This window comes from Drosophila gunungcola, unplaced genomic scaffold, assembly GCF_025200985.1.
Source record: "Drosophila gunungcola strain Sukarami unplaced genomic scaffold, Dgunungcola_SK_2 000010F, whole genome shotgun sequence".
In the NCBI taxonomy this organism is placed as follows: Eukaryota; Metazoa; Arthropoda; class Insecta; order Diptera; family Drosophilidae; genus Drosophila; species Drosophila gunungcola.
Window position 1 is genome coordinate 1738269 of NW_026453198.1, and position 72089 is coordinate 1810357.

General features: G+C 45.9%; 2 protein-coding genes and 2 pseudogenes across 2 annotated transcripts; 3 read left to right on the forward strand and 1 right to left on the reverse strand.

The window, feature by feature from the left end:
- Nucleotides 1-12237: 12237 nt before the first annotated feature.
- LOC128263651 (uncharacterized) lies at nucleotides 12238-13107 on the forward strand. The gene has a single exon (XM_052998727.1). The coding sequence runs from the start codon at nucleotides 12238-12240 to the stop codon at nucleotides 13105-13107; it is 870 nt and encodes a 289-aa protein (XP_052854687.1).
- A 30-nt stretch (nucleotides 13108-13137) lies between these two features.
- LOC128263652 (uncharacterized) lies at nucleotides 13138-16488 on the forward strand (annotated as a pseudogene).
- An 18564-nt stretch (nucleotides 16489-35052) lies between these two features.
- On the forward strand, nucleotides 35053-37058 carry LOC128263653 (uncharacterized; annotated as a pseudogene).
- An 8815-nt stretch (nucleotides 37059-45873) lies between these two features.
- Nucleotides 45874-57265, reverse strand: LOC128263654 (uncharacterized). The gene is given in 10 exon segments (XM_052998728.1): nucleotides 45874-47372; nucleotides 47432-47900; nucleotides 48131-48554; nucleotides 48638-48936; nucleotides 49010-49332; nucleotides 53207-55251; nucleotides 55253-55552; nucleotides 55554-55625; nucleotides 55627-56715; nucleotides 56717-57265. Coding segments are annotated over 10 exon segments (6948 nt in total). The 5' UTR covers nucleotides 57145-57265.
- Nucleotides 57266-72089: the final 14824 nt, after the last annotated feature.

Here is a 72089-nt window from a genome sequence, read left to right on the forward strand (position 1 = left end):
TCAGCTGTCTGGCTTGTTATATAGCGAATTTTATCTTTGCTGGTCTCCATAGATAGCGAGCTCTCAAAGCGTTTGTACTATCGATCACAAAACTTTCTAAGAAGCTTTTATAGAACAAACGCTCAACTTTCTAACGCAACGTACTAAAATTAAAACGGACTTATACAACGCGAGATACTGTAACTACCTGATTTCTTATGTATTCTCGCTCGCTACGTTAACGGGCTCAGAGAGGTTATGGGTTCGTTCCACCAAATTTATATTGGGTGATTGCCTTTGACCAAAGAAAACGCAAGAGTTCTGTTGGGATCGTAACGGTTTTTATTCGTCTCCTTCTACAAGCCTCGCGGCTCTTCCGCTACTGCTGCTCCACGTCGTCGTCCTCTGCGGCGTCGCTCCTCGTCGTCGAATGCTTGCTGGTATCTGACTCGTGACGGCTACTTCGAGACTCTGGATGTTATGCGAACCTCACTGTCGGGACCGGCAAGGTGTTTCGCCTAGCAGGTAGAACTAGGTTCTGTCTCTTTGCCAAATCACCTTCATCACAGGCTCCCTAAGATCTGTCTGGATTGTGTCGGCAAGGTGTATCGCTTAGCAGGTAGAACTATGTTCGACCTCTTCGCCCAGCCACCTTTATCGCAGACTCCACGCAAGGACTCCCTGAGCTCGATTTAACCACGACCTAGCACCCGTTGGATCTCAGCGTTGAAGCCTCAGCCTTGTAGACTCTCAGTCGTTCGGCGTCTCGGCTTTGCGATCTTGATCCTGGTACTCGGCACTTGGTTAACTTGCTACTGGTCTCGCGCACATGCACTCGCTTTGATTCTCGCACTATTACTTCTTGGTGCGCTGCGCTTGCGCCGCCTTTTTATAGCCGGTGATGGTCCCGTTATTTCCCTTCTCCAGCTCGCGTGATCGGGTCCAAGGTCCACTGACGCACCGTTAGTTACGGTGCGTCCTCTTTGTGCGGGTCCGAAGTCCGCCAATTTACCGTTCGACCCTGTTGCCCTTGCCGTGTGAGGGTCCAATGTCCGCTTTGCCCGGGTCCAAGGTCCGTTGTTTTCCGTTTGACCTTGTTGCCCTTGACTCCTCCGGCATTCTCGGGAGTTTTAAGACTCCTCACATTTCCTCCTTTCTTCGGAAATGTTATGAAAGTGGTGATCTCCCCGCCCCTGTTGTTCGTTCATTCAAATTCCCCGCCAAACTCGTTCTCCTCGTGACCCCATACAGTTCCCCAAAAGACTACAACTTTCCCTGAGCTGTCCTCGTAAGACTCCCCCCAGACAGCGCTCTGACAGACCTTTAACTTTCCCATGGCTGTGCTGCATCTCGTTCCTTAGACAGTTCCCCGCATAGAATTTGAATTTCCCGCCCAGACATTTCCCCGTGTTGGAAATCACCATTCCGATTCCCGTCGTCTGGCCACTCTACTGAACACGTCTCGATCGCACTTATCGATAGTGGGTCCAGCATTGCCATCGTTGTTGCCGTTATCGTTATCGTTTCCGTTGTCTTAAGTTGCCTCCGTGTGACCGTTTCTTGAGAAATCCAGTATTTTTGTACCCATCGATCGCAACTATCGACGGACCGCCTATCGCCTGGCGCCCCCGTCCCTAATTTCCTCACGGCCTCGTTGTTTTGGAAAAACTGGTGAGTAAAATTGATGCTTGTAATTTTCCTTTAACTAACGTTTTTTTTTTCTTTACAGCGACACCATGACCATGATGCTCCTAATGCCCCTGTCATATCTCGGGGTGCTGACTCTGGAGACCCTTGCGGCAGCAAGTGACCCCCCCCTCGCCCTCCACCTGCTGCAGCCTCGTGTTTTCTGCCGGCCCGCGTGCCTGGCCCGTGATCCGCCTCCGCTCCGCGATCTGCTGCTGCGGTTGACCACTTTTTTTTCTGTGTTGTGTTGTGATCCCCTAATAATAAAAATGCTGTTCTTAAGGGATGGGACCCACTTTTATTGGGCCCTAAAAACCCGCACCCGGCCCTGCTACCTTTATCCGGAAGCGCTCTGCGCCCTCCAGCATGAGCTTAGCCCACCTGTCCTTCCTGCGCCTCCCTCGCTGCCGCCGCGCCGGTCACTCCGCCACCGGAACCTCCGACCACGGTTCCACGCCCTCCGACTGCTGCCTCCGCAGCGTCAGCCTCGCCGGTGGGCCTCGCGGTTCCGGGCACGAGCTCTGTCGCGCGAGCTTCGGGGGTGGCGCCGTGACTCGCGACGTCTCCGGCGGTGATGGCCACTCTCACGGCCCCTTCTCCAGAACCTCCGTGGGCTCCTTCAGCTCCTCGCGACCGGCCGGGTGCATCGGGCCTCCTCCGCTGCCTCGTCGGGCGCGGGCCACGTCCACGTGACCCTAGGCAGATCCGCCCGAGCCCTGCCGTCGCCCTGCTCAACCGGCGGAAGATCATCCGATCCCTCGCAGCTCGCCGCGCCGCGTCGTCCTCGTGCGAGGACACCTCGGGGCTGACGGTCTCCGTCCCCTCCTCCTCCGCGCTTGCGTCCTCCGGTCCACTCTCATCAGAGGAGATGTCGACGACCTCTCCGACCTCCGTCTCGTTCGGGCCTGCGTCCTCCTCGAATTCGATACCGTGTATCGTCCTCCCCCTTTCTTCGGTTAGGGTACAGTGCCGATACGCCGGATTTGTTGACTGGGCTTGTACCTGAGGCAGCTCTCACAGTTCCGCACGTACTTTCTAATGTCGCGGTGCATGCCTGGCCAATGATACCTCGCTGCCACCCTCACGATCGTCTTCTGGCTGCCGTCCGGCCGTCGGCATATCGTGGTTCTCGGCCATGACTCGCTGCCTTGATCCGATTGGAACGCATAGCTTCCATGCGACCACATCCTTGTTGCCTGCTCTGTGAGGAATGTGCCGGTACAGCCGGTAGGCCTCCACTAAATAGTCCGGATATTTTTGGGGGTTCTGTGCTATCTTGCCCCTCATGTCCCTTATCCAGCTACATTCGGCTTGTTTCGCCGGTTGACCAGGTGGCTTCGTTTTCATCATTCGGCATTCTTTTTCAGTGGCCGAGTAATTCTTTTCCGACCCGTTTAGGGTCCGGCTGGAATAGGAGATCACCCGCTCGCCCTGGTCGGAATTTTGAGTGAGAATAGCACCCAGCCCATAATCGCTGGCATCGGTCTGCAGCACAAACGGTTTTGTGAAATCCGGGCATGCCAAAATTGGGTCGGCGACCAACCTCGCCTTGACAGCTTCAAAGGCCTGCTGGTGGTCGTCGGTCCATTCCCATTTGACACCCTTTCGGAGAAGGGCGTTCAGCGGATGCACTAGCGTGGCAAAATCTGGCACAAAACGTACCACGACGCCACTCCCAAATACTGCCGCAGCTCTTTGGCAGTTGCCGGTGGTTTTAACAATGCTATTGCTGATACCTTTTCCGGATCCGTCCTGATGCCTTGGTCTGTAATGCGATGCCCTAAGTATTGAATTTCCTTCCCAAAAGAATTTACACTTATCAGCGTTTACTTTCAAGTTCGCCTCTCGCAGTCTTCTGAATACTTCCTTTAGGTTCTAGCGTCCGTCCGATGACGATTATATCAACCTGATACGCGAAGGCGTGCGGCATCATTGCTGGTCCTATTACCTGTTCCAACGCCCGCTGGAATGTTGCTCATGCCGAGTGTAAACCGAAAGGCATAACTTTCCATTGAAACAGGCCTTTCCCTGGCACTGTGAATGCGGTGTACTGCCTGCTGGCTGCCTCCAACGGTATCTGTCAGTACCCGTCCTTTAAGTCGAGGCTGCTAATATATTTAGCTTCTCGGAGTTGGTCCAGAATGAATCCTTCACGGATTTTGCGATCTGCCTGAAATCCACACACAGCCTCCAATTCCCGGCCTTCTTCCTCACCATGGCTATTGTGGTGACTTTTCAAGTAGCTCGTCTACTTTGGCGTTGATCTCGCCCTGCATTTTTGGATTCTTCGGATAGTACCGCTGTTTGACCGGCTAATCGTCCTTCATGGTCATCCTGTGTACTGCCACGTTTGACGTGCCTTGCTGATTTTCCAGGCTCTCCAACTCGGTCTTTAAAAACTGGTCCACAACCTTTTCCGAAAATCCCTTCGCGGCTTCCACGACTGCTACCGACAGTCTTTCCTCCAGCCAGCCTCGGTGTCTGTCCCTCAACGTTATCATCACGCTGTGACCTGCGCATTTCACCTCGGTTCCGATTTTGGTGAGGTTCCATCCTAGCACCAGTGCGTCGATCAATCCTGGGAGGATCAGCAGCTCCATTGTTACATTTTTTGTGCCAAGTCCGATTTGAATTTCCAGCTGCGATTTTACGTCTCCGCATCTACCGTCCGCCCTCCGTACTTGCCTCTTTGTGGGTCCAACCTTTCCTGCCGCCTGCAGCCTGTCCGCCAGCTCTTTGCTGATGAAACTCGCTGTGGCGCCGGTGTCCACCGTGGCCTTAACATTCGCGTCACCTATGAGCACTGTGGCGGACAGTTGCATTTCTTCCGTCTTCAGGTCCGTCTTTGAGAGGCAGCACCTTACGATCCCTGGCCGCCCCAGCGCCACCGTTCGGACACCTATCTTACCGCATCGCCAGCAGAACGTGAGTCGCCGGTCCGGCACTCCTTCGTCCAATGGTCTGCGCCCCCGTATCTGAGGCAAGCGTTGGCTGGATTCTGGATACATCCACCGGACCGCTGGTCCGTGTTCCTGCGGCGTATGCCTCCGTGGCGCATCCGTGTCCTCCTGGCACCGCCTACACACCGCATCCTGCTCTGCCCTTGCCCTTGGCACTGGGCGGTTCTGTGTTCTCTGGAAGTGGTTTTCCATTTCAAACTGCTCGCGTTGCTCCTCCAGCTCCTCGAACTCGTCTGCCAGCGCCATCAGGGTGTCCAGGTGGCGATACTCGTACGGACAGATAAACATTCGGAGGGCCGGCGTGCTGTTCTCCTTTATCCTGATCAGGACTTCTTTGGCAGACATAGGGGCCGCATCATCGTCTGCATGTCCACCATGTAATCCTTAAATTTTTCCCCGTATGTCTGCCTCGAGGGAGGCAGGAATCTGACCTCCAGACCTGCCACTTACTCTGCCACGACCGGGTCTTCTGCTATGCGGTCAACCGTCTCTGCCAGGGTCTTCATCATCGCCTCTACTGAGCCCTCGAGTTCTATTCCCAGAACATTGCTCACCTCGGCGAAGTCCTCCTTCCTGAGATTATAAATCCAGGACTTTCCCATCTTTGATCTTTTGTTTTCTTGGTCAGGGCCCCACGTTGGGCGCCAGATGTAACGACCTGATTTCTTATGTATGCTCGCTCGCTACGTTAACGGGCGGCTAGCTCAGAGAGGTTATGGGTTCGTTCCACCAAAATTATATTGGGTGATTGCCTTTGACCAAAGAAAACGCAAGAGTTCTGTTGGGATCGTAACGGTTTTTATTCGTCTCCTTCTACAAGCCTCGCGGCTCTTCCGATACTGCTGCTCCACGCCGTCATCCTCTGCGGCGTCGCTCCTCGTCGTCGACTGCTTGCTCGTGACGGCTCCTTCGAGACTCTGGATGTTATGCGAACCTCACTGTCGGGACCGGCAAGGTGCTTCGCCTAGCAGGTAGAACTAGGTTCTGCCTTTTCGCCTAGCCACCTTTATCGCAGGCTCCCTAAGTTGGTCCGGCAAGGTGTATCGCCTCAGCCTTGTAGACTCTCAGTCGTTCGGCGTCTCCACTTTGCGATCGGCACTTGATTAACTTGCTACTGGTCTCGCGTACACGCACTCGCTTTGATTCTCGCACTATTACTTCTTGGTGCGCTGCGCTTGCGACGCCTTTTTATAGCCTGTGATGGTCCCGTTATTTCCCTTCTCCAGCTCGCGTGATCGGGTCCAAGGTCCACTGCCGCACCGTAAGTTCACGGTGCGTCCTCTTTGTGCGGGTCCGAAGTCCGCCTATTTACCGTTCGACCCTGTTGCCCTTGCCGTGTGAGGGTCCAATGTCCAGCGTGGTACCGTTAATCCACGGTGTCTCCGCTTTGCCCGGGTCCAAGGTCCGTTGTTTACCGTTTGACCCTGTTGCCCCTGACTCCTCCGGTATTCTCGCCTCCTTCGCTGTTGCTAGGCAGCTCTCCTGCATCGGAATTTGTGGGGAGTTTTTAGACTCCTCACAATACAGATTACTAAAGTCATCTATTGTTCAAATAGTGGATTACTTTTTACTTGATCTTATATTACACAATATATTCCAAAAAAATTTCGAGAAAATTGACCGCCACGAGGATGGAGCGTCACAACCGTTTGCGATGTCAGTTCAATGGCTTAAGACTTAAAGCATTAGCAGCCGTCTTTTTTTTGTAAACACAGTTCAAGTAAACGAACGGACGCAGAACGGTCTTATATATCCTATAGCTGCAATGGGAACAATCGGGTCAAAATTCGTTAATTTCGCTATTGTTTTTTTTAAGATAATTTGCTGGGTTTAGTTCTACATTATGTTAAGTTCGAATGCACACGTTCGTTTGGTAAAACTTTATTAAATGATTAGTCAAGACATCGGGTCATGCTATAGCTTATTGGAAAACGCTAACACGAGGTTTGTTGTTTGGTTAAGTCGTTCGTGAGTAATAGCGTCGCAAACACGGAGCAAAATAAAGATAAAATCCGGTTAATCTAACAGTACAACTACGACAAAAGCAAAAATGCATCTCAGTTTATGAATTCGATACAGTTTTCATTTCCCCACTACGATGCGCCACTCTCCGGAAGGCCTGTTGGCGAAAATGGCGACAAAATCGCAGAATTGGTTGAGAAAGAAGCTTGGATTCACAAAGAAGCTCGTTGGATGGGTGACAAACGAATTGACGCAAAAAAAACGCATCTCTCTTATCCATGATTATTATTTCTACCACATTGTGAACTGTAATTTATATGAAACTTAAAATTGTAAATCGGTAACCTGGAAGGCACGCGATCTGGCGATACCACACTTACCTCTTTACTTTCTCCAATTGCAGCCATTTTCTATTTGTTTGTTTAATAATTTGTTCTGTTATCAGATCATTGACAACCTTGAGAAACCCTACATCAACGTAGCCTGCATCAACAACACGAGTAATATTGGACTGCAAGGAAAATAACCTCAAATCACTAGTCAAGAATGCCACCAAATTCCACTCAAAATACAGTTTTACAGTCTTTGCGTCAGCACATGCTCTGAGTTCCACTTATAATTATACTTTTTTTTGGGGCGAACTGGTTGGTGATGCTCCGAGAAGGAGATTAACAGCTAAAGGGGAAGGGAGATTTTTTTTAATTGCCTCCGAATTCGCGGACTTAGTGTGGCTGCGTTTTTGCATTCGCGGGCGGTGTGCTACCGTATTTCACAGGGTTTTGATATTATCAGACTCTTAGCTGAGGACATACCATTTATAATATAATAATAATAATATTATAATATAATATAATAATATAATAATATAATAATATAATAATATAATAATATAATAATATAATAATATAATAATATAATAATATAATAATATGATAATATAATAATATATATTAATTGAGTGAAATTACCTATTTAAAATTAAATATTTGTCAAGAGGTAAGAAAAATTATGTGTAAGTTTAAATGACTTTATTTTCGTTCAAAACATGTATTACTTATTGTAAGCCGCTAGCGACTATTGTTAAAATATAAACTGTGTTTAAGTGCTGTTTTAAATACTCTTCCTTATTGGTGTATTACTCCAGTGCTAGTTGGGTGGCGGCAATTTATCAAAATATTAATATCGTAAATGGCTTTTACTTCTACCCGAAACGCTGCGGCAAAATCATTTAAACGCAATTTCTATTAATGGGCGATGTTCTATTTCATCATAAACTGATTATCTTTTATATATATATCGATTAAGGAACTTTCATGGGGATTATCGAACAAATTACAACAGTTTAAAAATCTGCAACCTTTAAAGAATATAGTCTTGCTTTTAAAAGTCTGATATTTTTATAGGATCCTCAGACATAAGGCAACGAATATTATCTGGCATCTGAAAAATTTTTTAAAAAATATTTAACAATTTTACCATGCCACAATTGATGATATGATTTTGGGTCGCAATTTTGATTGTTTTTAATAGGAAGGGTTCAACCGTGTGGTTAGCGGCGAAGAATACTGCCAGAGCTCGTCATTGCTTGTCGACTAATATGGCACAGGGGCACCCTATTTGGGCTTGTCGGAGCCAAAAGGGATAGCCTACCGAGCTCCCGGGCCGGTAGAGGTAAATCGGACCGTGGCGAGAGTCCTCCTGGCTGAGGGCCCGGGTTAACAACTCGAGGGTCGTAAAGGTGGAACAGCATGAGGGGCCAGTGAGTCAGGCCATCGTCGTGCTGAACAAGGAATCAGTTTCCCCAATAGAGGCTGCTCACGGGGGACTGAATTTCGGTTTCAGCGCGATCAGAGTGAAGGTCTACAAGGGAGACTCGAGCGCCAAGGAGGACCCGGTCGGCAACCCAGCCGAGCAGGCTGTTCCACCGACGCATCGTTAAGCAGAGACGAGCTAGTCCGACAACTGGTCGAAGAAAGCGAGGCGCTCAACATCAGCCTGGTAATCGGCTGCGACGCTAATGCTCACCACACTCAGTGGGGAGCCCCATCAAGCAATAACAGAAGTGAGTCTCTTTTTTATTTCATTCTTGGCTCTAATCTATTCCTATGCAATAGGGGTAACACCCCCACCTTCATCACAAAAAATAGCCAAACAGTCATTGACTTCACCTTGGTGTCAGGCAGTCTGCTTGGAAAAGTCAGAAATTGGGAAGTCTCAAGCGAGCACTCCTTTTCAGACCACAAAATCCTTAGAAACTACATTATCATTAGACCCTCCCACTCCAGCTGTATTCGTCAACTTTAGAAGAATAAACTGGCGCGCTTATAGAGAAGCCTTGATAGGTATTCTTCCAATAGAACCCCCAAATGACAATAGTGATCTACTCAGTCTAGATAACTTAGTAGGGACCTTCACAGAAGCCTGCAATATGGCCTTCGAATCAACCTACCCTAAATGCAAACCGAGAGGATCAAAAAAGCCTCCTTGGTGGACCCAGAAATTTTTAGAACTCAGATCCAGCTGCAGAACACTTTTTAACAGGGCGAAAGCGGGGAATAAAGATCTAAAATGGCAAAAATATAAGTTGGAACTAGCCTCCTACAAGAAGGCCATAAGAAAAGGAAAACGATCAGCTTGGCAGGCCTTCTGCTCGAACATAGAGGAAACAACCGATGCAGCTCGGCTTGGGAAGATCCTTTCCAAAACAACCCCTTCCTTGGGATACCTTAAAAAACTAGATGGCTCATGGTCAGACACTAGTGAGGAGACCCTAAGCCTATTTCTAGACTGCCACTTTCCGGGTAGTCTCCCGGTAGAACGACTTCCATAAAATTAGTCTGGTTCAAGCATCGACCTAACATCACATTAGATGGGCCATAAACAGTTTCAAACCCTTCAAATCAGCAGGACCTGATCATCTCTCTCCTGCGCACATCCAAAATGCTGGTCAACTTGCCGTCAACTGGCTAATGAAAATTTCCACACCATACTTAAGGTAGGAACATTGGCATCCCACAGCGGGCAAAGCCTCGCATACGACGACGAAAGATTTTAGGCCTATAAGTCTGACATCCTTTCTACTTAAGAGATATTAACGACTGATTGGACTGCACATCAGGTCAGTCATGGACTCAAAACAATTATCAGCAGCACAACATGCATACTCAAAGGGCAAGTCCACCGAATCAGCTCTGCACGCAGTAGTCAGCCAAATCGAAAAGTCACTCAACCACAAGGAATACGCACTAGTTACATTCCTGGACACAGAGGGCGCTTTCAACAATGTTCTCCCTGCATCCATAACCGAATCCCTCACTGACCTGGGTGTTGAGTTTCAAGTCGTGGAGCTAATCCATAAATTGCTGATGAGCAGAATGGTAACCTCCACCCTTGGAACCTCAAAACAAACAAGGTTCGTGAACAGGGGAACCCCTCAGGGTAGTGTACTCTCCCCTCTACTAAGGAACATCGCAGTGAATAAGCTGCTGTGTAACACGGAAGGGGGTGGATGTAAGGTTGTGGCATATGCGGACGACGTAGCCATGCGATTCACTACGCTCACAGAAGAAAAAAAAACTGGAGTGGGTGTACCGAAACAGTCGAGTGGATATATGCTAAACGTGAAGAATGCCAAACCATATCGGAATACCTCCGACTTGCCGAGGAATTCGAGGTACTACAACCACATGAGCACACAGCACAGCAGACAACGCAACAATCACCGGAAGCTCACTTGGGACACCAACCACCAGGAAGTTACTGGAGACTATCAAGGAACCAGTGGAGACCCCAAGAAACACAACCAGTACTTAACGGAGGCGTCACAAGATCTTGGGACATGAACAATAGATGCTCGCGGTGCAAAGCAGTGGGACACGTAGCACGTGGATGAAATAACCAACCAAGACTGTTTTGCTGGGTATGCGGACAGGATGGAATACGAACAATTCATTGCTGCCGCAGGAATGAAACGACGGGAAACGGAAGACGCCCATGGGATCAGAGCAGGCACCCAGGGCACACACCACACCCGCAACTTCAATAAAGTTCAACGGTCGTCACCTACTAGCACAAGTCGACATAGGCAGCACAAGAATTCGCGGTGCAATTGACACAGGAGCCACACGGAATTTTGTCGGCCATGAATTAGCCAACAAAATAGCCAGACATGGAAAAAGAAAACCAGTAATTGAAGCCATAAGACTTGCAACGGAACAAACAGAATGGTCACAGAGGAACTAGAAGTACCAATACAACTCGGGACACAAACAAACACAACAACACTACTAGTCCTCGACGAGGTGATCGGAGACCAACTCTTGGGAATAGATTTCTTAGAACAATGCAATGCTACACTAGAATGCGAAGGCATCACAGCGAAAATTAAAAAAAAAAGAAGAGGAACCAAACCAGAAGCAAGACACACAAGAGACACGGCATCGGATCACAAGAAACAGGGCATTTAACAGACTAACAGATCAAAGAGACCCTCAAAAGGGAGTTAGAGATGATAAGCCAAATCAAAGGAGTATGTCACATTGCAAGCCACAAAATCTTCATGAAGCACGACCGCCCAATTAAACAGAGGTACTACCCTCGAAACCCAGCAATGCAATCAATAATAAACAAACAAGGCGACGAACTCATAGCACAGAACCTCATAGAACCCTCGCACTCCGCCTACAGTTCGCCAGTAGTAATCGTAGAGAAGAAAAACAAGGAATGGAGGCTTTGCATAGACTATAGGCATTCTGAGCGAGACGAATATGTAAAATTCAACTTTCACATAAAAAAGCTTAAAAGATCATTCCAAATACTGGCCTTTTATTATTCAAACGCGCGCTTAAAGCCAACAGCACCCGGTCACACTTATTCGACGAAGTTATCGATTGCCGATAATCATCGCCCAATAAACCCGATTGACCAAAGCGGGATTATCATAGTCTTGGTTGTGGTGTTGGATCCGTAAGCGTTCGATTTGAAGTCGGCTCTACGACCTGGAGAGGATCACAGACGCCCGGTGTGGTTTTGGAATACACACCCAGGCCCGGTCGTGATCGCTGAGCCCGGCACGATTTGCGTAATTCCGGCCCATCTCAGTGAGTTCCTACCAGAAGTCACGTTTTCGGCTTCCGACCCGGAAACGATACGGAATAAACGGCAGGTCGAAAATAACGATGCCCGGCAGCTCGAAACTAACGATGCCCTACATTCCCACATCCCACTAGAAAAATCCAAGTAGTTCGTTCCTCTAAAACGACCCAGAACACTACGAACCCGACGTACTCGAACGACGAGACACGACGACACCAAGCAGTGCACAACCGACCCTCCCGAAGCGCCGACGCCAAGCAGTGCACCCAACCATTTCCTACTAATATATAATTCACTACACAAAATTGCCATTAAGGGCAATATCGTATTGCCTTTTTTAGCTTTTTTTGCCTGCGCACACGATAGCGAAATAAATCACTACACACGATGAAAAAACCCTAAGATTTGGTAACGAGTTTTGAGTTCAAATTATCCTGGTTTCACAGCAGGGACAAAAACCGAAACTTCATTCTAAACTGTAAAGAATTGGCCTTATAATATTCAGTATTGATTTAATAGCAATTATGAACACTATTAACAAAAAATAAACACCACAATGGAGCCGGGCACTCCTAAGAAACCCGAAACACTGAAAAAGGTGGGTGCTGCAACAGCGATAGGATCTGCGAGCGTTGGCTCCGCCTGTGCTGGCACCAGTTCGGGGGCTATCCCGAAAGGGCCCCATCCCAAATTGGGGGTGAAAGTTGGAAGACAGTCGGCCGCCAGCACCTCTGCAAAGTGCGCGTCGGCACCAAAAACTGCAGAAGGTGCGGCTAAGTCTGTCGCTCCACCGACCGAGCAAATCAATTTTACGTATGCGGAGAAGCGGACTGCCGCGCAGACACTCCGATCACATAACAGGAGCAAGATCGCCAACCCCTCAGCCGAATGGTTAAAGAAGGTGGAGTGGGCGAGAATGGTGCTCCCAAATTATGGCCAAGAGAGGCAAAGATCTCTTGAATTGCCTGGACCTGCGGCAAATAGATCGAAGGTCCAACCAAACCTGTATTTTGCGGACATAACGCGGGACAGGATTTTAATTGGGCTGGTGGACGAGGGAAATTTTAGAGGCCGGATCCCCAAAAGTCAGTGGAAGGCAGTTGAGGAGAAGCTGGCCATCTTGTGCATGGCACTGCTCCGAGACTTCCTCCAGCCAACACCATGCTGCAAGGACGCGGGGTGGTTTCAAGACAGCGTCAAGGTGGCCTGCGATAGTCAGCGGTCGGCTGACCTATATAAGAAGGAGACAGCGCAGCTCGGCGAGGTGTACAGAGGGGCGAAAATCGTCCCGCTGGATTGGCGTGACGTCCCCAGTAGTCCCCGAGCGAGGATCTGGCTGTCGTCCTCCATAAAGACGCCAGAAGACATCCTCTTCATGTTGCAGAAGTGCAACCCAAACCTCCCCACGCATGACTGGAATAGATAATAGATGGATAGTACTAGATAAGCGTCTAACATGGAGACTGAACAGCCAAGTGAGAACGAGAACAATTGCCCTCTATTCCTGCAAAAAAGCCATCGGAACGAAATGGGGCATTTCCCCGAAAATCGTCAACTGGATACACACAGCGATAGTCAAGCCTATTCTATTCTACGGAATGTCAATATGGTGGTTCAAGGTTCAACGAATGGCATCCTTATGCATAAGCGGAGCCCTTCGCACCACCCCCAACGAGGCGCTAAATTCTTTTCTGAACCTTCCCAGCCTGGACCTAGCCGGCATGGAGCGGGCCAAGATAGCTGCGGTTCGAGTGAGGGACTTTGGGCAATTGAAACCCCAAACATATGGTCATGCTAGGATACTCCAGCAAGACACAACGATCACAACCAAAACGGATCTATGCGAACCAATTGAATACAGCCACACCCCCTTTGAAGCTTTGAAGACCGGGTGCAAGGTTTACCGGGCCTAAAACATGCAGTCAAATTGGGAGGAGGAATATACTGCGACCAACTTTACATCGGGAAATCCTTCCGGATCACTGCAGTGTCTTCCAAGCGGATGTATATGATATAAATAAAGCTTTGTTGCTCCTAAACGAAGCAAACTGTCAAAAGAAATGGGTAAATACTACAGCGATAATCAAGCAGCTATCAGGTCGGTTATCTCGACCAATACAAACTCTCAAACTATATCAAACTGCCGCAAATCTCTACATGAGATGGCTTTGCAGTTTAAAGTATACCTAATATGGGTCACGGGTCACCGAAACATTGCAGGCAATTGTATTGCAGATGAGTTGGCCAGGCATGGCACTACCGTTCCTCTCCTTCCGGACAAGGAGAACATTGGTATGCCGATGGCCACCTGCAAGCTAAACATAAAAAACAAATATAACTTGCTAACCTAGCATGGACACACGTAAGACATTGTCGCATCTTTTGCCCGACATGGCCAAGTATTAATGCGAAGAGAACTTCTGAACTTATAAAGCTAAACCGTACCGAGTGCGGAATGCTAATACGAGTGCTTACATGCCATTGGTTGGTCGGCACACAAAGCGATTTCTGCAGAAGTAGTCTATCCGAACTGGCGAATATAAGCCTAAAGCGCATAATAAAATTCATGAAAGCAACCGGATGGGAGCTATGCAAGTTCAGTTGCGGTAAGAGCAGCAGACAGTAATATACAAGTAGGAAAGGGGCACAGATCCACGCGGTATCACAATGGACCTTCTAGGTCTAAATGTGTCAATAATTTGGCAGCTGCTCTAACCTAACCTAACCTAACCTATTAGGAAGGGTTATTGAAAATGTGGCGTTTAATTGCTCTAGAGTCTTGACAGAGTTCTAAACATTTGTTTTTACTTTTGCTGAAAGTTTTAAAATTAATAGACTGTAAATTCGGAAATATATCCTTGTCCTTCAACACAATCGACGTATATGAAGCATTTTGTGAACATTATTCTTCAGGGTGTATACATAGTTGTAAATATTTTAACAAATTTATTTGATAATTCACGCGCCACTTTTAAATTTGAAAAACATTTTTCAGCTAATAACATTCTGTATGCGCAAGTAAATAACATAAAATTATAGTAACAATTATCAGAAACCTTATGTTATATTATATTATATTATATAAAATAAATTGCCTAAACTCGATTGCTTTCGACCTGGTAATCTCGTCCAGAGACCTTGGTTTTCTTCCGAATTAAGCTGGCAAAAAATTCTTTAAATTTAACTGCTCCCTTTGAAAGATCTTCTAATTGTTAATTATTGTAGTTAACTTAAAATCCAATGTTTTTTTCTCAATCATAGTTTTAACATTTTCTTGCAAACTCCTAAGACAACAAATGCATTGGATCCATAGAAAATCATGTCAAATTCTAGCCTTTCCAGTTCAAGTGAATGTTGTTTCTAAAATCAGTATCTGATTCGGAACATGTTGTAACATTATTAATTTTATTTCCTAATTGTGTACGTTTCATGCAACCGTGGAGCATCGCAAAAAGGTGCGTTCACTTTTATTTTCATCTCCTTGTTTCCTATACTGAAAGTGTTTTGAGCTATATCCAAAATGTCTGCTACAAAATCGTGTAGGTTTTGAGTGTATTGGCACAATAGGAACCACTTATAAAAACATCTGAGGTTGGAATACTTTTAAAGAATCCTAAAATTAGCCAAACACAAGTTTAAGAGCTCTTGAAAAGGGGAATACCGCTAAATTTACATCCAAAAGAAACTAACGACCGCTTTCTATGAGATTCTACAGATTTTTTAAGTTCTATGTGTTTATATTGGCCTGGAGCTAAGCTACGATGGGTATGTGATGGGTATTGAATTTATTGTTTTTAAAAGCCCCTTATATTTTCAATAATTCTTCCAGCTGACTTCTGTTTACATTGCACTGGCTATACCAATTTGCTAGTTTTGATTGGTGGATTATCAATAATATTCTGATATTATAAAGGATTTTCTTCTTTTAAACCAACATCTTCTATGAAAACTACATCTTCTGTGAACCTACATATTGAGTGTGACCTACATTTGCGCTTAAAGTTTCCCGTTCAACTGTGTTTAGATTCTTACTCTCACCATTTGATGCCAACAATAACTCTGCCCGCAATTTCTTAGCCCACCTTTATATACTTAAACGAGGTGTACCACTCATTATAACAACAAATGGATCGCTTAGAAAGTAAGTACACATAAAACATAATTTAAATGTTAACAACTTTATGCAGATATTAAACAAAATTAATTTTATTTTATATGTTGTCATTGAGACCAACACGAAAATACTGGCATGCGTTTCCGTACTAACGGAAAAGTGCATGCACTTAAGAGGCACTTTCCGGTGGCTTCGATAGAAGAGTTAAAAATACAGATATGTAAATATAGTGGAAAACTAGATAGCTTGAAACCTGTAAATGGTTTGAGCTATAAAAGTTATAAATAAAAAACTCACTTTGTTTAAAATTATGTTCATAAGATTTTAATAAATAATTCCTTTTTATTTGCAGATACCGGTCTTTAAAAACATGATAAGCGGCGAGGGAATAGCTCTTGATCTAAATAATAATAATTTCAAAGGACCTCCTCTTCCAGAAGAACTTTTTTGGGAAGTTTGGAATTGACCAAAGACAACGCAAGGGTTGTGTTGGGATCGTAAAGGTTTTTATTCGTCTCCTTAGATATAGCCTCGCGGATCCTCTGCTACTACTACTGCTGCTTCCGTCGCTGTCTTCTGCAGCGTCGCTCCTCGTCGTCGACTGCTTGCTGGTGTCTGACTCTAAACGGCTCCTCAGAGACTCTGGATCTTATGCGAACCTCACCGTCGGGGCCGGCAAGGTGTATGGCCTAGCAGGTAGAACTAGGTTCTGCCTCTTCGCCCAACCACCTTTATCACAGGCTCCCTAAGATCGGTCTGGATTGTGTCGACAAGGTATATCGCTTAGCAGGTAAAACTAGGTTCTGCCTCTTCGCCCAACCATCTTTATCACAGACTCCACGTAAGAACTCAACTTAACCACGACCTAGCACCCTTTGGATCTCAGCGTTGTGGACTCAGCCTTGTAGACTTACAGTCGTTCGGCGTCTCGACTTTGCGATCTTGATCCTGGCACTCGGCACTTGACTAACTTGCTACTGGGTTGCGCACACGCACTTGCTTTCATTCCCGCACAATTACTTCGGGGTGAGCTGCGCTTGCGCCGCTCATTTATAGCCTGTTATGGTACCGTTATTCCTTTCCTCCAGCTCGCGTGCAGGTCCGAGGTCCACCAATTCACCGTTCGACCTTGTTGCCCTTGCTTTGCCCGGGTCCAAGGTCCGTTGCTCACCGTTTGACTTTGTTGCCCTTGACTCCTCCGGCATTCTCGTCTCCCTTGCAGTTCTCATGCATCGGGATTTGTGGGGAGTTTTAAGACTCCTCCCTTTTCCCACTTTCTTTGGAAATGTGATTATAGTGGTGATTTTCCCGCCCCTGATGTTCGTTCATTCAAATTCCTCCTCGTGATCCCCAGACAATTCAGACCTGTGCTGCGTTAGCCTGTTCCCCAGACAGTTCCTCGAAAGATTTGAACATTCCCAAAACTGCATCTCGTTCACCAGTCAGTTCCCCGCGTGGACTTTGCATTTCCCGCCCAGACAGTTCCCCGTGTTTGAAATCACCATTCCGATTCCTCCGTCTGGCCACTCTACTGAACAGGTCTCGATCGCATTTATCGATAGTGGATCCATCATTGCCATCGTTTTTGCCGTTATCGTTATTGTTTTCGTTGCCGCCTCTGCGTTCCGCTCCGCCGCTTCTCCCGCGGACTCGCCTTGCGGATCGCGCGGGTCTCGACCGCCTCCCACATTCTGTCCTCCATTTCTGCCTCGTCGGGCGAAATACTTAAGAGATCAGGTCGTTACATCTGGCGCCTAACGTGGGGTCAGCTCAGAGAGGTTGTGGGATCGTTCCACCAAATTTATATTGAATGACTGCCTTTGTCCAAAGATAACGCAAGGGTTGTGTTGGGATCGTAAAGGTTTTTATTCGTCTCCTTAGATATAGCCTCGTCGCTGTCTTCTGCGGCGTCGCTCCTCGTCGCCGACTGCTTGCTGGTGTCTGACTCTAAACGGCTCCTCTGAGACTCTGGATGTTATGCGAACCTCATTGTCGGGGCCGGCAAGGTTTTTTGCCTAACAGGTAGTACTAGGTTCTGCCTCTTCGCCAAACCACCTTCATCACAGGCTCCCTAAGATCGGTCTGGATTGTGTCGGCAAGGTGTATCGTCTAGCAGGTAGAACTAGGTTCTGCCTCTTCGCCCAACCATCTTTATCGCATACTCCACACAAGGACTCCCTGAGCTCAATTTCACCACGACCTAGCACCCGTTGCATCTCAGTGTTGTAGACTCTCAGTCGTTCAACGTCTCGACTTTGCGATCTTGATCCTGGTACTCGGCACTTGATTAACTTGTTACTGGTCTCGCGTACACGCACTCGCTTTGATTCTCGCACTATTGCTTCGGGGTGAGCTGCGCTTGCGCCGCCCTTTTATAGCCTGTGATGGTCCCGATATTGCTCTCCTCTAGCTCGCGTGATCGGGTCCATGGTTCACTGCCGCACTGTTAGTTCATGGTGAGTCCTCTTTGTGAAGGTCCGAAGTCCGCCAATTCACCGTTCGACCTTGTTGCTCTTGCCGTGTGAGGGTCCAATGTCCAGCGCGGTACCGTTAGTTTGCGGTGTCTCCGCTTTCTCGGGTCCAAGGTCAATTGTTCACCGTTTGACCTTGTTTCCCTTGAACCCTCCGGCATTCTCGTCTCCTTCCCTTTTGCTATGCAGCTCTCCTGCATCGGGATTTGTGGGGAGTTTAAAGACTCCTCACAATCACTAATTCATTTATTTTAAGTTTATGTTAAAATTAACGTTTTATATTTCTTTTTGGTCTTCCTTATCATTACTTTATAATTTTTATTTTATTTTACTACATTACAAACACTTCATTACATACATTATTAAAGGTACAATTGACTTGAAGTCTTTATAGCTTTAACTTTTTTATTTCAGATGGTGCTTCAAAAACAAAACTAAACAAGAAAGAACGCTAAATTCGAGTTCCCCAACGATTAGATTCCCGTTACTCAGCCAACAAACTTTAACCTAAGTAATTCCCCTACAAATCAATCGAAGTTTAGGAGGCACCATCTGTCGAAGTGCATAGCCAACCCTAGACGCTAGGAGTGTGCAGCACCCCACCCCGCTAACAGTTCTGTAATTCTCTTTCTCTCTCTCTAATCTGCTAGCAGCGGCAGAACTGCGGCCGATCAGTGGCTAAGCATCGACAAAGGGGCGGCAGAGAACTTCATAAGCCCCATAACTCCAAATCTAATAGTTAGATTTTGAACATATTTGGGTCTACCGGTAAATATGACCGAAACACACACACAACAACAACCCCAACCTTCTAACATGTCTCAGAGTGACAGTACATACTTTCACGATTTGTAGGCATTAGTGTAGACTTGGACTGCTTAGAATCTGCATGCCAAGTCCCACATCTCAAGCTTTAACAGTGTGACGACCCACCGTCACAAATATTTAAAATTCAACTTTCACATTAAAAAGCTTAAAAAAACATTCCAAATACTGGCCTTTTATTATTCAAACGCGCGCCCAAAGCCAACAGCACCCGGTCACACTTATTCGACGAAGTTGTCGATTGCCGAAAATCATCGCCCAATAAACCCGATTACTCAAAGCGGGATTATCATCATCGTCCGATCTGATCACACTAAGCAGCGCCTATATAAGCGGAGACACAGCCCCAGATCAGCCACTTGCGTTCCAACGATTCTCGAGGAAACATCAACTAGGAGGAATACCCGGGTAAGTGTTCTGGTAGATAGTCTTGGTTTTGGTGGTGGATCCGTAAGAGTTCGAAGTTGGCTCTACGACCTGGTGAGGATCACCGACGCCCGGTGTGGTTTAGGAATACGCACCCAGGCTCGGTCGTGATCGCTGAGCCCGGCACGGTTTTCGTAACTCCGGCCCATCTCAGTGAGTTCCTACCAGAACTCACGTTTCCGGCTTCCGACCCGGAAACGATACGGAATAAAACGGCAGATCGAAACTAACGACGCCCGGCAGCTCGAAACTATCGATGCCCCACATTCCCACATCCCACTAGAAAACCCAAGTAGTTCGTTCCCCTACTCTGTAGCGTTCGATTTGTGTTATTCTCTGGGGAAAGGGAGGTAAACCGATCAAAAGAATGAAGCAAGTACACAGCTTCCTAGGGGTGGCCTCCTGGTACAGAAGATTCGTCCCGAACTTCACTGAACTAGCGCAACTGCTGTACAACTTGGTCAAGAAGGGGACAAAGTTCAAATGGACCGAGGAGACAGAAGAGGCGACCAAAAGCCTAAAGAAAGCCCTAGCCGAAGCACCGGTCCTGGCTTGCCCGGACTTTGGAAAAACCTTTGTACTTCAGACTGACGCCAGTAATTACGGACTAGGAGCAGTACTGACCCAAAAGTACGAAAACGGAGAACACGTTATTTCATATGCCAGCCGGAAACTTAAAAAAACAGAACAAAACTACTCGGCTACCGAAAAAGAGTGCCTGGCAATACACTGGGGCATCCAGAAAATGAGGATGTACCTGGAGGGGTAACACTTCGTAGTTATCACTGTCCACCAAGCACTTAAATGGCTTAACTTCAGGACGGATTGCCAGATGGGCATTGGCAATGCAGCCATACTCATTTGAGGTACGCTATCGCAAAGGCAAGCTTAACGTCGTGGCAGACGCATTATCCCGAATGCGCGAGGAAGAAATACACGGAGCCGAAGTAGAGGAGGACGAGTGGATAAAACAGAAACTCCTTGCAATAGAAAAAGAACTAGAAACATGGCCAGATTACGCATTAATAGAAGGAAAACTATACAGACATCTACCGTCATGGGCCGCAGTCGAGGATACGCAGCCGTGGAAGCTATGCGTGGCAAAGAAAAAAAGAGAAAGAAAACCATAGCGAAGCTACAGCAGGCCACCTAGGGGTTAGAAAATCGAAGCATCGGGTAATGGCATCGTACTACTGGCAAGGGATGCACAGAGACATACAACAGTACGTACGTCGGTAGGAAACATGCCAACTGTACAAAACCTCACAGCAGCAGGCAGCAGGGAAAATGCTAACATAAATAGCAGAAGCACCCTGGGAAACACTCTGCATAGACTTCGTTGGTCCACTACCGAGGTCTAGTCACGGCAATAACATGCTTCTAGTGATGTGCGACAAGTCCTCCAAGTGGGTGGAGCTAGCAGCCGTCAGAAAAGCAACAACAGAAATTGTATTAAAAGTCTTACGGGAACAGATCCTCACACGATATGGTAAACCGAAAAAACTCATCTCGGACAACGGGGTACAGTTTACGAGTAATAAGTTTAAAGCACAGTTACAGAAATGGGGAATCGTCCACCAGTTAACAGTGCCATACACCCTGCAAGAGACCCAGCCGAGAGGGCAAATAGGACAATAAAGACTATGATAGATCAATTTTCGGGAACCGAACACACACGGTGGGAGGACTGGCTACCCGAAATAGCAATGGCCATCAATAGCAGCAGGTCAGAATCAACAGGATACAGCCCGGCGTACCTACTATACGGACGGAAAATACGACTACCTGGGAGCCTGTATAACGAAACCACACCTGGATCCGGAATGGTAAAGGAAACGTTAGAGGCAAGGTTGCAACGCATGATAGAAACGAGCAAACTAGCACATCGGAACATGGGAAAAGCAACACAAGACCAAGCCAGATCGTTCATACGGCCCTTCCGTAGCGCCGATCCCGCACACAAAGCAGTGCGATACTCAACGAGCTGCTATATACTACGCCCTTTCGCAGCGTCGATATCAACGAGCAGTACCACACTCGGCCCTTCAGCAGCGCCGACGCCACTCATCAAGCAGTATCACGCTCGATATAAATATAGTTAGAAACGTAGTCTTAATCAATCGTACTATTAAAAAACCATACTCTGTAGCTTTTGATTTGTGTTATTCCTTGGGGAACGGGAGGTAAACCGATCAAAAGAGGAAATAAATTTCTGTTTCGAACCCTGGCCACGGCGAGCTATACCGCCTCCCGAAACAGGGTCGTTACAGTGGCGCCCGAGCAAATTGAACACAAAAAGACAGTATCCTCAAATAGAAACACCAAAGATCGTTACCCTCTTCCTCAACACAACACAAAATAATACAATGGCAGACAAATTAACTCGAGGCTGTATAAGCAATACCAATATAGCCCAACTGGAAGCCTATGTAATAGAATTCGAGGTCAAACCAGATTTTATAAAGAACGGCAACCACGGCGAGGAAACCACCAAACGGCTTTTAGAACTGGCTCAGAAACACGCAAGAAGCCCATCACCAGAACCTAACGGAACAGGAAACCAACCGAAAGGCATTAGTGGGAAACCGACACAGTGGAACACATCGAGGAAAACCATAAATACCTGCAAGTGCCGATCCCGACGGAGTATGTCGAAGGAAAACCAGGACCTAAGCCCACAAGGACAGAAGGAAATAAAGTGGTCACGATGGGAGTAATACGAAGTTGGGGAGAAGAATACGACGGAACTGGAAACCCAGAAGAGTTCATAAGTAGAACAGAGGAATTAGCAGAGGCATACGGCATAGATCTAGATCATGCAGCAGGAGCAATGGTAGTACTTCTGAGAGGCTGTGCCTTGAATTGGTGGCACACCCACCCAAACCCGATGCCGTCATGGAGCACCTTTCGGAAAGAATTCCTAGAGTATTACAGGCCAGCGGATCATGGGGAGAAAGCTATGGAAAGCATCACACATAGACACCAGGGCGAGAACGAGCCAGCGAAGGAATATGCGCTAGAACTCAGGAAAATCATGCGATTCACTACGCTCACAGAAGAAAAAAAAACTGGAGTGGGTGTACCGAAACAGTCGAGTGGATATATGCCAAACGTGGAGAATGCCAAACCCTAGCAGAATATCTCCGATTAGCCGAGGAATTCGAAGCACTACAACCACATGGGCACACAGCACAGCAGACAACGCAACAAAAACTGGAAACTCGCTTGGGACACCAACCACCAGGAAGTTACTGGACACCACCAAGAAACCAATGGAGACCCCAAGAAACACAACCAGTACTTAACAGAGGCGTCACAAGATCTTGGGAAATGAGCAATAGATGCTCGCGGTGCAAAGCAGTGGGACACCTATCACGCGGATGCAATAACCAAACAAGACTGTTTTGCTGGGTATGCGGACAGGATGGAATACTAACAATTCATTGCTGCCGCAGGAATGAAACGACGGGAAACGGAAGACGCCCATGGGGTCAGAGCGGGTACCCAGGGCACACACCACACCCGCAACATCAATAAAGTTCAACGGCCGACGTCTACTAGCACAAGTCATCATAAGCAGCACAAGAATTCGCGGTGCAATTGACACAGGAGCCACACGGAGTTTTATCGGCCAAGAACTAGCCAGTAGATTAGCCAGACATGAGAAAAGAAAACAAGTAATTGAAGCCATAAGACTTGCAGACGGAACAAACAGAACGGTCACAGAGGCACTAGAGGTACCAATACAACTCGGGACACAAACAAACACAACAACACTATTAGTCCTCGACGAAGTCATCGGAGACCTACTGTTGGGAATAGACTTCTTGGAACAATGCAACGCTACACTAGAATGCGCAGGCATCACTGAAAAAATTAAGAAAAAGAAGATGAACCAACGCAGGAGCAAGAAACGCAAAAGACACGGCATCGGATCACTAGAAACAGGGGATTTAAGGGAGTTAGAGATGATGAGCCAAATTAAAGGAGTAAGTCACATTGCAAGCCACAAAATCTTCAACCCCCAATTAAGCAGAGGTACTACCCTCGAAACCCAGCAATGCAGTCTATAATAAACAAACAAGTCGACGAACTCATAGCACAGAACCTCATAGAACCCTCGCACTCCGCCTACAGTTCGCCAGTGGTAATCGTGGACTATAGGCAACTGAACGAGCACTCTGAGCGAGATGCATACCCAGTACCACGAATGGATCACATTCTCAACCAACGCCGCGAGGCAAAATACATAAGCACACTGGACCTGAAAAGTGGCTACTGGCAGACACTGATGGACGAAGACAGTAAACAGTACACTGCCTTTACGGTAACAGGACGCGGACTGTTTCAGTGGAAAGTTATGCCTTTCGGACTACACACAGCACCAGCGACGTTCCAAAGAGCGCTAGACTCAGTCATCGGACCAGAGATGGAACCATTCGCGTTCGCATACCTGGATGATCGGACGCACGAAACGGGAACACCTGGAGAAGCTTCAGGAGGTAATGAGGAGACTCCGCAAGGCAAATCTAAAGATCAACACAGAGAAATGCCACTTCTTTAAGGAGGAACTGAAATATCTAGGACACGTAATTAGCGCAAGAGGTATACACACCGACCCGGAAAAGATAGCCGCGATCCTCAACATGCCAAGCCCAAAGACAACGAAGCAAGTACACAGCTTCCTAGGGGTGGCCTCGTGGTACAGAAGATTCGTCCCGAACTTCACTGAACTAGCGCAACTGCTGTACAACCTGGTCAAGAAGGGGACAAAGTTCAAATGGACCGAGGAGACAGAAGAGGCGACCAAAAACCTAAAGAAAGCCCTAACCGAAGCACCGGTCCTGGCTTGTCCGCACTTTGAAAAAACCTTTGTACTTCAGACTGACGCCAGTAATTACGGACTAGGAGCAGTGCTGACCCAAGAGTACGAAAACGGAGAACACGTTATTTCATATGCCAGTCGGAAGCTGACAAAAACAGAACAAAACTACTCGGCTACCAAAAAAGAGTGCCTGGCAATACACTGGGGCATCCAGAAAATGAGGATGTACCTGGAAGGCTACCACTTCGTCGTTATCACGGACCACCAAGCACTTAAATGGCTTAACTCGATCGAGAGCCCTTCAGGACGGATTGCCAGATGGGCATTGGCAATGCAGCCCTACTCATTCGAGGTACGCTATCGCAAAGGCAAGCTTAACGTCGTGGCAGACGCATTATCCCGAATGCTCGAGGAAGAAATACACGGAGCCGAAGTAGAGGAGGAAGAGTGGATAAAACAGAAACTCCTTGCAATAGAAAAAGAACCAGAAACATGGCCAGATTACGCACTAATAGAAGGAAAACTATAAAGACATCTACCGTCATTGGCCGCAGACGAGGATACACAACCATGGAAGCTATGCGTGGCAAAGAACCAAAGAGAACGGGTGCTACGAGAAAACCACAGCGAAGCTACAGCAGGTCACCAAGGAGTTAGGAAAACGAAGCATCGGGTAATGGCATCGTACTATTGGCAAGGGATGCACAGAGACATACAACAGTACGTACGTCGCTGTGAAACATGCCAACGGTACAAGACCTCACAGCAGCAGGCAGCAGGGAAAATGCTAACAGAAATAGCAAAAGCACCCTGGGAAACACTCTGCATAGACTTCGTTGGTCCACGCCATACACCCCGCAAGAGAACCCAGCCGAGAGGGCAAATAGGACAGTAAAAACTATGATAGCTCAATTCTCCGGAACCGAACACACACGGTGGGATGACTGGCTACCCGAAATAGCAATGGCCATTAATAGCAGCAGGTCAGAATCAACAGGATACAGCCCGGCGTACCTACTATACGGACGGGAAATACGACTACCCGGGAACCTGTATAACGAGACCACACCTGGATCCGGAATGGTAAAGGAAACGATAGAGGCAAGGTTGCAACGCATGATAGAAACGAGCAAACTAGCACATCGGAACATGGGAAAAGCAGCACAAGACCAAGTCAGATCATACAACTTACGGAAAAGAGACTGGAGACCCAAAGTAGGAGATCTCGTATGGGAAGGACAACACCCATTGTCAAAGGCAGCTATTGGGTTTGCAGCAAAGTTAGCACCGAAATACGAGGGCCCATTCAAAGTGACGGGTTTCGTTTCAACAGTTATAGCGATAATAAGACATACGGCGACAGGAAAATCACACAGAGCATATATCAACGAACTGAAACCTGTGGTAGAAAACGAAGTGACAACGTCAGCGTGACGACCACGGGAGCCACGGCCTCCTAAACGGGGGGGGAGTGTGACGACCCATTAAAGCTTAAAAAGAACACTCCAAATACTGGCCCTTTATTATTCAAACGCGCGCCCAAAGCCTACAGCACCCGGTCACATTTATTCGACGAAGTAATCGATTGCCGAAAATCATCGCCCAATAAAACCGATCACCCAAAACGGGATTATCATCATCGTCCGATCTGGTCACGCTAAGCAGCGCCTATATAAGCGGAGACACAGCCCCAGACCAGTCACTTGCGTTCCGACGACTCTCGCGGAAACAACAACTAGGAGGAATACCCGGGTAAGTGTTCTGGTAGTTAGTCTTGGTAGTGGTGGTGGTTCCGTGAGAGTTCGGTTTGAAATTCGGCTCTACGACCTGGTGAGGATCACCGACGCCTGGTGCGGTTTAGGAATACTCACCCAGGCCCGGTCGAGATCGCTGAGCCTGGAACGGCTCCTCCCAGAAGTCACGTTTCCGGCTTCCGACCCGGAAACGATACGGAATAAAACGGCAGCTCGAAACTAACGATGCCCGGCAGCTCGAAACTAACGATGCCCTACATTCCCACATCCCACTAGAAAATCCCAGTAGTTCGTTCCTCTAAAAAGACCCAGAACACTACGAACTCGACGTACTCGACCGACGAAACGCCGACGCCAAGCAGTACACCTGGCTGCAGCGCAGTGTACCCAGCGACCGCACGACGTCAACAACACCCGGTACACTCAGCCACCACACATCGGCAACGCCAAGCAGTTTCTCGAACCATTGCGTGGTGCCAGCAGCAAGCAGTGCAACATACGGCCCTTCCGTAGCGCCGATCCCGCACATAAAGCGTATGAGTATCGCACTACTCAACAAGCTGCGATATACTCGGCCTTTCCGCAGCGCCGATATCACCAAGCAGAACCAGACTCGGCCCTTCCGCAGCGTCGATACCAACAAGCAGTACCAGTACCAGTGCCCTTCAGCAGCACCGACACCACTTTGCAAGCAGTATATCGCTCGATATAATTATAGTTAGAAAACGTAGTCTTAATCAATCGTACTATTAAAATATAACCATACTCTTTAGCGTTCGATTTGTGTTATTCTTTGGGGAAAGGGAGGTAAACCGATCAAAAGAGGAAATAAATTTCTGCCTCGAACCCTGGCCACCGCCTCCCAAAACAGGGTCTTTACAGTGGCGCCCGAGCAAATTGAACACAAAAAGACTGTATCCTCAAATAGAAACACCAAAGATCGTTTACCCTCTTCCTCAACACAACACAATATAATACAATGGCAGAGAAATTAAATCGAGGCCGGATAAACAATGCCAATAAAGCCCAACTGGAAGCCTATCTAATAGAATTCGAGGTCAAACCAGAAACACTGTGCGAGGACATGCGAAGACAAATGTCAGATTTCATAAAGAACGGCAACCACGGCGAGGAAACTATCAAACGCCTCTTGGAACTGGCTCAGAAACACGCAAGAAGCCCATCACCAGCACCTAACGGAACAGGAAACCAACTGAAAGGCATTAGTGGGACAACCGCCACAGAGGAACACATCGAGGAAAAACATAAATACCTGCAAGTGCCGATCCCGACGGAGTATGTCGAAGGAAAACCTGGACCTAAGCCCACAAGGACAGAAGGAAATAAAGTGGTCACGATGGGAGTAATACGAAGTTGGGGAGAAGAATACGACGGAACTGGAAACCCAGCAGAGGCATACGGCATAGATCTAGATCATGCAGCAGGAGCAATGGTAATACTTCTCAGAGGGTGTGCCTTGGATTGGTGGCACACACACCCAAACCCGATGCCGTCATGGAGCACCTTTCGAAAAGAATTCCTAGTGTATTACAGGCCAGCGGATCATGGGGAGAAAGCTATGGAAAGCATCACACATAGACACCAGGGCGAGAACGAGCCAGCGAAGGAATATGCGCTAGAACTCAGGAAAATCATGCGATTCACTACGCTCACAGAAGAAAAAAAAACTGGAGTGGGTGTACCGAAACAGTCGAGTGGATATATGCTAAACGTGGAGAATGCCAAACCATATCGGAATACCTTTGACTTGCCGAGGAATTCGAGGTACTACAACCACATGAGCACACAGCACAGCAGACAACGCAACAATCACCGGAAGCTCACTTGGGACACCAACCACCAGGAAGTTACTGGAGACTATCAAGGAACCAGTGGAGACCCCAAGAAACACAACCAGTACTTAACGGAGGCGTCACAAGATCTTGGGACATGAACAATAGATGCTCGCGGTGCAAAGCAGTGGGACACGTAGCACGTGGATGAAATAACCAACCAAGACTGTTTTGCTGGGTATGCGGACAGGATGGAATACGAACAATTCATTGCTGCCGCAGGAATGAAACGACGGGAAACGGAAGACGCCCATGGGATCAGAGCAGGCACCCAGGGCACACACCACACCCGCAACTTCAATAAAGTTCAACGGTCGTCACCTACTAGCACAAGTCGACATAGGCAGCACAAGAATTCGCGGTGCAATTGACACAGGAGCCACACGGAATTTTGTCGGCCATGAATTAGCCAACAAAATAGCCAGACATGGAAAAAGAAAACCAGTAATTGAAGCCATAAGACTTGCAGACGGAACAAACAGAATGGTCACAGAGGAACTAGAAGTACCAATACAACTCGGGACACAAACAAACACAACAACACTACTAGTCCTCGACGAGGTGATCGGAGACCAACTCTTGGGAATAGATTTCTTAGAACAATGCAATGCTACACTAGAATGCGAAGGCATCACAGCGAAAATTAAAAAAAAAAGAAGAGGAACCAAAGCAGAAGCAAGACACACAAGAGACACGGCATCGGATCACAAGAAACAGGGCATTTAACAGACTCACAGATCAAAGAGACCCTCAAAAGGGAGTTAGAGATGATAAGCCAAATCAAAGGAGTATGTCACATTGCAAGCCACAAAATCTTCATGAAGTACGACCGCCCAATTAAACAGAGGTACTACCCTCGAAACCCAGCAATGCAATCAATAATAAACAAACAAGTCGACGAACTCATAGCACAGAACCTCATAGAACCCTCGCACTCCGCCTACAGTTCGCCAGTAGTAATCGTAGAGAAGAAAAACAAGGAATGGAGGCTTTGCATAGACTATAGGCATTCTGAGCGAGACGCATACCCAGTACCATGAATGGATCTCATTCTCAACCAACTCCGCGAGGCAAAATACATAAGCACACTGGATCTGAAAAGTGGCTACTGGCAGATACCGATGGACGAAGACAGTAAACAGTACACTGCCTTTACTGTTCCAGGACGCGGACTGTTTCAGTGGAAAGTAATGCCCTTCGGCTTACACAAAGCTCCGGCGACTTTCCAAAGAGCTCTAGACTCAGTCATCGGACCGGAGATGGAACCATTCGCGTTCGCATAGTGGTAATCGGACGCACGAAACAGGAACACCTGGAGAAGCTACAGGAGGTAATGAGGCGACTCCGCAAGGCAAATCTAAAGATCAACACAGAGAAATGCCACTTCTTTAAGGAAGAACTAAAATACCAAGGACACGTAATCACCGATCCAGAAAAGATAGCCGCGATCCTCAACATGCCAAGCCCACAGACGACGAAGCAAGTACACAGCTTCCTAGGGGTGGCCTCCTGGTACAGAAGATTCGTCCCGAACGTCACTGAACTAGCGCAACTGCTGTACAACTTGGTCAAGAAGGGGACAAAGTACAAATGGACCGAGGAGACAGAAGAGGCGACCAAAAGCCTAAAGAAAGCCCTAACCGAAGCACCGGTCCTGGCTTGCCCGGACTTTGGAAAAACCTTTGTACTTCAGACTGACGCCAGTAATTACGGACTAGGAGCAGTACTGACCCAAAAGTACGAAAACGGAGAACACGTTATTTCATATGCCAGCCGGAAGCTTAAAAAAACAGAACAAAACTACTCGGCTACCGAAAAAGAGTGCCTGGCAATACACTGGGGCATCCAGAAAATGAGGATGTACCTGGAGGGGTACCACTTCGTAGTTATCACTGTCCACCAAGCACTTAAATGGCTTAACTTCAGGACGGATTGCCAGATGGGCATTGGCAATGCAGCCATACTCATTCGAGGTACGCTATCGCAAAGGCAAGCTTAACGTCGTGGCAGACGCATTATCCCGAATGCTCGAGGAAGAAATACACGGAGCCGAAGTAGAGGAGGACGAGTGGATAAAACAGAAACTCCTTGCAATAGAAAAAGAACTAGAAACATGGCCAGATTACGCATTAATAGAAGGAAAACTATACAGACATCTACCGTCATGAGCCGCAGTCGAGGATACGCAGCCGTGGAAGCTATGCGTGGCAAAGAAAAAAAGAGAAAGAAAACCATAGCGAAGCTACAGCAGGCCACCTAGGGGTTAGAAATTCGAAGCATCGGGTAATGGCATCGTACTACTGGCAAGGGATGCACAGAGACATACAACAGTACGTACGTCGGTAGGAAACATGCCAACTGTACAAAACCTCACAGCAGCAGGCAGCAGGGAAAATGCTAACAGAAATAGCAGAAGCACCCTGGGAAACACTCTGCTTAGACTTCGTTGGTCCACTACCGAGGTCTAGTCACGGCAATAACATGTTTCTAGTTATGTTCGACAAGTTCTCCAAGTGGGTGAAACTAGCAGCCGTCAGAAAAGCAACAACAGAAATTGTATTAAAAGCTTTACGGGAACAGATCCTCAGACGATATGGTAAGCCGAAAAAACTCATCTCGGACAACGGGGTACAGTTTACGAGTAATAAGTTTAAAGCACAGTTACAGAAATGGGGAATCGTCCACCAGTTAACAGTGCCATACACCCCGCAAGAGACCCAGCCCAGAGGGCAAATAGGACAATAAAGACTATGATAGCTCAATTTTCCGGAACCGAACACACACGGTGGGAGGACTGGCTACCCGAAATATCAATGGCCATCAATAGCAGCAGGTCAGAATCAACAGGATACAGCCCAGCGTACCTACTATACGGACGGAAAATACGACTACCTGGGAGCCTGTATAACGAAACCACACCTGGATCCGGAATGGTAAAGGAAACGTTAGAGGCAAGGTTGCAACGCATGATAGAAACGAGCAAACTAGCACATCGGAACATGGGAAAAGCAGCACAAGACCAAGCCAGATCGTTCAACCTACGGAAAAGAGACTGGAGACCCAAAGTAGGAGATCTCGTATGGGAACGACAACACCCACGCTTAAAGCCAACAGCACCCGGTCACACTTATTCGACGAAGTTATCGATTGCCGATAATCATCGCCCAATAAACCCGATTGACCAAAGCGGGATTATCATAGTCTTGGTTGTGGTGTTGGATCCGTAAGCGTTCGATTTGAAGTCGGCTCTACGACCTGGAGAGGATCACAGACGCCCGGTGTGGTTTTGGAATACACACCCAGGCCCGGTCGTGATCGCTGAGCCCGGCACGATTTGCGTAATTCCGGCCCATCTCAGTGAGTTCCTACCTGAAGTCACGTTTTCGGCTTCCGACCCGGAAACGATACGGAATAAACGGCAGGTCGAAAATAACGATGCCCGGCAGCTCGAAACTAACGATGCCCTACATTCCCACATCCCACTAGAAAAATCCAAGTAGTTCGTTCCTCTAAAACGACCCAGAACACTACGAACCCGACGTACTCGAACGACGAGACACGACGACACCAAGCAGTGCACAACCGACCCTCCCGAAGCGCCGACGCCAAGCAGTGCACCCAACCATTTCGTACTAATATATAATTCACTACACAAAATTGCCATTAAGGGCAATATCGTATTGCCTTTTTTAGCTTTTTTTGCCTGCGCACACGATAGCGAAATAAATCACTACACACGATGAAAAAACCCTAAGATTTGGTAACGAGTTTTGAGTTCAAATTATCCTGGTTTCACAGCAGGGACAAAAACCGAAACTTCATTCTAAACTGTTAAGAATTGGCCTTATAATATTCAGTATTGATTTAATAGCAATTATGAACACTATTAACAAAAAATAAACACCACAATGGAGCCGGGCACTCCTAAGAAACCCGAAACACTGAAAAAGGTGGGTGCTGCAACAGCGATAGGATCTGCGAGCGTTGGCTCCGCCTGTGCGGCACCAGTTCGGGGGCTATCCCGAAAGGGCCCCATCCCAAATTGGGGGTGAAAGTTGGAAGACAGTCGGCCGCCAGCACCTCTGCAAAGTGCGCGTCGGCACCAAAAACTGCAGAAGGTGCGGCTAAGTCTGTCGCTCCACCGACCGAGCAAATCAATTTTACGTATGCGGAGAAGCGGACTGCCGCGCAGACACTCCGATCACATAACAGGAGCAAGATCGCCAACCCCTCAGCCGAATGGTTAAAGAAGGTGGAGTGGGCGAGAATGGTGCTCCCAAATTATGGCCAAGAGAGGCAAAGATCTCTTGAATTGCCTGGACCTGCGGCAAATAGATCGAAGGTCCAACCAAACCTGTATTTTGCGGACATAACGCGGGACAGGATTTTAATTGGGCTGGTGGACGAGGGAAATTTTAGAGGCCGGATCCCCAAAAGTCAGTGGAAGGCAGTGGAGGAGAAGCTGGCCATCTTGTGCATGGCACTGCTCCGAGACTTCCTCCAGCCAACACCATGCTGCAAAGACGCGGGGTGGTTTCAAGACAGCGTCAAGGTGGCCTGCGATAGTCAGCGGTCGGCTGACCTATATAAGAAGGAGACAGCGCAGCTCGGCGAGGTGTACAGAGGGGCGAAAATCGTCCCGCTGGATTGGCGTGACGTCCCCAGTAGTCCCCGAGCGAGGATCTGGCTGTCGTCCTCCATAAAGACGCCAGAAGACATCCTCTTCATGTTGCAGAAGTGCAACCCAAACCTCCCCACGCATGACTGGAATAGATAATAGATGGATAGTACTAGATAAGCGTCTAACATGGAGACTGAACAGCCAAGTGAGAACGAGAAAGGCAACAATTGCCCTCTATTCCTGCAAAAAAGCCATCGGAACGAAATGGGGCATTTCCCCGAAAATCGTCAACTGGATACACACAGCGATAGTCAAGCCTATTCTATTCTACGGAATGTCAATATGGTGGTTCAAGGTTCAACGAATGGCATCCTTATGCATAAGCGGAGCCCTTCGCACCACCCCCAACGAGGTGCTAAATGCTATTCTGAACCTTCCCAGCCTGGACTTAGTCGGCATGGAGCGGGCCAAGATAGTCAGCGGTCGGCTGACCTATATAAGAAGGAGACAGCGCAGCTCGGCGAGGTGTACAAAGGGGCGAAAATCGTCGCGCTGGATTGGCGTGACGTCCTCAGTAGGCCCCGAGCGAGGATCTGGCTGTCGTCCTCCATAAAGACGCCGGAAGACATCCTCTTCATGTTGCAGAAGTGCAACCCAAACCTCCCCACGCATGACTGGAAGGTCGTAAAGGTGGAGCAGCATGAGGGGCCGGTGAGTCAGGCCATCGTCGTGCTGAAAAAGGAATCAGTTTCCCCAATAGACGCTGCTCACGGGGAACTGAATTTCGGCTTCAGCGCGAAGAAGGGCCCGGTCGGCAACCCAGCCGAGCAGGTCTTTCCGGAAGAACTTGAGGCTCCCGGGGACAAAGAGCCGGAGGACGGCTGTTCCACCGACGCATCGTTAAGCAGAGAGATGCAGGCGATGAAGCCGGCTGTTGGAGACGACGACCTCAGTGACGATGAGGAAGCCGAAGTCACGGTGGTGGAGGAATACGTTGCAGATGTCATTAAGACTACTGCAAGTGAACCTCCACCACAGTAAGGCAGTGTCTGCTGCTCTGCTGCTTCGCCTGGCTGACGGTGGGGAAGACCTAGTGCTGGTACAGGAACCTTGGGTCGTTGGAGGCAAGGTCTCTGGACTCGGCACCAAGGAATTCAAGTTGCACTTGACCCTAAAGGAGGTAAAATTCGAATCTGCATTTTAGCCAAAAGGCACCTTGGAATATTTCTGCTTCATAATTACAGCAACGAAGACAACACCGTAGCAAGCCTGGAACTTTCAGCGGCAACCATAAGGGTGGCTTCAACGTACATGGCCTTCGAAAAGGAAGACCCCCAGACGAGCTAGTCCGACAACTGGTCGAAGAGAGCGAGGCTCTCAACATCGGAATGGTAATCGGCTGCGACGCTAATGCTCACCACACTCAGTGGGGAAGCCCATCAAGCAATAACAGAACTGAGTCTCTTTTAAATTTCATCCTTGGCTCTAATCTATTCCTATGCAATAGGGGTAACTCCCCCACCTTCATCACAAAAAATAGCCAAACGGTCATTGACCTCACCTTGGTGTCAGGCAATCTGCTTGGAAAAGTCAGAAATTGGGAAGTCTCAAGCGAGCACTCCTTTTCAGACCACAAATTCATAGAAACTACATAAATATTATACCCTCCCACTCCAGCTGAATTCGTCAACCGTAGAAGAATAAAATGGCGCGCTTATAGAGAAGCTTGATAGGTATTCTTCCAATAGAACCCCCAAATGACAATAGTGAATACTCAGTCTAGATAACTTAGTAGGGACCTTCACAAAAGCCTGCAATATGGCCTTCGAATCAACCTACCCTAAATGCAAACCGAGAGGATCAAAAAAGCCTCCTTGGTGGACCCAGAAACTTTAAGAACTCAGATCCAGCTGCAGAACACTTTTTAACAGGGCGAAAGCGGGGAATAAAGATCTAAAATGGCAAAAATATAAGTTGGAACTAGCCTCCTACAAGAAGGCCATAAGAAAAGGAAAACGATCAGCTTGGCAGGCCTTCTGCTCGAACATAGAGGAGACAGCCGATGCAGCTCGGCTTAGGAAGATCCTTTCCAAAACAACCTCTTCCTTGGGATACCTTAAAAAACTAGATGGCTCATGGTCAGACTCTAGTGAGGAGACCCTAAACCTACTTCTAGACTCCCACTTTCCGGGTAGTCTCCCGGTAGAAGCATCGACCTGGAAACGCTCCTGTCTGAACGTAACATAAGATAGATAAGATAGTTTCAAACCCTTCAAATCAGCAGGACCTGATCAAGAAAATTTTGCGCACCATACTTAAGGTAGGAACATTGCCATCAACATGGAGGGAAACAAGGGTATTCTTTATACCCAAAGCGGGCAAAGCCTCGCACACGACGACGAAATATTTCAGAACTATAAGTCTGACATCCTTTCTACTTAAAAGTTTTGAACGACTGATTCGACTGCACATCAGGTCAGTCATGGACTCAAAACAATTATCAGCAGCACAACATGCATACTCAAAGGGCAAGTCCACCGAATCAGCTCTGCACGCAGTAGTCAGCCAAATCGAAAAGTCACTCAACCACAAGGAATACGCACTAGTTACATTCCTGGACACAGAGGGCGCTTTCAACAATGTTCTCCCTGCATCCATAACCGAACCCCTCACTGACCTGGGTGTTGAGTTTCAAGTCGTGGAGCTAATCCATAAATTGCTGATGAGCAGAATGGTAACCTCCACCCTTGGAACCTCAAAACAAACAAGGTTCGTGAACAGGGGAACCCCTCAGGGTGGTGTACTCTCCCCTCTACTATGGAACATCGCAGTGAATAAGCTGCTGTGTAACACGGAAGGGGGTGGATGTAAGGTTGTGGCATATGCGGACGACGTAGCCATTATTTTCTCAGGGAAATTCCCTCAGTCTTTATGCGATCTAATGACCGCCAAACTTAAAATACTATCTGACTGAACAACAGAAATAGGTCTAATGGTAAACCCCTGAAAAACGGAGCTGGTGCTGTTCACAAACAGATACAAGGTTCCTCAACTAAACGCACCAACATTAAATAACTGCTCTCTCTCTCTATTTCAATGATAACGCTAGATATTTGGGGATAGTACTAGATAAGCGTCTAACATGGAGACTGAACAGCCAAGGAGGACGAGAACAATTGCCCTCTATTCCTGCAAAAAAGCCATCGGAACGAAATGGGGCATTTCCCCGAAAATCGTCAACTGGATACACACAGCGATAGTCAAGCCTATTCTATTCTACGGAATGTCAATATGGTGGTTCAAGGTTCAACGAATGGCATCCTTATGCATAAGCGGAGCCCTTCGCACCACCCCCAACGAGGCGCTAAATGTTATTCTGAACCTTCCCAGCCTGGACTTAGTCGGCATGGAGCGGGCCAAAATAGCTGCGGTTCGAACGAGGAACTTAAGGCAATGGAAACCCCAAACATATGGTCATGCTAGGATACTCCAGCAAAACCCAACGATCCCACCTAAAACGGATCTATGCGAACCAATTGAATACGACCACACCCCCCTTTGAAGCATTACTACCAACCAGAGAAGACTGGGAGCAAGGTCTACCGGGCCTAAAAGAGGCAGTCAACTTCTACACTGACGGCTCCAAATTAAATAATCGAGTTGCAGGTGGAATATACAACTTAACATCAGGACTTCAGACTTCCTGATCACTGCAGTGACTGCCAAGCGGAAGTATATGCTATAAATGAAGCTTTGTTGCTTCTAAACGATGCAAACTGTCAAAAGAAATTGGTAAACATCTACAGTGATAGTCAAGCGTCTATCAGGTCAATTATCTCGACCAATACAAACTCTCAAACTATATCAAACTGCCGCAAATCTCTACATGAGATGGCTTTGCAGTTTAAAGTATACCTAATATGGGTCCCGGGTCACCGAAACATTGCAGGCAATTGTATTGCAGATGAGTTGGCCAGACATGGTACTACCGTTCCTCTCCATCCGGACGACAAGGAGATCATTGGTATGCCGATGGCCACCTGCAAGCTAAACATTAAAAACAAATATAAAGAACTTGCGACCCTAGCATGGACACACGAAAGACATTGTCGCATCTCTCGCCAGACATGGCCAAGGATTAATGCGAAGAGATCTTCTGAACTTCTAAAGCTAAACCGTACCGATTGCGGAATGCTAATACGAGTGCCCACAGGCTATTGATTGATCGGCACACATGCAAGCAGACTGGGCGCGCCCCAAAACGACTTCTGCAGAAGCTGCAGGGACGAGGAGGAGGAGGAAACGGTGGAACACCTGTTCTGTTCCTGCTCGGCCCTATGCAGATCTAGACTGTACCACTTAGGCAATCTCTTCTTGAGCAGTCTATCTGAACTGCCGAATATAAGCCTAAAGCGAATAATAAAATTCATGAAAGCAACCGGATGGGAGCTATGCAAGTTCAGTTGCGGTAAGAGCCGCAGACAATAATACAGGAAAGGGGTCACAGATCCACGCGGTATCACAACGGACCTTCTACGTCTAAGTGTGTCAATAATTTGACAGCTGCTCTAACCTAACCTAACCTAACCTTTAATAGCCGGATTCCATTGGCGCTTTAAAACGCATTTAGCCTGATGCGCATTTATAAACACAGGGAATCTCATGAGGCTAAATGCCGCATTTAAAATAAATGCTAAATGCCGCATGTAAAAAAAATGCGATGAATTAATGCGATTAAAAATCATTTGCCCCGAAAAAAATTCGGGAAAATTCTGATTTTTAACGATATTTTGCCACCACTACAACAGCTGTTTTCTATATGCAAGGATAGCGCAATTTTGATTTCTTTCGAATAAAAAATCTATTTTGTAAAAATATGACTGAAAACAAGAGCAAACGCAGCAAATTCTGGTCGCAATACCACAATGCATTACTGCTGGCAAGGCTGGCGCAATTTTGATTTCTTTCGAATATAAAATCTATTTTGTATAAATATGACTGAAAACAAGAGCACACGCAGCACATTCTGGTCGCAGTACCACAATACATTACTGCTGGCAGGAAAATACTTTCACATATACGGGGATCCTTGATCTTTTTAAAAACTGTTGTTTTTTGTGTTTTGTGATTACCGATATATATGACCGAAACACACACACTGAGTAAAACAGCTAAGGTCTAACACGTATAAGAGTGACCTGATTTGTGGGCGTGGATTTGCGCTGCGTAGGAATTAATAGAATCGGCATGCCTAATCGACATTCATTCATTCATACGGACAAAAGGACAAACTGACAGACGGACCGACATACAAACGGACAGACAAAAAGACAGACGGATGTGGTTAGATCGACACGGCTATTGATCTTTATCACGAATAAATATAATTTATATGGTAGGAACCGCTTTCTTCTTCCTGTTAACAACTTTTCAACGAATACAATATACCCTTTTACTCTAAGTGTAACGAGATTAAAATGGCTCGCAACTGTCAATGGGGCCGGTCAGAAAAAAAAGAAACAACTGGAAGGCGTTACCTAGTAAATTGAATTTCGAAAGCGGTCAGTAATAAAAGTATCAAATTTTTTGGTTGGCAAGAAAGTCGTCGTTTTTTTTAATATTTTCAAAGATGATTTATTTATATCAGGACTTATAATTAATCAATTATGTATTGGCCGTTTTGTTCGACCACTAATGACCATCTCTCGGGCAGCTGCATAATTCCGCGCTCGATGAACTTTTGGTCTTTTCCAGCAAAGAATCGAGACCAGTGGTTTTCGACAGCCTCATCTGAATCAAAGTTTTTACCATTCAAAGAGTTTTGAAGAGAGCGAAACAAATGCTAATCTGAAGGTGCTAAGTCCGGACTATAAGGTGGATTTGGTAGCACTTCCCAATTCAGCCCCGTAGTTTTTGCCGAGTGACCAAAGATGTGTGGGGCCTAGCGTTGTTATGGTGAAAGACTTTACCCTTGCGATTAGCTAGTGCCGGCTCCTTTTCTTTAATTTTTTCCGCCAAATTGGATAGCTGGCGACAGTTCACATCTGAATTTATGGTTTCATTCCGTCCCAGAAGCTCAAAGTGCACTACACCCTTCCAATGGATATAGGCCTTTGATGTGTGTAAGGATTTTTTTATAAGCTGGGATAGGCTTCAGTCCGGCCAGAGTATTCTACAGTTAAATTTGTAAAAACACAGGAGACGAAAACGGGACTGGGAGTTGCCGCCGGGATTTTGTTATCGGGATCACGAGGCCGGCCTCGTCGTCCGTTTTGCGTAGGGAAAACAGACCTCGGAAACGCCACACGAAAACGGGACCGGCGTAGATTTAACTTGCGGGGATTTCGACTGGGCCCTGCGCGGAGCGAAGGGGAGGGCGCGGGGAAATCGGCGGAGATTTTCCCGTCCGGCAAGTGTTCGGATTGCGCAGAGTAAGCCTCGGAAAACGAAAATATGGGAGCTTGTCCGACGTGGATGGGCACGCGGGCAGCTTTGGCTTCCGCGTTGTGTAGAGAAAACAAACCTCGGAGACACAACTCAGAAGCCTCACTGGCCCGAAAAAGCCCCTCGGTGAAATTCACTAAATTTTACTAACCTGGACGTGAGTAGAAAAGACCGGCGGTATTTTCCCGCGCTTTTTCCCCGGTCTGGTAAGCGTTCGTATTGCGTAGAGAAAACAGACCTCGGAGACGCAACACGTGAACTTGCCCGACCAGGAGTATCACGTGGGTAGCTTTGGTTTCCGCGTTGCGTAGAGAAAACAGACCTCAGAAACGCAATGCGGCAACCTGGCCAACCCGAGAAAAGCACTCCCCGAAGTTCACTAAATTTTATTAGCTGTCCCTAACCTGGACGTGAGTAGAAAAGGCCGGCGGTAGTTTCCCGCGCTTTTCCCCGGTCTGGTAAGCGTTCATATTGCGTAGAGACCTCGGCCCGACCAGGAGTAGCACGTGGGTAGCTTTGGTGTCCGCGTTGCGTAGAGAAAACAGACCTCGGAAACGCAATGCGGAAAGCTGGCCAACCCGAAAAAGCACTCCGCGAAGTTCACTAAATTTTACTACAAGCACTTGGGGTTTTTAGTTTCACAAGTTTATCTTCCTTTTATTTATTCTTGAATTCTAGCCGTCCGCTGGTTCCTTCCGCTGAGTTTTCCTAATGGTCCGTCCTGTTCGGCTGCCGCAAAAGAAAAAGAGCGATCTCAGCGGATCGCTGTGCCACGTCGACACGCTTGTTTTTGCGCTTTACAGCACGCTCGCGTTATCAAAACTAAGCTTGCCTTTAACAGCACGCTCGCGCTTAAAAGCACGTTCGCGCCATCCGCGCTAAGCTTGTCTTTAACAGCACGCTCGCATGTTCACGGGTGATTGCGATAAATTTTAACAGCACGCTTGGCGCTTAACAGCACGCTCGCATGTTCACGGACGATTGCGATAAATTTTAACATCGCGCTTGGCGCTTTACAGCACGCTCGCATGTTCACGGGCGATTGCGATAACTTATCGATTATCGACTTTCGACCCGACTGGCCAGCTGACCGATCACTGGCAACCTCGCGCGCTTATGTTTGAAACTAAGATAACTTAGGTTTTAAGCTTAAATCTATATTTGGAATCTTAACATGTAATGAGAACTTAACATAATACTGCCTTCAATGGCTGAGATACTGGGTTTTCAAGTGGGGAAAATGTGAGGCGCCTTGAGCGTCCTCACACCCCCCCTTTACTTCGGGGTGGTTAAAGAAGTGGGCGAAGGGCCACGATGACTTCTCCCCGAGCGGTCACGTTGACGCGAAATTTAGCGCCGTCGATTTGGCGAAGATATCGCACGTGCCGGCGATCCTGAGCCTGGATGGATGCGACGAGAGCGGGGGGCAGACGGCGGTCCGGGGTGTCCAAATAATTAGCCTAGTACTACGTTACCTAACTTGCCTAGCCTGAGTGCGAAGACCAAACTATTTTTAACTAGCCTAATCGATACAATTTTCCCGCTTAAAGGTAAAGTGATACTAGCTTAGTCGCTTACGTCTGCTCTGGTAGAGTTGTATCGGGTACGTCATCAAGTGTGGGTTGAGAATTCCTCCTCCTGGGGTCTTCTGTAGAGTCGTCGTGTTGTTCTTCGCGCGGATGATATTCCTTCAGATCGCCTATGCCAGCTGTACGCCTCTTCCGGCGGTCTACCTTCTGTAGCCGCACGACATTTGATGATAGAAATTTCACCACCTTAAATGGACCCGCGTACTTCGGTGCAAGTTTTGCGTTAAAACCCTCGTTGGCCTTGGACAGATGGTGAAGACGAACTAGAACCTGTGAACCTATTTGGAGTCGCCACTCACGTCGCCTCAGGTTGTAGTATCGACTTTGTTCCTGAGAAGCTATGTAATTGATTTCCAGGGCGGTGCGGAACGCTTCCTGAAGCCTTTTGGCTCGTTCCGTTGGGTCCAATGGCGAGGTATGTAATTCGGGTGCGACCGCATCGAAGAGGGCACCTGGCAATCTAGTCTTCCGACCTTGTACTAGATAAGCCGGACTAAACCCCGTGCTATCTGAGATGCTGGTGTTTATGGCGAGGGAGATCTCGGGCAGTAGTTGATCCCATGTCCGATGATCCTGATTCACATATTGTGCTATCATTGTCTTGATAGTACGGTTAGCGCGCTCCGTCGGATTTTGCAGGGGGGAGTACGGAGCGGTGTATTCCAGTTGAATACCGTTGTTCCGGCAGAACGCCCGGAAGTTTCGACTGGTGAATTGCGTGCCGTTGTCACAAATCAACCTCCTGGGGGCTCCAAAGCGAGAGAGTATTCTTTCTCGGAATCCGAACTCCAGTTGGGCGGCATTGGCCTTCTTCAATGGGATGAGCTCTACCCACTTGGAGAATATATCGATGAAAACCAGGAGCATGGTGTTTCCGCGTCGGGTCCGGGGAAGGGGTTCAACGAAGTCGGCTCCGACGAGCGCGAACGGCTCCGTTGGTTGGCGAGTGAGCATCTTGCCAGCTGGTTTACGCTGGCTAACCTTGTACTGTTGGCAGGTCAGACAGCTAGTGACATACCGTACCACGTCCCGATGGAGTCCGGGCCAGAAGTAACGTTGGGCGATCCTCCTGAGTGTCTTCCGGATGCCCAGGTGCCCGGCGGAGGGATGGTCGTGGCATTCTCCTAGTACGCGTTGACGCTGTTCTCGGGGTACGCACAGCTTCCAGTGGTTGCCTACCCTGACGCCTGTGGGATGCCCTATGTGTCTATAAAGCTGTCCATTATCCAGGGAGTAGTTCGGAAATTTCTCGGGACGTATTTGGACCTGCTCCTGCATTTTTCTTAACCATTTGCAGTGGCACTTAAGTTCCGCGAGTAACTGAAGTCTTCCGAGTGGTTGCCGGGAGAGGGCGTCGGCGACCACGTTGTATTTACCCTTCCGGTAAAGTACGTCGAACTGGTACTGTTGAAGTTCCAATGCCCACCGAGCTATCCGTCCCGTGGGATTGTTAATGGAATTCAACCATTTGAGGGCCAGGTGATCTGTGATTACGTCGAACTTATAACCCTCCAGGTAGCAACGTAGCTTTCGGGTGGCCCACACAATTCCGCGTCGAGAGGTTCTTCAGACACTTGCGATTCCGGCGGGCATTCCGCGACTGTAGCCAGGTGTCCGTGAGGGCAATTCTTCCGGAACGAATTGCGCCTCTGAGCGTTCTCTGTGTCCGGTTGGGCGGGTAGTTGATACTTCCCAATTCCCTTCGGGCTTCCCGGGGAAGATTGTGGCGTATCCGGGTCGTCGGGGGACGTTCCTGTCGTTGTGCTGGCTAAGCGTTCCTGACTCGCGAGATACTTCCGAAAAAGGTTCCTTTTCATGGTCACGGCGGCATCCGGTAGCGGCTGGAGGTTGTACTGGTTTTCCTTGATGGTGACATCGGCCGTTGTTATTTCCGTGGTAGTGCCGGGGAGGATCGGTGGTGGCGAGTGCTCGGATGGAACTGGGGTTGGTTTCTGGCCCGCGATCGACGTGATGTGACCCTTTGTGACCCCCTCGATGGTCCTTATTGTCCGCTGGGTAGGAGCCGGTGGGTCCGAGAGGTGGGCGATCGCCGCTGTGGGCGCCGCTCGGCTGGCTGGGCCTGGGTCGGCTCTTCGTGTGGCAGACAGGGCTAGCTGTGTGTGCGAGGATCCCGGCTGTTTCCCGACTGGCGGCAGCAGTCAATGGTGCGGACATCACGTCTCCCGCAGTCCCAGCAGTATAGGACTGGTGGGGTCTGGCATTCCCGGACGAAGTGTCCCACCTCCGCGCAGCGATTGCAGGCTCGGGCCACGTCGACGGGTGTTTCCGCCTCCTGGGAAATCATCCGGTTTGATATCGCTGGACTCGGTGTGCCGAAAGGCGTCGTCACTGGTCGTATGGGCTCTCGTCGGCGAGGGCCGCGCGGAGAGCTGCTCCTTGTGGTGTAGCTACCACTGGCGGATGGGACTAGTGCTGCTTGTCTTACTGGGTCTCGATCCCGAGCTATTTCGAACGCGGTGGATAGTTGCGTCAACCCTTCCAGTGAGGAGAATTCCTGGCGCCTTATGAAGATTTGATACTCCGGCAGCAGGTTCTCGAATATCCTTTCGAGCTCCTGGTCGAACGAGTAGTTCGCCCGTTGCATCATCAGGCGTAGTTCTACCACATAGAATTTGAAAGGCTCGCCGCCTTGCTGGTGGCGGGCCCTGATTGCATCCTCCAGGCGCTGATAATGCCGTGGAGGGAGGAAAAACTACAAGAACTCCCGCTTGAAAGTTTCCCAGGGCACGGCGTGCATCTGGTAGGCTCGGTACCAGCCTTCGGCGCGGCCTGATAGCAAGCCAGCGATGGCCCGTGGGACGTCGCTGTTCCGGACGCAGTATGGGCTCGTGTGACGATGTTCTGGGGACGGCACGAAGAGAAGTTTGCCCCTGCGCCGGGCATCGGTGAGGTGGACCGGTTGGTCAGTCCCTTTGGTGTAGGAGCCTCAGGGTAGATGGCCTCCAATGCGGCGAAGCGTTCCCGCAGCGCCGGGCTGTGGTTGGACCCTCCGATGAACGATGCGTGCCGGGGTCGCAGTTCGTCCACCTGGCCGTGGGTGTTCAAACCGAACTCCTTGAGTAGAGCTTGGAGTTCGTCCTTTCGCCGGTAGTAAATCCACCTGATCCCCATGGCTTGGGTCGCGGATGCGTCGTCGGACGCGGAGAAGCTCCCCTCCTCGAGCTGGTTTTTCTTCTGCGTCCTCCGACGCTTTTCGTTCTAGGTCCGTTTTCATCGGTCCACCCGGTGTACGGTGCGGCTGGGTGTCCGCTGCTGTAGGGCCTCTGAGTGGGCGTCGCGCGGATGGCTGCTGGACGATGAGGTGGGAGTGGCTGGGTCTCCCGACTGGCGGCGGGGGATCCGGTGTCCACGGTGAACGTGGCGATTGTGTCCTCGTCACGGTGAGTGCTGTAGGTGGCGCGGATGGGATAGGCTTCAGTCCGGCCAGAGTATTCTACAGTTATATTTGTAAAAACACAGGAGACGAAAACGGGACTGGGAGTTGCCGCCGGGATTTTGTTATCGGGATCACGTGGCCGGCCTCGTCGTCCGTGTTGCGTAGAGAAAGCAGACCTCGGAAACGCCACACGAAAACGGGACCGGCGTAGATTTAACTTGCGGGGATTTCGACTGGGCCCTGCGCGGAGCGAAGGGGAGGGCGCGGGGAAATCGGCGGAGATTTGCCCGTCCGGAAAGTGTTCGGATTGCGCAGAGTAAACCTAGGAAAACGAAAATATGGGAGCTTGTCCGACGTGGATGGGTACGCGGGCCCAACGCAATGCGGCAACCTGGCGAACCCGAGAAAAGCACTCCCCGAAGTTCACTAAATTTTATTAGCTGTCCCTAACCTGGACGTTAGAAGAAAAGGCCGGCGGTAGTTTCCCGCGCTTTTCCCCGGTCTGGTAAGCGTTCGTATTGCGTAGAGAAAACAGACCTCGGAGACGCAACACGTGAACTTGCCCGACCAGGAGTAGCACGTGGGTAGCTTTGGTTTCCGCGTTGCGTAGAGAAAACAGACCTCAGAAACGCAAAGCGGGATCCTGGCCAACCCGAGAAAAGCACTCCCCGAAGTTCACTAAATTTTATTAGCTGTCCCTACCCTGGACGTGAATAGAAAAGGCCGGCGGTAGTTTCCCGCGCTTTTCCCCGGTCTGGTAAGCGTTCATATTGCGTAGAGACCTCGGCCCGACCAGGAGTAGCACGTGGGTAGCTTTGGTGTCCGCGTTGCGTAGAGAAAACAGACCTCGGAAACGCAATGCGGAAAGCTGGCCAACCCGAAAAAGCACTCCGCGAAGTTCACTAAATTTTACTACAAGCACTTGGGGTTTTTAGTTTCACAAGTTTATCTTCCTTTTATTTATTCTTGAATTCTAGCCGTCCGCTGGTTCCTTCCGCTGAGTTTTCCTAATGGTCCGTCCTGTTCGGCTGCCGCAAAAGAAAAAGAGCGATCTCAGCGGATCGCTGTGCCACGTCGACACGCTTTTTTTTGCGCTTTACAGCACGCTCGCGTTATCAAAACTAAGCTTGCCTTTAACAGCACGCTCGCGCTTAAAAGCACGTTCGCGCCATCCGCGCTAAGCTTGTCTTTAACAGCACGCTCGCATGTTCACGGGTGATTGCGATAAATTTTAACAGCACGCTTGGCGCTTAACAGCACGCTCGCATGTTCACGGATGATTGCGATAAATTTTAACATCGCGCTTGGCGCTTTACAGCACGCTCGCATGTTCACGGGCGATTGCGATAACTTATCGATTATCGACTTTCGACCCGACTGGCCAGCTGACCGATCACTGGCAACCTCGCGCGCTTATGTTTGAAACTAAGATAACTTAGGTTTTAAGCTTAAATCTATATTTGGAATCTTAACATGTAATGAGAACTTAACATAATACTGCCTTCAATGGCTGAGATACTGGGTTTTCAAGTGGGGAAAATGTGAGGCGCCTTGAGCGTCCTCACACCCCCCCTTTACTTCGGGGTGGTTAAAGAAGTGGGCGAAGGGCCACGATGACTTCTCCCCGAGCGGTCACGTTGACGCGAAATTTAGCGCCGTCGATTTGGCGAAGATATCGCACGTGCCGGCGATCCTGAGCCTGGATGGATGCGACGAGAGCGGGGGGCAGACGGCGGTCCGGGGTGTCCAAATAATTAGCCTAGTACTACGTTACCTAACTTGCCTAGCCTGAGTGCGAAGACCAAACTATTTTAAACTAGCCTAATCGATACAATTTTCCCGCTTAAAGGTAAAGTGATACTAGCTTAGTCGCTTACGTCTGCTCTGGTAGAGTTGTATCGGGTACGTCATCAAGTGTGGGTTGAGAATTCCTCCTCCTGGGGTCTTCTGTAGAGTCGTCGTGTTGTTCTTCGCGCGGATGATATTCCTTCAGATCGCCTATGCCAGCTGTACGCCTCTTCCGGCGGTCTACCTTCTGTAGCCGCACGACATTTGATGATAGAAATTTCACCACCTTAAATGGACCCGCGTACTTCGGTGCAAGTTTTGCGTTAAAACCCTCGTTGGCCTTGGACAGATGGTGAAGACGAACTAGCACCTGTGAACCTATTTGGAGTCGCCACTCACGTCGCCTCAGGTTGTAGTATCGACTTTGTTCCTGAGAAGCTATGTAATTGGTTTCCAGGGCGGTGCGGAACGCTTCCTGAAGCCTTTTGGCTCGTTCCGTTGGGTCCAATGGCGAGGCATGTAATTCGGGTGCGACCGCATCGAAGAGGGCACCTGGCAATCTAGTCTTCCGACCTTGTACTAGATAAGCCGGACTAAACCCCGTGCTATCTGAGATGCTGGTGTTTATGGCGAGGGAGATCTCGGGCAGTAGTTGATCCCATGTCCGATGATCCTGATTCACATATTGTGCTATCATTGTCTTGATAGTACGGTTAGCGCGCTCCGTCGGATTTTGCAGGGGGGAGTACGGAGCGGTGTATTCCAGTTGAATACCGTTGTTCCGGCAGAACGCCCGGAAGTTTCGACTGGTGAATTGCGTGCCGTTGTCACAAATCAACCTCCTGGGGGCTCCAAAGCGAGAGAGTATCCTTTCTCGGAATCCGAACTCCAGTTGGGCGGCATTGGCCTTCTTCAATGGGATGAGCTCTACCCGCTTGGAGAATATATCGATGAAAACCAGGAGCATGGTGTTTCCGCGTCGGGTCCGGGGAAGGGGTTCAACGAAGTCGGCTCCGACGAGCGCGAACGGCTCCGTTGGTTGGCGAGTGAGCATCTTGCCAGCTGGTTTACGCTGGCTAACCTTGTACTGTTGGCAGGTCAGACAGCTAGTGACATACCGTACCACGTCCCGATGGAGTCCGGGCCAGAAGTAATGTTGGGCGATCCTCCTGAGTGTCTTCCGGATGCCCAGGTGCCCGGCGGAGGGATGGTCGTGGCATTCTCCTAGTACGCGTTGACGCTGTTCTCGGGGTACGCACAGCTTCCAGTGGTTGCCTACCCTGACGCCTGTGGGATGCCCTATGTGTCTATAAAGCTGTCCATTATCCAGGGAGTAGTTCGGAAATTTCTCGGGACGTATTTGGACCTGCTCCTGCATTTTTCTTAACCATTTGCAGTGGCACTTAAGTTCCGCGAGTAACTGAAGTCTTCCGAGTGGTTGCCGGGAGAGGGCGTCGGCGACCACGTTGTATTTACCCTTCCGGTAAAGTACGTCGAACTGGTACTGTTGAAGTTCCAATGCCCACCGAGCTATCCGTCCCGTGGGATTGTTAATGGAATTCAACCATTTGAGGGCCAGGTGATCTGTGATTACGTCGAACTTATAACCCTCCAGGTAGCAACGTAGCTTTCGGGTGGCCCACACAATTCCGCGTCGAGAGGTTCTTCAGACACTTGCGATTCCGGCGGGCATTCCGCGACTGTAGCCAGGTGTCCGTGAGGGCAATTCTTCCGGAACGAATTGCGCCTCTGAGCGTTCTCTGTGTCCGGTTGGGCGGGTAGTTGATACTTCCCAATTCCCTTCGGGCTTCCCGGGGAAGATTGTGGCGTATCCGGGTCGTCGGGGGACGTTCCTGTCGTTGTGCTGGCTAAGCGTTCCTGACTCGTGAGATACTTCCGAAAAAGGTTCCTTTTCATGGTCACGGCGGCATCCGGTAGCGGCTGGAGGTTGTACTGGTTTTCCTTGATGGTGACATCGGCCGTTGTTATTTCCGTGGTAGTGCCGGGGAGGATCGGTGGTGGCGAGTGCTCGGATGGAACTGGGGTTGGTTTCTGGCCCGCGATCGACGTGATGTGACCCTTTGTGACCCCCTCGATGGTCCTTATTGTCCGCTGGGTAGGAGCCGGTGGGTCCGAGAGGTGGGCGATCGCCGCTGTGGGCGCCGCTCGGCTGGCTGGGCCTGGGTCGGCTCTTCGTGTGGCAGACAGGGCTAGCTGTGTGTGCGAGGATCCCGGCTGTTTCCCGACTGGCGGCAGCAGTCAATGGTGCGGACATCACGTCTCCCGCAGTCCCAGCAGTATAGGACTGGTGGGGTCTGGCATTCCCGGACGAAGTGTCCCACCTCCGCGCAGCGATTGCAGGCTCGGGCCACGTCGACGGGTGTTTCCGCCTCCTGGGAAATCATCCGGTTTGATATCGCTGGACTCGGTGTGCCGAAAGGCGTCGTCACTGGTCGTATGGGCTCTCGTCGGCGAGGGCCGCGCGGAGAGCTGCTCCTTGTGGTGTAGCTACCACTGGCGGATGGGACTAGTGCTGCTTGTCTTACTGGGTCTCGATCCCGAGCTATTTCGAACGCGGTGGATAGTTGCGTCAACCCTTCCAGTGAAAAGAATTCCTGGCGCCTTATGAAGAGTTGATACTCCGGCAGCAGGTTCTCGAATATCCTTTCGAGCTCCTGGTCGAACGAGTAGTTCGCCCGTTGCATCATCAGGCGTAGTTCTACCACATAGAATTTGAAAGGCTCGCCGCCTTGCTGGTGGCGGGCCCTGATTGCAACCTCCAGGCGCTGATAATGCCGTGGAGGGAGGAAAAACTACAAGAACTCCCGCTTGAAAGTTTCCCAGGGCACGGCGTGCATCTGGTAGGCTCGGTACCAGCCTTCGGCGCGGCCTGATAGCAAGCCAGCGATGGCCCGTGGGACGTCGCTGTTCCGGACGCTGTATGGGCTCGTGTGACGATGTTCTGGGGACGGCACGAAGAGAAGTTTGCCCCTGCGCCGGGCATCGGTGAGGTGGACCGGTTGGTCAGTCCCTTTGGTGTAGGAGCCTCAGGGTAGATGGCCTCCAATGCGGCGAAGCGTTCCCGCAGCGCCGGGCTGTGGTTGGACCCTCCGATGAACGATGCGAGCCGGGGTCGCAGTTCGTCCACCTGGCCGTGGGTGTTCAAACCGAACTCCTTGAGTAGAGCTTGGAGTTCGTCCTTTCGCCGGTAGTAAATCCACCTGATCCCCATGGCTTGGGTCGCGGATGCGTCGTCGGACGCGGAGAAGCTCCCCTCCTCGAGCTGGTTTTTCTTCTGCGTCCTCCGACGCTTTTCGTTTTAGGTCCGTTTTCATCGGTCCACCCGGTGTACGGTGCGGCTGGGTGTCCGCTGCTGTAGTGGGCGTCGCGCGGATGGCTGCTGGACGATGAGGTGGGAGTGGCTGGGTCTCCCGACTGGCGGCGGGGGATCCGGTGTCCACGGTGAACGTGGCGATTGTGTCCTCGTCACGGTGAGTGCTGTAGGTGGCGCGGATGGGATAGGCTTTAGTCCGGCCAGAGTCCTCTACAGTTAAATTTGTATAAAACACAGGAGACGAAAACGGGACTGGGAGTTGCCGCCGGGATTTTTTTATCGGGATCACGTGGCCGGCGTCGCCGTCCGTGTTGCATAGAGAAAACAGACCTCGGAAACGCCACACGAAAACAGGACCGGCGTAGATTTAACTTGCGGGGATTTCGACTGGGCCCTGCGCGGAGCGAAGGGGAGGGCGCGGGGAAATCGGCGGAGATTTGCCCGTCCGGCAAGTGTTAAATCCTTGGAAAACGAAAATATTTGAGCTTGTCCGATGTGGATGTGCACGCGGGCAGCTTTGGCTTCCGCGTTGTGTGAGTAGAAAAGACCGGCGGTAGTTTTCGCGCTTCTTCCCCGGTCTGGTAAGCGTTCGTATTGCGTAGAGAAAACAGAGCTCGGAGGCGCAACTTGCCCGACCAGGAGTAGCACGTGGGTAGCTTTGGTGTCCGCGTTGCGTAGAGAAAACAGACCTCGGAAACGCAATGCGGCAACCTGGCCAACCCAAGAAAAGCACACCCCGAAGTTCACTAAATTTTATTAGCTGTCCCTAACCTGGACGTGAGAAGAAAAGACCGGCGGTAGTTTTCGCGCTTCTTCCCCGGTCTGGTAAGCGTTCGTATTGCGTAGAGAAAACAGAGCTCGGAGGCGCAACTTGCCCGACCAGGAGTAGCACGTGGGTAGCTTTGGTGTCCGCGTTGCGTAGAGAAAACAGACCTCGGAAACGCAATGCGGCAACCTGGCCAACCCAAGAAAAGCACACCCCGAAGTTCACTAAATTTTATTAGCTGTCCCTAACCTGGACGTGAGAAGAAAAGGCCGGCGGTGGTTTCCCGCGCTTTTCCCCGGTCTGGTAAGCGTTCGTATTGCGTAGAGAAAACAGAGCTCGGAGGCGCAACTTGCCCGACCAGGAGTAGCACGTGGGTAGCTTTGGTGTCCGCGTTGCGTAAAGCACTCCGCGAAGTTCACTAAGTTTTACTACCAGCACTTGGGGTTTTTAGTTTCACAAGTTTATCTTCCTTTTCTTTATTCTTGTATTCTCCCTAGCCTTCGCACTCAGTACTGTCTGCCTCTGATCTCTGTTGCTTATCTTACATCTGAGCTTGATCTGATCTCGCCGTCCGCTGGTTCCTCCCGCTGAGTTTTCCTGGTGGTCCGTCCTGTTCGGCTGCCGCAAAAGAAAAAGAGCGATCTCAGCGGATCGCTGTGCCACGTCGACACGCTTGTTTTTGCGCTTTACAGCACGCTCGCGTTATCAGCACTAAGCTTGCCTTTAACAGCACGCTCGCGCTTAACAGCACGTTCGCGCCATACGCGCTAAGCTTGCCTTTAACAGCACGCTTTGCTTAACAGCACGCTCGATTGTTCACGGGTGATTGCGATAAATTTTAACAGCACGCCTGGCGCTTAACAGCACGCTCCCATGTTCACGGACGATTGCGATAAATTTTAACATCACGCTTGGCTCTTAACAGCACGCTCGCATGTTCACTGGCGATTGCGATAACTTATCGATACTATCGACTTTCGACCCTACAAGCCAGTTGACCGATCTTGCTGATCAACACTGGCAACCTCGCGCGCTTATGTATGAAACTAGGATAACTTAGGTTTTAAGCTTAAATCTATATTTGGAAACTTAACATGTAATGAGAACTTAACATAATACTGCCTTCAATGGCTGAGATACTGGTTTTTCAAGTGGGGAAAATGTGAGGCGCCTTGAGGGTCCTCACATGTGGCTTGGACTGGCTCATCTTTCTTGATCCATGATCTTTTTCGTTGGACATTATTGTAAACCCACTTTTTTGTCGCCAGTAATGATCCGCTTCAAAAAAGGATCGTTTTTAATCCGATGCAGCAGAGAATAGCAGATGTTGATACGCTTAATTAGGTGAATTTCCTTTAAGTTATGCGGAACCCAAACATCGAGTTTGCTTACGTAGCCAAGTTTCTTCAAATTGTTTTCAACCGTTGTATGCGACACACTAAGCTTCTCTGACATCTCCCGCGTTGAATAACGCCGGTTTTCATCCAGCAAAGCCTGAATTTGTTCGTCAACGACGGCCGATGGTCGACCAGAACGTGGGGCGTCTTTAACTCCAAAACCTCCAAGCCTAAATTTGGCAAAACAGCGCTGACATTGGCGATCACTCATGGCATCTTTGCCATACACTTCGCATAATTATTTGCGAGCTTCGACCGTTTTTTTTCCTTTTCGGAAGTAAAAAAGCAAAATATGCCGAATATGCTCACTTTGGTCCTCCATGTTTAATTTGATATAGCTCCACAAATGTTATCGAATGATTACCAAATTTTCGTCGATAATACCTAAGACAATAAGCTTTAAAACGATACTAAAAAGTGTGACCCTGGTGCTTGATTAGTCGTAAATAAATTAAATTAAAAACGATTACTATTAAAACGACATGACTTTCTTGCCAACCCAAGAACAATAATGGAAGCAGGACAGTTACAGAAATGAATGAAGTAGTCGGCAAATTTGTAAAAACAAATTACCAGATAGAGGAAAACAAAAATATTTTCTACACTAAACACTATGGACAAAACACTGCTATCCTTATAATAACAGATACTATAATAATTTTAATTCTAATTAAAATTTAAAATTTCATAATTCTTTTGTGTTGTGTATGTGAGTGTCTATGCTGGCCGGCAAAAATGTGACTGTATATGTGTGTGTCTACCCCAGACACACACGTTTTTGAAATATAAGGTCACTTATGCATTATTTTTGCCGGCGTGCATAGACACTCACACACTATTAATGTTTAAGGTTTCAAGTTTAAAATCGACTTTTACTTAATCATCCAGTGGAGAAAAAAGGACCTAAATCCATATAAAAATCCATGTTTTTTGTTTAATTAATATTTTAATCATAATAATTTTATAATTTGAATTGTACAAATATCTTTGATTATAACAAATTTTTAAAGACAATAAAAATTAAACTGCAAATCATTAAAAAATAAATAAACCAATGATCATTAAAACAAGTGATCAAAATCAAGTAAAAGTGTAAACAAAACAAAAGCCAAACAGCTGTTTTTGTTTTCGCCCGCTCCCCTAAAAAGCTATCGTCGGTAAGGTATGCAGGCACCATCCGCTCGCTCTCAACCACTTAAGAGCATATATTATTCATATTTTTATCATAACCCAATAGTAAATACGCCATGAAATTTTTGTGTCCAAATTCGTTGTATAAAATGACCTGTCTATAGGTTGTATAGTTAGCGGCATAATTTTTTGACGCGGAAGAGTCCAGACTTACGTGATGCAGGATATACCCGGCTCCAAACGTGATAAACAACGCCGAAATTGCAGATCACAAGGAGGACATCACTAAAGTCTACAATGAATCACCAGGAGAAACCACTGCCAGAAGCGCCACCGTCAAACAGCGCGAGTGCCGTTTTCACTCTTCTCTTCCTCGCAATTCGTATCGCAATAAAGCGAATACCTTCTTTTTTATGTTTGTGAAAAATGACCAACATTGCCCAATTCCACGAAATGTCAATTAACATAATTTTTTTTATACAGTGAGTCTTTTCAAATTTGCTACACCATTCTACCGCTTCACACGCCATGACAGAAAACCCCTGGTTCCACACTTGTGCTTTCGGCTTGACCTGGTATAACTCTCTCTCAGTAGCTCGTACTCTTCTGCGCAAACACGCCCACTTGGCTATTCTCGTCATCAAACCACAGTTACAGGCTCTTGCCGCCTTACACAACGCTTTACCTTTAGTGCCACGATCTGCTCAGATCCAACCTGCACCACACAATATCATCCATACCAGGCATGACTATTGTTCATCAGGCATAGCCCCTGTGTTTGATGACCCACGACGAGTGTCTTTTTCACCACCGTCACCTCTCTCAATGGTCTCATCAGAGATTTGCTCGTCTGGCAGCCTTCTCAAACTTTCGTGTGAATACTTATACGTTTGCTTGCTATTCAACGATTTTAACAGGTATCGATCACCTTTCAACAACTCGGCAACCACAAAATGTCCTTTGAACTTAGGATCCAGTTTGGTCTGATGCCGCTCTTCACTTCTCAGCAAGACATGATCCCCAACCTTGTGTTTTACAATCTTGGCCTTATCTTATCTCTTATCAACTCGATTTTTCTCATATTTTGCATTAATTTCAATATTTTCTTTGGCCTGAGCCCTCGCTTGCTTACAATCTATTTTAGTTTCTTCATTTATTGGCAATAAACCCATCGGTCTGGCCTCTCTTCCAATCAATAATTCCAATGGGCTATACTTTGTCACCCTGTTCGTCGTACAATTCATGGCTAACTGCACCTCACTAAGTGCATCCTGCCAGGAACGTTCACCTATCTCTACCGCTGTCAACATACTTTTCATCGTGCTCATGAGCCTCTCCACATGTCCATTGTCCCTACTTGCTATCAAACTCCTACCTTGATCTGCTATGATGCGGTTAGGTACCCCAAAGAGTGATATCCTTGATTTTAAAGCCTTAATACAGTTTTCTGAATCTAAATACAAAGTATGATACAAGTGAACATATTTAGTAAATGCGTCTATTTGTACTATGACATATTCCTTAGTATCATTTTTACCACTCAACTTTCCACTAATATCAATATGCACAGTGTGCCAAGGTATCTCAACTTTCGGAATTGGATGCAGTTCCATTTGAATTTTCCCTGCTGAAGGCTTTGCCAGCTTGCATGTTATGCAGTTCTCTACGAATTTTCGTACGTACTTGGACATGTGCTCGAACCAATACTGCTCGTAAACCTTGTCTAACGTTTTCTTCCACCCCAAATGCATAATTGCTTCATGGACATGATTTACTACAGACCACCTAAAGGCTCTTGGGATTACAGGTAAACAGCGTGTCTTTCCATTTCTCTGAATTTTCCGAGATAGAATTCCTGCCCTTAACTCATATGTCTTCGCTAAACTCTCCTGCATCTCTCCACCATTCAACTGGGCTATAATTTCCCTTAAGCACGAATCACGCTGCTGCGCAGCTAAAAGCCAGTTGTCTGTCAACTCTGTCAAGTCGATGCGAACTTCGGGTATCCTATTCATTGTTTCACATTCAGTGACAATCGGATTTCTGGATAAAAAGTCCACGTGCGCCATACGGTTTCCATTGCGGTACTCTACAGTGAAGTCAAATGATTGTAAATATGCCCACCAACGGTGTACTCTCGGTGTTAGTTCTACTTTGGTTCGACTTGCTTTTAATGAATTACAGTCTGTAAATACTACAAACTTTCGACCGTGAAGGTAATGGCGGAAACTTTTTACAGCGTTGTATACTACGAGGGTCTCTAGTTCGTAAGAATGATATCTCGATTCTGGGGGTGAAGTACATTTGCTAAAATATTCGATCACTCTAGGCTTACCGTCTATTTTGTGCATGAGAATGGCACCATAGCGACTTGCACTTGCATCTGTATGCAGCTCTATGGGATATTGCGGATCGAAGATAATTAAAATAGGAATATGAGTTAGTACTGAGATAATCTTTTGACGTATTTCTTCATGCTCTGATTTCCAAACGAAGCCACTATTTTTGGAAGTCAGAGAACTGTGGGAGAACTGTGGGACAAATTTACGGAAGTACGAAGCTAAACCTATAAATTGTCTCAATTGTGACACATTCTTTGGTTGAGATACTCCAGCCAGAGCTTGTATTTTTCGCGGATTTGGTTCAATACTACCGTCCTTGACCAAGTAGCCAAGATATTCTTTTTCGGTTTTCAGAAAAGAGCATTTTTTTATATTAAATGAAAATCCTGCTTCCGATAGAACCCCCAGCATGACTGTTAGTCTTTCAAATGCTTCCTCTTTAGACCTCGCTACTATGTTTACATCATCAATGTAAACCATTGCATAGGAGTACGCCAAGTGCTCGTGCTATAGCTCGCTGAAAAATAGAAGAGGCATTCTTCAGCCCAAATGGCATGGATAGAAACTCATACTGGCCCTCAGGGGTTACAAAAGCGGTTCGCTCTATGGATCCTGCATCTATTGGAATCTGATAAAACCCACTAGCCATATCTAAGCAAGAGAAGTATTTACCCCCACGCAGTCTGTTCACTTGATCTGATATTAGAGGCAATGGATATTTGTCAGCCACTGTATTTGCATTTAGCTCTCTATAGTCTATGCACAACCGATCACTGCCATCTTTCTTTTTCACTCGCGAATGGAGAATTACTTGGATGAATTACATTTGCTGCCAACATTTCTTTGATTTTATCTCTAACTAATTCTTTCTACGCCAAGTCGATATGGGCGTCTCTGCACAGTCTTGTTGGCATCCAATAAACGAATTTCTAATTCTCCAGTCGTGACACGTCTGGTCGGTATTCCAATAATAAAATGTTCAGTATATGGATCAATAATATTCTTCAATTTCAACTTATCATTATCACTTAAATCATAATTTGTATCAAATAGCTCATCATAACTTATAATAGTTTCATCAGATATTGAATTGACTACTTTAGTTTTAAAAATATTAAATTTATCAGCATCCATCGTTATACCAAAGCCTAGTGCCAAGATTTCACTACCAATCATTACGTCATGTTTCAAATACTCGTCCTTAACTACATTAAACATGATTTCCAAATTAAATTGACAAATTTGTATGGTGGACAGTATTTGTAAATTACAGTGCACAGTGTTTGTGACAATTCCTTTTAGAATGACTAAATTATTTAGTCTTTTTCTCGCGAATTTCTCTGCTAGCTTTGCCTTCATTAAGGAGCACTCGGCACCCGAGTCGAAAAAGAATGGAAAGGCCTTACCAAATAGATATAAAATTCCTTTGGGCTCTAACACTGCACAGACATCTACTCGCTTCTCGTTCATTCTGCCACTCGTTGCTGCTGTCCCCTTCATACATGCGGATGCAATGTGACCGACGATTCCACATTTAAAGCAAGTCACTCCAGTCCTGTCTCGTCCCGCCAGTGGTTTTCCAAACGATTTACTTGGTTTTGATTGTTCTGCCTTCCTCTTACGGCATTCCAGCATTTTGTGTCCGGAAATTCCACAGTATTGGCACTTCATTGATGTGTTTGCCTTGAATCTCTTCCTTTTGGGGCCGATCGAATCCTCTGAAGCCAGATGCTCACTTTGCTTCCTGTATGCATACGCCTTCAACTGCTGCTGCAGTTCATTTCTGTTAGTTATATTGGTTGTAAACAGTAGACGCTGCAGTCTAGTGTCGATTTGCGACGTGTGTGCAAGTACGAAAGAGACAGCTATCTCCTCGATGTCCATCGCCTTCCATTTCGTCAGAAGAGACGTCAGTAATCGGCTACCATATGCTGACAAGCACTCGCCTGTTTTCGAGAATATTTAACAAGATGGCGGCCGGCGTCTCCGAGTTGTCGTAGCGAAGAACAAATAGTTCTTGGAATTTTGGCCAGGTTATGCCAGCATAGCTGATCTGTGCCAGCCATTGGGAAGCGCTCCCTTCTAGTGCTCCGCTCAGCGACATAACTAGCGCACTGCCCTCCAGGGGATGCTCCGTGAAAATCATATCGGCTGTTTTGCGCCAGGCTCTGGCGTCAGCTTCAGCCACGTCTGGATTGAACTTTGGCAATCTAATCAATTTTTCACTTGAATTTGTTGAAGCAGGCTGCTGCATTGTTTTTAGTATTTCGATAAATCGTAGATTTTGTGCTTCTAACAGCGATCGCCATTCACTATCACGCTGGGCCTGAGCCGATCCCACTTCTGATGTCAGGGGCTGAGACTTTTCTTGTTCTTCCCGTTGCATTTTGCTACTGATGCGCAGTGAGTCGCGGTCAACGTGTACTTCTCTATCTTAGATGTCAGAGCAAACTGCCTTTTCTTCCTTCTTCACCCTTTCCATGGCACGCGCCATGCAGCATTGCCTCATCCAATTGTCCATTCCTTTTTTTGATCTCTCTCTCTCTCGTAGGCAACCGCGCCACACTCGGACGAGACGACACTCTCTCTCGTTCTCAATCCTCGCTCTCAGCACTTATGCAAATAAAAGGAACCACAAATAACTCGTTGCTTAGTTTCTTTTGTTCTATATTTTTTCTCTTTCCTAACGCTTTACAGTTTAATATACATTTTGCTTCTTATACATCTCCGACATATATTTATGCATATGTGTATAATTAATTCTCCAAAACCCAGAATACCACAATGAGAGCTCTTGTCGATGGAAATAAAAAGGGGTAAGTGAATTGCGTTCGACTTACTGTCAAGCGCCCTTTTATAAAAAAAAAAAAATATATATATATATAATATTATTAATACAAATATTATTTACACCGCTTAGAATGTCCTTTGAACTTAGGATCCAGTTTGGTCTGATGCCGCTCTTCACTTCTCAGCAAGACATGATCCCCAACCTTGTGTTTTACAATCTTGGCCTTATCTTATCTCTTATCAACTCGATTTTTCTCATATTTTGCATTAATTTCAATATTTTCTTTGGCCTGAGCCCTCGCTTGCTTACAATCTATTTTAGTTTCTTCATTTATTGGCAATAAACCCATCGGTCTGGCCTCTCTTCCAATCAATAATTCCAATGGGCTATACTTTGTCACCCTGTTCGTCGTACAATTCATGGCTAACTGCACCTCACTAAGTGCATCCTGCCAGGAACGTTCACCTATCTCTACCGCTGTCAACATACTTTTCATCGTGCTCATGAGCCTCTCCACATGTCCATTGTCCCTACTTGCTATCAAACTCCTACCTTGATCTGCTATGATGCGGTTAGGTACCCCAAAGAGTGATATCCTTGATTTTAAAGCCTTAATACAGTTTTCTGAATCTAAATACAAAGTATGATACAAGTGAACATATTTAGTAAATGCGTCTATTTGTACTATGACATATTCCTTAGTATCATTTTTACCACTCAACTTTCCACTAATATCAATATGCACAGTGTGCCAAGGTATCTCAACTTTCGGAATTGGATGCAGTTCCATTTGAATTTTCCCTGCTGAAGGCTTTGCCAGCTTGCATGTTATGCAGTTCTCTACGAATTTTCGTACGTACTTGGACATGTGCTCGAACCAATACTGCTCGTAAACCTTGTCTAACGTTTTCTTCCACCCCAAATGCATAATTGCTTCATGGACATGATTTACTACAGACCACCTAAAGGCTCTTGGGATTACAGGTAAACAGCGTGTCTTTCCATTTCTCTGAATTTTCCGAGATAGAATTCCTGCCCTTAACTCATATGTCTTCGCTTAACTCTCCTGCATCTCTCCACCATTCAACTGGGCTATAATTTCCCTTAAGCACGAATCACGCTGCTGCGCAGCTAAAAGCCAGTTGTCTGTCAACTCTGTCAAGTCGATGCGAACTTCGGGTATCCTATTCATTGTTTCACATTCAGTGACAATCGGATTTCTGGATAAAAAGTCCACGTGCGCCATACGGTTTCCATTGCGGTACTCTACAGTGAAGTCAAATGATTGTAAATATGCCCACCAACGGTGTACTCTCGGCGTTAGTTCTACTTTGGTTCGACTTGCTTTTAATGAATTACAGTCTGTAAATACTACAAACTTTCGACCGTGAAGGTAATGGCGGAAACTTTTTACAGCGTTGTATACTACGAGGGTCTCTAGTTCGTAAGAATGATATCTCGATTCTGGGGGTGAAGTACATTTGCTAAAATATTCGATCACTCTAGGCTTACCGTCTATTTTGTGCATGAGAATGGCACCATAGCGACTTGCACTTGCATCTGTATGCAGCTCTATGGGATATTGCGGATCGAAGATAATTAAAATAGGAATATGAGTTAGTACTGAGATAATCTTTTGACGTATTTCTTCATGCTCTGATTTCCAAACGAAGCCACTATTTTTGGAAGTCAGAGAACTGTGGGAGAACTGTGGGACAAATTTACGGAAGTACGAAGCTAAACCTATAAATTGTCTCAATTGTGACACATTCTTTGGTTGAGATACTCCAGCCAGAGCTTGTATTTTTCGCGGATTTGGTTCAATACTACCGTCCTTGACCAAGTAGCCAAGATATTCTTTTTCGGTTTTCAGAAAAGAGCATTTTTTTATATTAAATGAAAATCCTGCTTCCGATAGAACCCCCAGCACGACTGTTAGTCTTTCAAATGCTTCCTCTTTAGACCTCGCTACTATGTTTACATCATCAATGTAAACCATTGCATAGGAGTACGCCAAGTGCTCGTGCTATAGCTCGCTGAAAAATAGAAGAGGCATTCTTCAGCCCAAATGGCATGGATAGAAACTCATACTGGCCCTCAGGGGTTACAAAAGCGGTTCGCTCTATGGATCCTGCATCTATTGGAATCTGATTCTGCCTTCTGATTCTGCCTTCCTCTTACGGCATTCCAGCATTTTGTGTCCGGAAATTCCACAGTATTGGCACTTCATTGATGTGTTTGCCTTGAATCTCTTCCTTTTGGGGCCGATCGAATCCTCTGAAGCCAGATGCTCACTTTGCTTCCTGTATGCATACGCCTTCAACTGCTGCTGCAGTTCATTTCTGTTAGTTATATTGGTTGTAAACAGTAGACGCTGCAGTCTAGTGTCGATTTGCGACGTGTGTGCAAATACGAAAGAGACAGCTATCTCCTCGATGTCCATCGCCTTCCATTTCGTCAGAAGAGACGTCAGTAATCGGCTACCATATGCTGACAAGCACTCGCCTGTTTTCGAGAATATTTAACAAGATGGCGGCCGGCGTCTCCGAGTTGTCGTAGCGAAGAACAAATAGTTCTTGGAATTTTGGCCAGGTTATGCCAGCATAGCTGATCTGTGCCAGCCATTGGGAAGCGCTCCCTTCTAGTGCTCCGCTCAGCGACATAACTAGCGCACTGCCCTCCAGGGGATGCTCCGTGAAAATCATATCGGCTGTTTTGCGCCAGGCTCTGGCGTCAGCTTCAGCCACGTCTGGATTGAACTTTGGCAATCTAATCAATTTTTCACTTGAATTTGTTGAAGCAGGCTGCTGCATTGTTTTTAGTATTTCGATAAATCGTAGATTTTGTGCTTCTAACAGCGATCGCCATTCACTATCACGCTGGGCCTGAGCCGATCCCACTTCTGATGTCAGGGGCTGAGACTTTTCTTGTTCTTCCCGTTGCATTTTGCTACTGATGCGCAGTGAGTCGCGGTCAACGTGTACTTCTCTATCTTAGATGTCAGAGCAAACTGCCTTTTCTTCCTTCTTCACCCTTTCCATGGCACGCGCCATGCAGCATTGCCTCATCCAATTGTCCATTCCTTTTTTTGATCTCTCTCTCTCTCGTAGGCAACCGCGCCACACTCGGACGAGACGACACTCTCTCTCGTTCTCAATCCTCGCTCTCAGCACTTATGCAAATAAAAGGAACCACAAATAACTCGTTGCTTAGTTTCTTTTGTTCTATATTTTTTCTCTTTCCTAACGCTTTACAGTTTAATATACATTTTGCTTCTTATACATCTCCGACATATATTTATGCATATGTGTATAATTAATTCTCCAAACCCAGAATACCACAATGAGAGCTCTTGTCGATGGAAATAAAAAGGGGTAAGTGAATTGCGTTCGACTTACTGTCAAGCGCCCTTTTATAAAAAAAAAAAAATATATATATATATATAATATTATTAATACAAATATTATTTACACCGCTTAGAATATTTCTCATCTTAATTAATTTGGCACCTTTTTAAATGAAAAATCTTTTTAATAAATTATAATGTGAAGCAGAACTCAATAATGTCTTGGTAAACGTCTTTAAAAGGGGAAACGGCACAAATGGAAAAACACGGGTCAAGAACAATGACGTAACTGCCGACTGACGACATTGACAATAGGGGATCGCATTACAGTGGCCGGCAACGATCCATCGACATACGGAACGTATGACAAATGACAAAACGAACTGAACGAGTTCTATATTTTTCCTAATGCACGGTAAATTTATACTCGGTATGTAGGGAGGGAGTGGCTTCCAAAGAACCCACCCCGTCCGGCGAGCTGAGCCGGCACCCAGTGTGCATACCCAGGACGCAACTCCCTCGGCCCAAGTCCTTTGGACTGGGCACTAATAAACCGACGTAGTAGAACTGGCGCCCAAAGGAGTATTCTTCGCATTCTTAGAACTAGGACATTTTTAACATCTGAACATTTTTTTTTTGTTTTACGTATTAAAAGTTACGGTTTCAAAATCAGAGAAAAGTTGAATGCCAGACATAATTTTCAATTTTTCTGAACAAAGATCAAGAATAGTTGGGGTCAACACCTAAAGTTCCTCTTTTTTTTTCTTGAACATATAAAGTCGCCAGCTTCAGCGACAGTCAGAATTGAGAAGGCCGGTTCTGTCGGTTCAATCGGAACTTTGTCTCAGAATAGCCATGCGACTTTATTAATATTTTCAATATCTAGTAAAATCATTTGTCTTTGTTTTATTAATAGAAAAATGTAATGCGTTTTAGTTGAAAATTTTATAGTTCTTATATAATAATGATTAATATGATTTGATAAATCACCGACTTAGCATTTTTAGGGAACAAAAATTTTATTTTTATTTTTTGGGTTTGTACTATCCGTTTGTACTAGGCTTAAACCAGGTTGCTCGAGAGGTTCGAGTCCAGAGAAAAAGGAAACAGGGAGCAATTTCTTTCATCTGTCTAGAATAAAGCTCTACTCGTCTGTCTGTGAGCAAGTCTACCTGTTTCCGACGATTGGGAGGGAGGGGGTTTCGGACAGTTCCTACTACGGGGAATCAGCACTCCGGTTGAGGCTGTAGACCTGGAAAGAGATCAGAAGGACATGAATGGAACTGGTGTCTCCGATGGAGACCAGTTGAATCCTATCATAGAATTCATTTATTTAAGGACCTTTTTATAAATACTTAAGGGCTTAGTATCAAACGGTTTCTTGACCCATAAATAACTTCCAATGCAAGCGAACCCGTTTTAAAAATTTCTGAATTTTTCATGATATAATTGTCAAACAAAACTGTTGTTGTATGCAAAAAGAATCGAGCAGCATACAAAGGGAACGAACACACACATATATTTGTCCAGTCTTTTTGAGTCGCGTCTTGGCTCAAGTGCATTTATTGTCGTCATTCAAATTGGTAATTTGAAGATTTATCTCAATTATTTTTAATTTTTATATTTTTCTGATTTAAAAAAAAAAAGTGTGGCAGGCATGTGCCACTCTTTAACCCAAGCAATGGCCAGAGCCTTTTCGACATTTGACGACTATGTCACCTATTAAAGAATAAATAGAACGACGACAGGGATATAACGAGAGTTTGGAGTATTATAGTTCTGCAATGCACAATTTGCAGTTTAAACTAAGATATAAGATTCCAGAATCCAACCATGTGGAGATATTGAAGGAGAACCTAAATTCTCAAATAAGAGCCTATTTGTTGGCGGCAAACATATCTACGCAAGCCGAGCTTAAGAGAGAAGGAATACGTGACAAAAAATGGTTAAAAGACAAGAGGTCGCGCCCGCGGCACGTTAACGAGATCATAAATGAATCGGAAGAAGAATATGAGGCCTCCAGACTACGGTGATCATACAGAAGATGAAGACGACAACTGGCCGACCCCGGCAAGACGGCGCACAAGTCCTTTGTGTAGTGCGGGAAACATTTCAAGTGATGTTGATGTTGATGTTGATGAGGCTCAAGTGGCCTGCACTTCCAGATTACAAGTGCTAACAACTGTTCCCTTGGATTTTAAGTAACAGATCGTAATTTATGGCTCTGGCTCCATTGACAACTCATTAAATCTTGTATTTGAAATCATTACCTTATTTCTAATAATCCGCGGAGTGACTTGTTTATCCCTAAACTGAGAACCCATTCTTAAGTGCGATAAGGGAAATCACAACTACCCTGATAGCACTTGTAGCTAAAACATTCTGTGACTGCTCACAGGAGGTCATTTTACAAGTGGCTCCTCCGTTCAGCTCATATACTTATATGTTTTGTAACAATTTCTGCATTATTCGGTGTATCTGTTTTAGGCTTTACAAATTTAACAATTATTTTGTTTAGTATATTTTTAAACTTGTAAATAAGATACAATATATTGCTAGTTATTGTTATAATAAATGTGATTAATGTTATTATTTGAAATACATCATAATATTTAGTGTGTGTTTTTATTATTTCTTTTGTTTCAATATATGATAAAGGTTCTAGCTTTGTTACATTATTATTAACATATACGCTTTGTGTGTAATCTAAAATTTTTTTTGACATAATAAATTCATCTATTTGTATTGAACAATTAAGAATTTTATTGATGTTATTCCCTTGTATTGATATTTCTTTCTTAATGCAATTCTGGTTTAAATTTGTTTTTGGAATATTCCATGTAATTAATATGTTTGGTCAATGTAGTTAAGTTGTAAACATTTATGTGGGTTTTTTGGTATTATTGCATTCTGTAGTTTCTTGTCTTATAATTCCATTTAAATATAACCTTTTCTGTTTCTTTGTCAAATACTTTATTTTCAAAAACGTAATATTTGCTGCAAAAATTTTCTGTTAAAATGTTATTATTTTTATCTGGATAAGGAATAATTTCCAAGACCGGGACTTTAACTATGTCGTTAGGAATATAGGAAATTATAAGAATTTCGTTCGTGTCAGTTTTAAGCCAAGTAGAAGTTTTTGTTTTCAATAATTTCTCAGAGTTTATGTGATTCAAATAATCGTGTTTTAATAGTTTTGTGTTGAAAATGCCAAGTCTTGATAATTGCATTCCCAACTCAATGTCTTCAATATACTCTGTAAAGAGTTAAATATTAGTACTGCTGCTTGTTGTTCTCTTTCTTCGTCTTCTTTCAATTCATTTATTGTTTTAATTCCATTACTTATAACATCTATTTCCATATTTAAATTGTTATTTTGGACGCTATTTTCTGCTAAATTATTAATCTTCTGCTCTAATTCATTTTTATCATCTTGATCTTATGTTCCGAATAAATATTTTAAGCTGTTCCGATAAAATTAATTAAACCTCTCTTGCTACGTTTGATAATTTTTAAACCATTCATTTCTCGTTGAAGTTTTTTCTATAAATATCGAACCTGAATAATATCTTTTAATTTGTTTGCTTCTTGTAAAAGACTGTCAAATATTAGTTCAGTTTTAATTAGGTTTATGGACAAATAATGGTACTCGTAATTATGGTACTCGGTTTATGGACAAATAATGGTACTCGTATTTAGTTGGGATGTCCATGGATCCAGTTTTAAATATAAGGTATCCGTTTTAAGCTTGGCTTGATCTCAATATTTTGTACCATTGTAATTTTAATTAAAGTTGATATTATTAAAAATAAAATTATGATCCTATTTTTGTTGTCGTTGTGGTTTTTGATTTCCTTAGGTTGGTCTGGAATTATTATCATATTTACTCTTATTAATATGTTTTTCATCGACTTGTCTGAGTGCTCCTCTCTTTTTAAAAGGGTGCGTTGTTATGGCCCTTACCAATGGTGATTGTTTATAATTTGTGTCGATTTCATGTTCATGACGGTTTTTATTTAGTTTGTCTATCTTCCTAATTTTGTTTTCTTGTACATTATAATCTTGTACAAAAATATATCGGCTTGTGTTCTACCTGTGGTATAATGTTTTTATGATTATAAGTATAAAGGATTAACTTAAATTTTGTGTATTTGTTTTCTATATCTGATTCACTGCATATATTTTCTCATTGACTGTTTTATGAAATCTTTTTACGTCTTTTTACGTCCATTTTTGCTTGAAGTAACTTGAATTTTTACTCCTTCTGAACTTAACCAAGCCTGTAATGCTGCACACATAAACGCTGAAAATTTATCTGCTTTGATGTTATGCGGTTTTTCCATTTTGTTGAATACTTTCATTATTAGCATCTAGCCAATCTCTACCTTTTACTTCTACAAGTGTAGCAAATTTGGAGTATATATCGATACATGAAAGAAATTGCTGATTACCAACCATATAAAAATCCACTGTGTATTTTTCTTGGATGGATCTTTTGCATCAGTGAATTCAGACAATTACCATGCAGGTGCAGGTGCAGGAAATGGTGCGCCCAGGAAAAAGCGAATTGTAAGCGAACAGAACAGTCAAATTGGAAATGCGAGCACTGGAAGATCGTAGTTTACACTAAAGGATGTAGAGGGGAGTGTGCCACAGTTTTCGGAAAATGGTTCACCTGACATTCATCAGTGGATCGAGAAGCTTGAAGAGTGTGACCGGTTGAATGGAGTCAGTTGCAGGTGTTTATATATGCAAAACAATTGCTCAGCGGAGCGGCTAAGCTTTACGTTCGTAGTCAGCGTGATATTGGCAATTGGGGCTTACTGAAAGCTGCATTGCTAGAAGAATTTGGGGTTCAAGTTTTATCGGCAGAGGTTCATCGTAGACTTGGTCAGCGACAACAAAAGAAAACTGAAACGTTACAAGAGTACCAGTACGCGTTAATGGAATTGGCGAAGCCAATTGATTTAGACGATGAAAGCTTGATCGAATACTTTGTCGACGGTATTCCAGACTCGATAGGAAACAAGGCTTTACTTTAGCAAGCCAAGAAGCTAAAGGTGAAAAAGAAACAGTGGTTTTTACTTTCCTTAGGTTGGTCTGGAATTATTATCATATTTACTTTTATTAATTTTCTTTTTCTTTTTAAACTTTGTTTTATAATGCACAATCTTCCTGCCTCTGTTTGTTTCTTCAAAATTTTTTTCATCGACTTGTCTGAGTGCTCCTGTATTTTTAAAAGGGTTCGTTGTTTTGGCCTTTGCCAATGGTGGTTGTTTATAATCTGTGTCGATTTCATATTCATGACGTTTTTCAATTAGTTTGTCTATCTTCCTAATTTTGTTTTCTTGTACATTATAATCAGGTGAACCTACATACAAAAATATATTCTATAATTCTTCATATTTCATTTACTGTTTAATGAAATCTTTCTACGTCTGAAACACCATTTTCACTTGCATTTGAATTTGTACCCCTTCTGTAATGCTGCATACATAAACACTGAATCTTTATCTGCTTTGATGTTTTGCGGTTTTCCCATTTCGTTGAATACTTTCATTATTGCTATTTTAGCTTCTAGCCAATCTCTGCCTTTTACTTCTACAAGTGTAGCAAATTTGGAGAATACTCCCTTGATCAAAAAGTTCCCGACTCTGCCACCGTGTGGCGCTCCCAGTCAAACGATTTCAATAAATTTTTTTCCCAGATTGGTAGAACTGTTGTTTATATTTCCACCAATTTTCAGCGTCATCGATTGACATTTGTCAAAGTTACGTTGTGTTGTTTACATTAACCTTTGAGCGTGTCTTCGATATTTTTGATTTTAAAAAATTCATACTCCCACCAATTTTCAGCGTCATCGATTGACATTTGTCAAAGTTACGTTGTGTTGTTTACATTAACCTTTGAGCGTGTCTTCGATTTTTTTGATTTTGAAAAATTGATAGAAAACAAGAGCAACGAATTTGCATTGAATTGTGTGTTAAAAATGAAATTAGTGTTCTGACTACTTTGGAAATGTTGGAGAAGTGTTTCGGTGACAATGCTTTGAAACTAACAACAGTTCGCGAGTGGCATGGACGGTTCAAAAGTGGCCGTAATTCCATCCGAAGAAACCACGTCGTTTTCAGTCAAAAAAGAAGGCAATGCTCACAGTTTTCATGGACTACAAAGGCTAAAAACAGCACCAATACCATCTAACAACCACCAAATTCACCGGATTTGGCTCCCTGCGACTTTTACCTGTTCAGTCGACTTAAAAAACCGCTCCGCGGAACGCGTTACAGCAGCCGAGATGACATCATGGAAAAATCGAAGATGGCTCTGATGACCATACCGCGAGCTGACTTTAAAAAGTGTTTTGAGGATTGGATCAAGCGCTGCCATAAGTGCGTTGCAGTCGATGGGGAGTACTTTGAAGGGGACAATATTGATTTTCATGAATAACTTTGTATTTTTGATTTTATTAATAAAATTCGGGAACATTTTGATCAAGGGAGTATATCGATACATGAAAGAAATTGGTGATTACCAAGTATATAAAAATCCATAGTGTATTTTTCTCTAATGTTTTGGATTTCTGGAGTGGTTTCAAATGACATTTTTGTGTTCCTTTGTTCTTATTTTGCAATATTGCAAATTTCGCATTCATTTATAATGTTTTGAATTAACTTTTGATAATAAGGGAAATAAAATATTTCTTTAAACCAGTTAATGGTTTTTTCGATTTTGGGGTGGAGAAGTTCTTTATGTTTCTTTAATATTGTTTCTTTAAATTCTGCGTAAGTTAGGATATCTGTTAATTTTATACTACACTCTGGTAATTGGTACATGTGCTTGTCATTTCTTTGTAGGTAACATGAATTTTAAGTTTATTAAAATAATGTACTACTTCTATTTTATCTTCGTTGCCTTTTGCCAACTCGATTTGTCGTGACTAACAGCCTGATACCATTGCGGCATTAGTAAACTTTTTAAATGTGCCTGATTCCATTGGCGCATTAGCATTTAGCTAATGCAACTCCGACATTTGAGTGGCACGAACAGCTGATCTGGGTTTGTTTACTTTTGAATTTTGGTAAATCCAAGCAAAATTATTAAAATTAATGCACATGAGTGAGTTTACTAAACTCTGTAATGCTTAGCAGGACATCCATAATGCGACCGAGGCATTTGCCAACTGGGACGACAAGAAAGAGAAACTTGAATTGCTCGAACTGCCTGCCGAAAAGGTATGAACTAAAATATTTCGTTGCCCAGCCAATCAGTCTGGAGTTCTAAGAGTTATTTTTCTATTGTCGCATAATTGTTTTCATGTTCTTTTAATGTTCTACTCGCAAAACAAACAGGTTTATGGTCTTTTGATAAAACTGCTCCTATTGCTATATTGCTAGCATCGGTTGTTAGTGAAAAAGGTTTGTTAAAATCGGGATAAACTAATAAAGGTTCGGAGGTAATTAATATATTCATTTTTTTAGAAAACCTCTATATAATTTTCCTATTTAATGTCATTGGTTTTACAATGTCTGCAAATTTTGGTATATATTTTCTATAAAAGCCGTACAAAAGTTCTAAAAGTTATTTAATTTCTTTTGGTGATTTTGAAATGGGGAAATTTGTTATGGCGCTGATCTTTTTTGGATTTGGTTTTATTCCTGTAGTTGTCACTAAATGACCTAGGAATTCTGTTTCTTTTTACAAAAAATCGCATTTATCTAATTGTAGCTTTAAATTGGCTTCCCTGAGTTTTTAAAAGACTTTCCTAAGAGACAAAATGTGTTCTTCAATGAAGTGGAAAAAATAATTATGTCGTCATAATAGACTTAACAATCCTTATAGATTAAATCCTCTAAAAGATTCTTCATGCATCTTTGGAAAGTTGCAGGTTCATTTTTAAGGCCAAATGACATACGGGTATATTCATAGTGTCCATGTTTAGTAGAAAATGCAGTTTTTGCAATTGATTTGGGACCCATTGAATTTGATGGAATCCTTTTGCTAAATCAATTGTCGTGAAATATTGGCAGCGCCCAAGTTTGTCTAATATATCATCCATTCTTCGGATTGGGTATTTATCGTTCACTGTTATCTCATTAAGATAATCTACTACCAATCTGTATTTTGTTTTGCCAGATGCGTCACTCTTTTTTGGGGACGATCCAAATGGGTGAACAGTAAAGAGATTTAGATTTTCTAATTATTCCCTGTTCGATCATTTCATTTACTTGTTTGTTGACCTCCTCATCAAAAGTTTGAGGGTATTTGTAAGGTTGTCTATATACTGGGTACTCATGTTTTTTTTGTATTGAATGTTTAATAGTACTGGTGAAAGTCAAATTTTCACTTCTAAACTGATTACATTCTCTTAGTTCATTGTTGATAGCATAATTAACGGATTGGTCCTCTGATAGAGGTGGATCAAGGCATTTTAATGCGGTCTTGTCCTCTTCAATCTCTTCATTGATATACCTTATTTTATTCTTTCTGCCTCCCAATATTACTATTATAGCTTTACTTGCTGCTAGATGTTCCCTACCTAACAAAATGTATAAACTTTCAATGTTTCAATTATTGCTTTATTATCTGTAAAGTTCCTTTTCATTATGTTGATATATGACCCCGTATCTATCATTCCTTTAAAGTAGTTATTATTAATGAAAATTTACGTCCATCCTGTTTTGTCCGCTCAGGCTTTCCCGTTGTCTTTTAACTGACGCGTTTGGGGCATTATTTGAAGTGTTCACACCAGAAATATTGTATAATGCACTTTTTCATATTTTATTGAAATTAGTTCTTTATTCTGTTTATCGATTCGATGTCTTTCTTCGAGTGCCACGGCCTCTGTTCTTAGCTTAACTTAGTTCTGTCTGCTGCGAAGACGGCGCTGTCAGTCAAGCGGGCAGCGCCGCAACCGCCTTATGTTTTAGCTTATGTTTATTTCCGAGAGCGGCGCTCACAGAGAGAGAGAGAGAGAGAGAAGAAATGTTATGTGCATACGTGGATTTAATTGTTGCAGTCGCCAACTGTGGGAATAAGCTGGCGTGACTTATCACTCGCTGATGGCGTGTGTGGTCAAATTACGTTTGCATTTGAAGAGTGCTGATCCTGCAGATTTGGCTAACATTGTTGCCGATGGTACAGTGTATGCTCTGTATGCATGCAAATTAATGGATTGTGTTCTTTATATTTTTATATTTCCTTTATTTCCATACACCCGTTAGGGCATAGGTTAATTATTCGGATTTATAACGAAGCTTAAGCCCCGGAGTACAATTTTAGACTGACTTATAAATTACCGCGGCTGCAACTCCAGGCCTCCCTTGGGCGACGGCGCAGTCGCGTTAGTGCAGGGTCAGCACTTTGTGTCCGCCCAGCAACGATCACTCGTCGCAGGCGTGCTGGAGTTGGGCAGGCAGCGTTAGCCCCGGAATGCGCTGTCAGCTAATTTGGCCTTGCGCGTGTGGGCTATTGTATCCGGTGCGCAATTCGGCAGATTTTCTGCATTTCGGTTGCGCGTGCTAACTCCTCCCGCCTTTAAGTGGTCGCCGTCCCGGTGACCTGTCGCCTCCACGTCGCAGTTGTTTCTAGTTTCGAGGCTGTGCTTGGCTGTCCGATGATGATGGATGAGCCAGGCCGCAAAGCATAGAGATAGCGGCGAAGAAAATTACGGCATTGGTGGTAAACGATCCGGTGGTAATCCTTTCTCTCAGAGCGCCGATGTGGTGGAGATTTGTTAGGCTCAGCTCATGGAGTAACGGAAGCCTGAGTCGATTTTGGTGGATCGTAATGTTTACCAAGGTCATGGCTGAGACAGCGGGTTTCTTTCTTGAGCTTCCCAGTTGGTTAGTGTACCAAGTTCCATTTATTGATAGGCTGTTAGAGTAGGTTACAAGGTACGAACCGGATATTTCTTGTTTAAGCCCAAGGTCGTCGACTATAGTCACTTTGGCATCGTTGATGATAAGGGTACCATGATCTATTGTGGTAACCGGATCTAAATGCCCAGGTAGGGTGGAGCACTGTGCAGTGACCCCAGAAACCATTTGCTGTGCGCACGTGTCGCCTTGCAGTTCCTTGCAGAAAGTAGCGCCTAATGTGGCCATACAGCTTCCGATGTTGACGATTCGTGTTGCGCATTCGGCGACCAAGTCCCCATTTTCGAAGTTCAGAATTTTGTTGTTGTGCTGAACTGGGTAGACTGTAATTTTTCTACATACTAACTTAGAGTTAGGAAATTTAATAAGGAAATGGATTATTTCAGAATTTTGAAAAACGCTTATGCTAGATACTTCTAAAATTTCTACTAAACTGATGTTAGTGGGCTGTTTGTTCTTGAATTCGCTAATGTCGCGTTATCTAGGATGGCTGGGCTTACAATGTTAAGCTTTGCTAGGGTTAGGCCCATCAAAACATTTTCTAGGTCTGTGATAACTATTCTGTTTTTTGCCAAGATGATTTATAAAAGATGTGCTTCTTCGTCTCTGTCTACGTTTTAAATTTGATTCATGGAATTTATGAGTGCATTTAATCTTTCTTGAAATTTAATATTTAATTCAGTTTGCCCTTCCTCGGCGTTAAATAATTGCTCCTGATTGAATTTAATTTTTTCCCAGTCATCAAAGTCGGGGGTTCCCGCAATAACCTTGAGTGCTGTTCCGACAAGGTTAATGCTTCTAGTATCCCTGTGATGGATTTTCAGGGTAGCGACCAGTTTGCGAATATGTCTTAGGTCCGTAATTATTACCTGCGTCCTATGGTCGTCTTTAAGTGTTTCTGTCATTGTTTCTGTTTGGTACGCATAGTCTTCGTAGGATGTCAAGTTTGTAGCGTGTTGTAGGTATCCGTAACTGTCCCAGATTACAATGTCACCGTCTACTATTGGAATGTAGTCCGCGTTCGTGTAGTTGTTGAGTTTAACCGTCGCGTTTGTCGTTACAGCCGTTAGTGTAAGTAGTAGGAAATATTTCGTAAACCTAAAAGAAAATTTGAAAGTGATAAACTTAATTTAGATTGTTAGCGCAAATTGTCCTTATGGACCACCCTCCCTTTAATAAGGACCGTGGTCCCCAGGTCCGCTTCGATGGTCTCTTCGGAGCATAATGGTGACAATTTATTTCCCAAGCGTTTGTTTGCTTTTAGGAACACCTTGTCCTCGACTTGGTATTTTTTATGGGTTCTATTCTTGTTAACGTAC

Excerpts from the sequence above, each read along its gene's own strand:
- LOC128263651 (XM_052998727.1), top strand. The coding sequence starts at position 12,238 with ATGGAGCCGGGCACTCCTAAGAAACCCGAAACACTGAAAAAGGTGGGT.